The 60948-nt window shown below is 42.1% G+C and overlaps 1 protein-coding gene across 1 annotated transcript; it reads right to left on the reverse strand.

Annotated features, from left to right (window-relative positions):
• Window positions 1-24027: 24027 nt before the first annotated feature.
• On the reverse strand, window positions 24028-60725 carry CMPK1 (cytidine/uridine monophosphate kinase 1). Its single transcript, XM_032301902.1, has 6 exons — window positions 60472-60725; window positions 33443-33589; window positions 28962-29114; window positions 27591-27667; window positions 27259-27355; window positions 24028-26341 (listed from the first exon to the last, which is right to left on the reverse strand). The coding sequence occupies exons 1-6, from the start codon at window positions 60640-60642 to the stop codon at window positions 26300-26302; spliced, it is 687 nt and encodes a 228-aa protein (XP_032157793.1). The 5' UTR covers window positions 60643-60725; the 3' UTR covers window positions 24028-26299.
• Between the last annotated feature and the right edge of the window lie 223 nt (window positions 60726-60948).

The raw sequence follows: 60948 nt of genomic DNA on the forward strand, positions 1-60948 counted from the left end.
ATATGGGGACCCTGGGCACTTAATGCCGGGCCTGGCACAAGCTGATGGTATATAAACACATATCATGTGGCTGGAAGGATGGCTGGATATCAGAACGAGATCACTGAAGGGACAAAGATCTGAGAGCAAGAGGATGTGCCCCATTATTCCAGGAAGTCCAACACTTACTGTGTTTTTCAACAGAAAATTACATGAGTGAACATATACAAAGTTGTTGGGACACTGCCCGGCCCGCCTCAATGCTGTGTGTTAGCTGCTGTTCATTGTTGCTGCTGTTATTGTTATTACTCCCTGTAGTTAGTAGAGAGTGCCAAGGGACGGAGACAGCGAAGGTAGATGGGGTCAGACTGTAGATGACTTTATTTGCCAGGCTAAGGAGCTCCGATCTTTTGAGACAGCAGGTAGCCTTCGGAAGTTTTTCAGGGGAGTGACATGGTCAGATGGCTTGTTGTGACCAGTGCGGCCACAGAGAGACTACAGAGGGAAGGGACTGAAGGCTGAGACCAGATGGAAGGCTGAGCAGACAGTGAGGTAAGAACCAAGGCTCTGCCTCTGGGAGAGCATCAGAACCCTCGTTCCCATTCACTCCAGAAGGACAGAGAGGAGCCCTCCAGCTGCCCACCTCAGACAGTGGCTTAAACCTCCACTGCCGCATAGTCCAGGAATGGGCCGTCACCCTGCCCCGCTCTCTCCTTCTCCAACCACCTCCAGTCACCCAGACTGTCAGTTCCCAGCAGTTTCTCTCAGATCCGTCCTCCGCTCTCATGCCTCTGCCTGGCGGTTGTTCAGGCCAATACCAGTTCTCACAGAGCCCAGGGCAGTAGCCTCCTGGCTGCTCTCCCAGCCTCCCCCTCGGATTCCACCTCTCCTTGGCAGCTCGAGCGATGCCCCACTCCGCAGCCCTGCTTGAGCACCTTCGGGGGCTCCCCTGACTGGCATGGCCGGACCCGTGGCCCCGCTGCTCACCAGTCGCCCGTGCCCGCTTCCCCTCCACGCTCACACACGCTCTGCAGGGCCGCTTTCAGCCAAGGGCCAAAGCCTCTCCCACTCTGAGCCTTCGCTAACTGAAATGAGCACAGCCTGCTTTGCCAGCTTTAGATACAAATACCATCTCACTTCTTTTTCCGACCAGCCCCTCGATCTCCTCAGCCCTTTATGAATAAGACGTCCCATGCCTCCCTCTGACAGACTCCCCCGACTGGCCTGGTGTACCCCTCCTTGCCCTTTAAGGGCCGCTCTCAGAAGATAACCACTTTATCTGCTGGAACACACTGCCCAGTATCCCCTTCCACGCCCGTCCCCAGGCAGAAGGCCCGCCAGAGCCTCTAGCCCAACCCTACCCAGAGAGACCTGAGTGCACGCCCTGCGTCTCCCTCCCTCTGTGCCCTGTTCCTCCTTGGGCCCGATGCCAGGCTGCAGCAACAAGGCTCCGTGAGCCTCGCTGAGTGACTGAGGACCTGGCTGAGTGAATGAATGAATGCGTGAACGATGCGTGATCATCTAACAAATGACCGCACGTGTCTGGAAAGGCACAGGATCCTGGCGCCTGGTTCCAGCGAGGTCTGTGCCTCATGCCTCCCCTGCCTCTCTGCTCAGCTCTGCAGCCCTGGGCCGGGACCCCCCACGCGGTCCCTGCCCCTGCAGGGTCCAGGCTGGGTTCAGGCTCAGACTCAGACAACTTGTTGGCTCAGGCCTGAGGGTGTAATTCCAGCCGCTCCTAAACCACGCCCCCGGCATCTGAAGTATGTTCCCTGTCATTTCGGGCTGTCAGCATCTGTGTTCCGCCATCTACCTCATCCCCCACCCAGGGCAACCTCAGGGCTCATAGGCCTCCCTGCTTCTCATTTCCAGGGACGCTGGGGGACTGGTGCCATCGGCCAGGCTGGCTGAGCCGAAGAAGCCTGGGTGGGAGAAGAGTGAGTCTGAATCCACCGCTACTTGCTACGTGACCCTGAGCTAAAGGTCCAGCTGCCGGACACATAAGCCCGTGGTGCCCAAGGAACTCTGCGATGCCCCAGGCCGGGCTTCCCAGCCTGTGGGCTCCTGAGCCCAAGGAAGGCATCTGGAAACCACGTGGCCCCCAGAGCTGTCTGTCAAGGGGACAGACACTGTGTCTCACACATAAGGATGAAGGCTTTCCAAATGGAGATCGGTGCTGCCGTGATGGGCAAATACCCACATTGTAACGTTTTGAGTCTGTGGATACTGAAAGTACAACTGCTCTAAAATGGAGTCACTGAGAGGTATTTCGCCTCCCAGTTCTTAAACCACTGCTTTAGTCCACAGTACGCCTTCTTTACAGTTTTGGATATGGAGCTCCAGGCAGAGAAGAGATGCACCTCAAGTCCCAGAACAAGTCAGTGCAATGCCTCAGACCCTGACCACTCCCATCCCCACCCCTGCCCCATCGCGGTCTGCTCCATACAAACTCAACAGGGTTTATTAAAGGCCTGCCTTGTGGCAGACTCTATGCCAGACACAAGAGAGCCAGTGAGGACCACCCGCTGTCCTACCTGCGGGGGCTGATGTTGTCTGGGAGATGGGTAAGCATGAGGCAGCGAGAGAACACAGTGAACAAAGATTTTGTGCTAACTTCCTAGAGAAGGCACTGAAGGACTGGAATGAGTCCTTATGACATGAGGAAGCCATGTCGTAAGATTCCCGTTGTTTGCAGTGTGGAAGCTGGACGGGTAGTAGTTTCTCCTTTAGGATGTTTTTGGCGGCAAGTAACAGAAAATATCAACTCAAAGTGATTTAGGCTGGAAGGAAATCTGTTTTCTCCCTGACAAGAAGGTCAGAGGGAGGATGCGGTTAGGGCTCTGGCTCCCCTTCTTTTCTGTGATTCTCTTGGCTCTGCTATCCCTCATGGGTCAACTCCATCTTCAGGCTGGTGGCAAGATTATGACAATGTCCAGAACTACAACACTGAGTTCCAAGTGTCCGGAAGAGGAGAGGTCGTCTCTTTTTACGCAGGGTCCCTTGCCCCCTCACGCCCCCACCCCGTGTCCCCTCAGTGCTCATTGGCCAGAATTGGATCACTTCCTGTTCCCAAACAACTTCTGGCATAGAGGGATAAATGAGAGGTTTGACCAAGGCCGATTAGAAACCTACCTTCTCCCACAGCTGGGGACGGCTGACTGACCCATGAGACAGGTTGCTGCATGAAAGGCAGTAGATACTGAGAGAAAAATGGGTTCTCTGAGGAAAAAGAGAAGTCCTCAACAATGTCTGCTACCAGGAGAGAAGAGAGAAGCATGGAAGCCCAGACGGGAGTCGTTTGACAGAAGTTGTGTGTCTGCCTCCCCACTTGGCTCTCAGCTCCTGGAGGACAAGGCCTGGGACTCATGCTCTGTGGATCTGGACATAGGAGTCCCCAAAGAGGAAGAAGAGGAAGAGGAGTGTTGGAAAAGGCAGTGTGTTTCCACAATAGGAAGCACGGACTCCCATCTGAGACACATCCCCAGCAGCGAGCAGGGAGGAACACCCCCGTGGAAAGTCGTTGGGCTGGGCGACCGGGGCAATCATCTGGACCCCCTGGAGCCTCAGTTTCCCCTTCAGGGAACTGGGAGAGGATGTTCTCATTCTTCAGTAACATCCACCTCCCTGCAGAATATTCAATCCCTATCGCTTTGGATGAGCCTCAGGGAGGGTGATGAATGTGGACGAGGAAGAAGCGGAACAAGAGGGAGCCACAGGCAGGTAAAAAGGTAAATCAGCTCCGACCAGCCTGTGAGATTAGGTGCATCTCATCCCAGCTCTGCTTTCCATGACAGGCTGGTGATTTGAAATTGATCACAGTGGGAGGTTTTACACCACAGAAATGGGCAAATGCCACCAACCAGAACCTACCCCCCAACCCCAGCCAGCTGTTAAACATTCGCCAGCCCACCCTTCGGCAAGTCTCTAGGGATTAAAATAATAAAGCTCAGACAAGACTGATATGCTCCTTTGTGGCTGTCAGGAAACTCCAGGGATGGAGGGCCTAGCTCACACTCATGGAGCCCTGTGTCTGTGCCCGGCAGGAGGACAGAGCCCTACATAAAAGCTCTAACACAGCCTTGGGCCTGACCCTCCATACTTTCTCCTGAGTTGTAATGCTGTCTTGATTCAGTGAGGCCCCTGCTGGGACTTCATCCAGAGGGATGGGCTCCATGATGCACGTTCAAGGATGGTCATCCCTGGGTTATTTAGGATAGGGGAAAGTTGAACCTGAAGCCCTACAGGAAGGCGGGGATCCATTCCTCGAAACATCAGGCAAACACTGAAAGAAAATTGGGGGGAGATTTTAATGACATGAGGAAATGTCTGTGACATAAGTTCAACATAAAAAACAGGGTACACGAGTATGCAGCATGATTCTGACATTTATGTACACATACATGCATATAAATGGAAGAGGCAGAAAATACACCAAAATATCAGTAGGTTTTTTCTGTAGGTGATGAATTTCGGGTGGTTTTTCCTTTTTTTCCCTTTAGGAATTATAACTATAATATTATTCACCAAGTTGGGTTTTGAGACATATTCACTTGGCTGTGTGTGTATGTGTTAAAACTACAACAGAAGTTCTTTTAACTTATACAAATTGAGTACACCAGAAACCCATAGCAATGATTGTCTCCGTGGAAGACAATGGTGCGGTTATGGGACAGGAGTGAGAAGGACTATCTCTGTACCATTTGCACCTTTTGAACTTGGAATACTGTGAGTGTATCATCTGTTCAAAGACGAGTTGATGAGACTTTTTTTTTTTTAAAAAATAGGCATGAAGCTTGTATGAGTTCTTTAACAGAGGGTTTCTTTAACCAGAAACCAACCCCAATTCACAGATGAAGGAACGGAGGGCCACACAGGTGGAGGGAGCTGCCCGGAGGCACCCAGCCGGAAGACGGGCCCCAGCCGCAGGGCTCTCCAGCTGTCTCCATCCCCGAGTGCATTCGACACTTGGCGTTTTCAAAGTATTGCTTCCCTGCAGATTCATTACCACTTGGTAGATGCAGAAACTGAACACACTCAGGCTCAGAACCCCCTGCCTCACCCAGAGATCCTAGAGCACTGGCTCCCGGCTTCCCATTGGGTCCCCTTCTCGCACTGCCCACCCCCCCACCCCGCTACATCGGCCAGGTCAACCTAGTCATCCTGTAGAATGACCCAATGAGGCCCAGAGAGGGTGATCACTAACCCCAAGACCCTCAGCTGACCCTGTGTCTCCCAAAGGACTAGAACCCAAGGAAGAGAGAGCCCAGAACCTCAGGCTGGGAGAAAGAAGGGCTCTCACAGAGGCAAGAAGTAGCATCTGGAATGGTTTATGCCTTTGGAGCCGGCGTGCAGTCATTAGTCGAGTTTTGGCATATGTTTGGGGGCAATAACTGCATTTTTCCCCCCAGGATGCATTGTGAACCGCCTTTGCTCCGACTGTAATGAGTATGTCTCCTAGGAGGGGGGTGTTTGCGCTCCTCGCAGGCCTGCTCTTCTGCCGTCTGCTTGGCGTTAGGCTCCCTGCCTTCCTATTTTTAGACAGGTCCAACAGCCCCAGGACCAGCCTCGGGAAGCAACTGCACGCCTGGCCTCCCGGAGGGACCAAGGGCCAATGCGGCGGCCTGCAAGGGAAAGGACCATTTGCTCCAGGGTTTTACTGTGGTCAAGAGGCACTTCTTTTCTTCCCCATTCAAAGACTTCACCCTGGGGATTTTCCTAGCTTCAAAAATGGAGGTCTTATTGTTTTCAGTTTTGTTTTTTTCTTCCCTGCAGAAGTTACATGGGTGGAAAATACACATAAATCCATCCCTTGTGTCCCTTCCCTCCAGCCCCAGACTGCCACTTTCTCTCACTCTCCTTCGGGCTCTTACAGAGTTAGCTTCTTCTGCCTACAATACCATTCCTCCTCTCTCTCTGCTCCCACCCCATCTGAAAAACTCAGCTCAGTCCACCTCCTCTAGGAAGCATTCCATATGGCCCTGAGCTCCTTTTCTGTCCTGCCTACAGCTCCTAAGCTTCCTCCAGCACAGCCATGACCACACTCGGTAGGGAGTGCTTGGTCAGGGGGCCCCCTCCTGACTTTGGAAGTCTCAGGAACTGGCCTTGTGTTATTCCTCTAGCGAGACTGCCAGCGTCCAACAGAGGGCCAGGGACAGAACAGACACCATGTGGATGCTCACGAACCGACGGATGAAATGAAGAAATTGATGGATGCAGTGACAGAGCATTGGAGATGAAGGTGGGGCGCACAGACTTGGCATCTTATAGGTCTGGATTCTGAGATGAGACGCAGGGAAGGCGAAGTATTATCGGGAGTCGTTGCTTGCAAGCAACAGAACCCCAACTCAAACCAACTTAATAAAAAGGAGGAGGGTGCACTGGCTCATAAATTATGGTTAGGATGAAGCAGGATTTAGGGATGTCTGGAACCAAGTACTTGAATATCCTCTTCACGCTGGCTTCAATTTCACAGACCACTTCCTCCGTGAGTTTGGGGACCTGGCTGTTGGCAGCTTTATGGCCCTGTCCTTACAGTTCTGCAAACTGAGACAGAGCTGCAGTTGGGAGAGAGGGAAAAAAGCCCCAGAAAAGCACTCCGGGGGATCTGATTTGGGACAACCCTCCCCCTTGACAAATCATTGTCGGAGGGTGGCAGATCACAGCTAGAGGAGAAACAGTTCCCTCAAACATCCGGGGTAGCACGGCCATGACCATGGGGAAATCCCTGTGAGCTGGGAGGCTACCCCAGTGTAAACCCATTAGGGCCCCTAGCATTTCTGGAGCATCTCAGTACCCAGCCCATGTTAGGCATTCTCGCACATTCTATCTTACAAGAACTCTGTGAGATGGGTAGCCTTGCTCCCATTTTGCCCCCAGGTGAGAAAGCAGAGGTTCAGAGAGGGTAAATGGTCCAAAGTCCCAAAGTTAAGGAGTCCAACAGAACTCCTTCCTCTATGTCCAGTTAAAACTGCTGCCCAAGAGGGGAAGGACTTGTGTGAAGTCAGAGTAGGTGAGAAGGATCATCATGAGCATTTAGTCACACTCTGTTATAGATATGTCATAGACATCTTTGGGGTATCTGCTCTGCTTGTGACAAGGTCCCTTCTGGCAGAAGGCCTGGCCCCCGACCCCCATGATTATGGGGAATTACTCCCAAAGGTGTAGACTGGCAGCCTTGTTAGTACCATGTGACCCTAGTCCCCTTCCCAAAGCTGACTGGGCCAGACTGGGACACTTGTTTCAGTTGGGCCAATCACCTTCTCTTGGGAATTTGTAGACAGCTGGACCTGTCAGGTGCTATGAGCAGTACCTTGTAATCAGTTCCCCCTTTCTTTGTTTAAACTGACTTGAGTTGGACTTCTTGTTGTAAAAATAGTATCCTAATATAGCCTGTAGCAAAGAAGTTCCTGAAGAGGGGATCATTGCATGAAAGCACGGGGTAACTTCAGTCCTTCTAGGTGGTCTGATGAGGAGGCCACTGGGGCTGGAGTGGTCAGGAGGGTGGGGTGTCCCTGGAACAAGCAGGACTTCTCTGTCCTTGAAGGATGAGAATCATGTAAGCAGGGAGAGAGGAGGTGGAATGCTTCTGAGGGGACGCTTGAGGTGACGTGAGGGAGACTGATCTGAAGGAGTTGAAAATGCAACCAAGCAGGAAGGTAAAGTAGCAAACAAGAAAGGTGGTAGTCTTCTGGTCCCCAGGAGCCATCCAAAGCCATCCAAGGTGTTGGGTGGGTGTAGGGAGGGATTGGGAAGCATTAAACACTGGGAGGGTCTCTCAGGCCTGGTTACAAACCAAATCACTGCATTGAAAACAATTATATCCCCCAGGGGCTTTATCTAGCTTGACATGGGACAGTTCACCATTTCCTGCCCTGCCCCTCACTGTGCCTTTGCTGGTGCTAGGAACCCTTCATCCAGTCTCGGCATGGCTCAAAGACCACCTTATCCTGACGGTCTTTCCTATCACCCTATCCCCTCCCCCAAGCCCCAAAGTGAAATCCAGACTCTCTTTCTATAGATTCTCACTGAGATCCTCTATTGCATAGTTTATATTAGACTGACCTGTGCATCTGTTGTCCCCACTAAAATGTGAGACCTGAGCCCAGGAATTCAGATTGGATTCATGGCTTCTCTAGTGCCTAGTGCTGGGGCTGGCCCACAGTGGGGAACATTTGCTAAACACCTGCTCATACCCACTGTCCATACTGAGCCCAGGAAGAAGTGATGTGTTTGCTGCCTCCTTAGCAGCCTCCCTCCTCGACTTAGCAATGAGGAGAGAGAGCAAGGTTTGAGGGGGCGGGGAGTTGAGGCTGCATGCAGATCTTCCATGTACTGCATAGGTATGGGCGTGCACAGTTCTGTGCAGGGAGCTCTCTAGGTTGTGAGGCAACGGGGCCCCCCAAGCGCAAAGTGGTTGGCAGCATCACAGGCCCAGCTGTGTCAGCCACCCGGTGGCCCCCACTCTTGATTCTAGTCTGATTGTTCTATGGGCCACAGGCATCAGGCCTAGAGGCTGGTGGACTATATAGTCAATAGCTCCAAAGCCAACCTAGTTGGGCCTGGAGCCCAGGAGGGCTTGCGTCACAGTAGAGATCAGTCTAATCTTCTGTCAGATAATGCTCCCAAAAGCTCTGGTTAATCTCTGTTAACCTGTAGTTTTACTCAGGCTGATCAGATGCACCCTAAGGCTCACAAGGGGCCAGGAGAGAGATGGGCACAGCCAGATGAAGATACCAGCTGGTACAAGGTTTGGCAAAGAAGAAATGAACAGGAAATGAGTGAGCACTTCCTGTGTACTTACAGGTTCCAGCTCTGATAGACATTTCACCTGTTTCACCCAATAAGCCTGGGAGCTAGTAATCCCTTCTCTGTCGTTTTTTTTTTTTTTTTTTTAAGATTTTATTTATTTATTCAACAGAGAGAGATCACAAGTAGGCAGAGAGGCAGGCAGAGAGAGAGAGAGAGAGAGAGGGAAGCAGGCTCCCCGCCGAGCAGAGAGCCTGATGCGGGACTCGATCCCAGGACCCTGAGATCATGTCCCGAGCCGAAGGCAGCGGCTTAACCCACTGAGCCACCCAGGTGCCCCCCTTCCCGGTCTTATATGCAAGGAAATAAGTACCTCATCATGGAGGTGGCTTGCCCTGCAGCAGATGGCTGGGAAGTGGCCCTGTGGGGACTTGAACACAGCTGGCAGATGATTGCCCTCTCATCATGGAGTCCCACTGCCTTTAGAGGGTGTAGAATTAGCACCCTTTCTTCCCAGAGCTTCATGGCCCCAAACCTTCAGCCCCCTACTTGTCAGCCCCCCACCTCACAAACAACTCTCCACAGGCTGGTCCCCCAGACCACAGTCAGATCACCCTTGTCACGGCTACCCCTTTCTCTCCAGCAGTTAGTCCTGCAGGTGACTGTGTGTCTAATGTCTGCCTCTGCCATTGGACTATAAGCCCCCCAACAGTAGGGGCTTTATCTTTGCCACTGTTCCATCACCATCTGTTGACTCACTTAACAAATATCTACTGAGCACCCACTCTGACAGCCACTATGCTAGGTGTTTGGTATTTAATAGTGAAAAAAAAAAATCCCTGACTTTTGGAGCTTACCTTCAAGCATAGGCAAGACAATCAACAAATCTTATAGTGTGTTAGGTCTTCGAAGGTATTAAGCGTGATGGACAGAAATAAAATGTGGGGAGGTGATAGAAAGAGTAAGGGTGTGATTATAGGTAGGGAGGGCAGGAAGGGCCTAGAAGGAGATAAGGGAGGGAGCCATTTGGATATATAAGGGAAGGGCATTCCAGACAGTGGGAACAGCAAAAGTACAGTACAAAAGTGCTAAGGTGGGAGGGTCCCTGGTGTTTTCCAGGAAAAACAGCAAGAAAGCCAGCAACACTGGAGCAGAGTGAGCCAAGGGTCAGGGCATGAGAACCTTGAAGGGGACCACAAGGGCTTCTCCTTCCCTCTGATTTGGGAAGCCACTGGAGAGTGACAGAGAAGTTGATCTGACTTAGGTTTTAAAAGGACCACTCTGGCTATTGCGGTAAGAATTGATAGTTCCAATGCACATTAGGGATTTAATAGGGATTTTCAAGTGCATGAGCAGAGGGGAGTGAGAAGGAAGAAAGAAAGAACCACTATCAAGGGGAGAAGCTGAAGAAGCAAACCCGAAGGACACTTCTGACCTTGACACTCCGTGCTTCTGAGTCCAGTTAGAAGACCTGAAAGGGAATGAACATCCACTGAGCAGATCTGACAGGGTATCTTAGAAAATGTCCTGGAACAGGGCGCCTGGGTGGCTCAGTGGTTAAAGCCTCTGCCTTCGGCTCTGGTCATGATCCCAGGGTCCTGGAATCGAGTCCCGCATCGGGCTCTCTGCTCAGCAGGGAGCCTGCTTCCTCCTCTCGCGCTCTCTCTCTCTCTGCCTGCCTCTCTGCCTGCTTGTGATCTCTGTCTGTCAAATAAATAAATAAAATCTTTAAAAAAGAAAAGAAAAGAAAAGAAAATATCCTGGGACATTGTAAGATCTTGTCGTGGGAGGTGTGTGACCCAAGTGCTGGTGGCCTCAGGAGAACTATGGGCTATGGCCCTCCATGGGCTAGCCTGTGTGTCCCCCAACGCCTGTCCTCTAGTTCAGATGGTGCAAGTGGGTGCAGCAAGGTTCCTGTCTCCTCCTGCCGGACCTCTTCTGACCTTCAGGGCAGTTGAGCCTTCCTGGTACGTTTGGTACCTGCCTCCGGTGGCACAATGACAACAGATGCCTGGGAGCCAGCCTGCGGGAGACACTGGCAGCAGAGCGTTGGAGTGATATTTGGCCAGGGCCACAAGGCTGTCCAGAGTGGCAGGCTCTCTGTGAGCTGAGTCCTGGATTCCAGGAAGCCAAGGCCAAGGCAGGCCAGGAATTTCTTGCCTTAATTTTTGACTCTAATTCCTCCCAGAAATGAGGCATGTCAGTCTTTAAATTCTCGGGTTTTTATGAGGCGATTATGGTGATTACTATAAATCTCCCGTGTGTTGTTTTCAAAGGGGCAATTAAGTGGAGGAACCAGGCACCATTTTCGTTTCTCATTAAGTGATTAGGGTTTGTTTGGCAAATCCCAACATCTGTGGCTAGAGGCCGGCTCTGCGGAGCTTGAATGGGGCAGCGCATAGCCTCCACACACGAAGCATCCAGCATTTCCCTTCTGCCCTGGCTTCTCCCAACCTGAAGGAATTGGAGGGGGTCCTTTCATTGCAGAGAAGAGGAAACTGAGGCACAGAATGGGACACCAATCCACCACTACGGCTCCATGAGCAAGCAATAGAGGCAGCTTCTGCCTTTCAGAGAAAGACTAACCATTACACCATACTTGCCATCTAAAGAAGGAGTTTTCAGTAAACCTGTTCCCACTGGCAGCTTTGCTTCTGGAAGGGACAGTGAAGACTCCTTCCATGCTTAGTCATTCTCTCTTTCTGATTCTTCTTTCTCCTTGAACAACCACTAGTTTCAACAGTATGCCATACGCTGTTGGTGTCCACCCAATGGTCATTCCTGTCCTCCTTTTCCTTTGCCTACCTCCCGCTAAAGTGGGTAGACACAACTTCTCTTGTGGTTAGGAGAGACTATGTGACCCAGTTCTAGCCAATGAGATATGGAGGGGGGGGTTCTGGGGGACTTCCGTGTAGATTTTCTTCCTCCTTCAAGTTACTCAAGAAGAAAGCCTTTACTCCACACTTTCTCCCTCAATTTTGCTTTTTCCATCAGTGGTCTGTAGTGATACTTGGGGCTGAAGCAACCATCTTGTAACTTGAGGCAACAAACTAGAAGAAAGCCAACTGTTGCAGTCATCTATTGCTACGTGATTAATCACCCCACAAAATTCAGTATCTTAAAGAAACAATTTATTATCTGTCATCATGCTCTATGTTGACCAGACTCGACTGGAGGGTTCTTATTTGAGGTCTCTTATGTGGTTGCAATCTGATAGAGGTGGGGGCAGAAATCATCTAAAGTCTCAAGGGTCTGGATGTACTGGTTGGCTCACTCACACAGCCGGCAGTTGATGCTGGATGTCCAGCTCCTGATGCTGGAGCTCTGCTAGGGCCCTTGACCAGGACACCTGCAGAGGGATTCTCCATTTGGCTTGGGTATCCCATAGCATGGCTGCTGTTTTCCAAGGGCAAGTGTTCAAGCTCTAATCATTTTAAGAGGTCCAGACAGATGCTACAAGGCTTATGATATAACCTTGAAAGTTCAAAACATCATTTCCATCATATTCTATTGGTTAAGCTAATTACTAAGACCAGCTCAGATTGAAGAGGAAGAGAATTAGACCCTCTCTCTAGGAGAGGGAATGGTGAGCTGACATTGCAGAAGAGCAAATGGCATGGGAGATATTGCTCTGTCCATCTTTGGAAAATGCAATTTACCACACCCACACCATGAAGACCATGATGTGTTAAGCTGGAAAGAGTCATCATCCTTGTTACCTATAAGTCACTGCGGTGGTCCTAAGACTACACTTTCTGGACTTTTCAAGAAAACAAATAATGTCCTAAATGTTTAAGCCATTGTCAGTTGGATTTTCTGCCCAAATTTGCAGCAGGAGGCAAACAAGGAAGCAGAGCAGGATCAGGGAAGACTTCCTGGAGAAGGTGGGAATTAAACTGGACATTTCAAGACCATCTCAATCTCTTAAACTTTGGTATCAGATACCCCTCTGTTTGAGTTCTATTTCTGCAATTAGCAGTGTGTGAGGCTTTCAAATCTTCCTCTGTGGGAACTTGAGGTTGGGACGGGGCACAGACCTCTGGGGTAGTGTGGCCAGTTTGCCTTAGTTTACCCAGGACTTTCCACTTTTTAGCATTGAACATCTCACATCCTGGGGCACCTGGTGGCTCAGTCAGTTAAAAATGTGCCTTTGGCTCAGGTAGTCCTGGGATAGAGTCCCATATCGGGCTCCCTGCTCAGTGGGGAGCCTGCTTTTCCCTCTCCCTCTTGTGCTCTCTCGCTCTATCAGATAAATAAATAAATGAAGTCTTGAAAAAAGAAAAAAAGAAAGGAAAGAGAAAAGGAAGGAAGGAAAGAAAGAAGGAAAGGAAGGAAGGAAATCTCACATCCAGAGAAGCCCTTCACTCCAGGGCAAACGGGGATGGTTGGTCAGATCTGTCTGCAGGGGATCCTCTAGGGGAGCCCTTGAGGATTCAGGGAGGCCTGTGTCCCAGTGGAAGGGATAATATCTTGGCCAAGTAGTCTGTCCGCTGGACGCCCGGGATGCAGAGCCACCTCCAGGCAACCAGGCTTCATAGCCTTTCCAGGTCAGGGACAGCACAGGTCCGTCTGTAATCACAAGCCACATGTCCAGGCCTGGAGACCAAGGGTATAGTACAGAGTAGCAATAGCCTCTCTCCTGCACAGTCAGCCTGTCTCAGCCCTTTGAGAGTGTCACACTTGTGCCATTATCACCAGTGAGTAACATGAGATCATTTTAGGGGTTCAAGATATATAAGAACGGTGCTCAAGCCTGAGATACAGCTTTCCCAAGTCAAGCCCCAGAACTGAAATTCCACCATTCGTGAGGTTCGAAGCAACAGGGACTATGTTCCCAGAAGCTCTCACCTGACATGCCCACTCAGAGTGAAGAAGTCTACAGTCCTTTCCTGTGGAAAGGAGAGCCTTGAAAGATGAAAAAGAGGTGCCTGAGGGATGAGGGGATGACGGGATGACGGGATGAGGGAGCAAGCATGGGAGTCCTGGGGCACACTTTTGAGGACCTCGCCATTGGGCCAGTGTGGTAATAAGAGGGATAGACGAGAGAACAGGGGCTGACACATCACTGGGGACGAGACATTGGAGGTTTTAGTCCCCTTTCTCCTGAGAGCCCTCTAAAATGACTGTTAAGAAATAAAGAGGAGGGGTGCCTGGGTGGCTCAGTGGATTAAGCCACTGCCTTCAGCTCAGGTCATGATCTCAAGGTCCTGGGACAGAGCCCCGCATCGGGCTCTCTGCTCAGTGGGGAGCCTGCTTCCTTTCTCTCTGCCTGCCTCTCTGCTTTCTTGCGATATCTCTCTCTGTCAAATAAATAAATGAAATCTTAAAAAAAAAAAAAAGAAAGAAAAAGGATGTAAACCCGCAATAATAAAACTAATGGGTGAGGTACAATCAGCAGGGGAGATGCTACAACACATTTCAGGACAACAGAAAGCAGGTGGAAAGGCGGTAACTGATGCAGCAAGGCAGGGAAAGCCTTGGCACGGAGCATGCAGAGAAGACACAGTCAAGGCAAGAGGCAGTCGTTCTCGGCAGAACCAGTAAGATGCAGAGCTCAAATCAGCAGATTCAGTGAAAATCTAGACAAAGGACAGTGTGACTCCACACCTGGGCACTGAGCACCAAGAGGTCAAAGTCTACAGCAGCCAGTTTCTGGAGAAATCTAATGTCCCCAGAAGGAGGCCCCCAATGTCCTGGCACTGGGGGGTGGGGGGGAGGAAGTCCTCTGCTGTGGTGGCTGACTGCCTGCCTCATCAAATAAGGCATACCAGCTGGGCAGCAAGCTGTTCTTCATTCCTAAATATGAAAGGACAGCTAACGATTAGCACACATTTGGGAAAGCCTCCAAACTGAATGTAAGACAAACAAATAAAATGACCTCGGAGGAAATGGAAATGATGCAAGGAACAGAGAAGAACTTAAAAAAGGTCTACACTCTATTAATACCCTCACAGAGATTTGAGGAGGTATTGTGTCCCTAAAATAAAAACTGGATGGTATAAAGAAAAAAGAAACATTGGAAATATATGTATTGGAAAAATACATATATTTATATTATGTGTATATATTAGTTATATAAATATTTTTATATGTAATTTATTATATAATTTATATAATATTATGTAAATAAGTTGTGTATAACATACATAATATAAATATATATAATAGGACTAGAATGTTTTCAAGCTAAGGAAATTTTTCGGAGAATGGAATAAAAAGAAGAGGAGGTAGAAAATATGAGAGGGGTGCCTGGGTGGTGCAGTGGGTTAAAGCCTCTGCCTTCCGCTCAGGTCGTGATCCCAGGGTCCTGGGATTGAGCCCCACATCGGGGAGCTCTGCTCAGCAGGGAGCCTGCCCCCCCCCCCCCCCCGCCTGCCTCTCTGCCTACTTGTGATCTCTGTCTGTCAAATGAATAAAATCTTTAAAAAAAAAAAAGAAAAGAAAATATGAGAGAATGGGAATCCTGGCTGGCTCAGTCTGAAGAGTACTTGACTCTTGATCTCAGCATTGCGAGTTTGAGCACCACACTAGGTGTAGAGATTACTAAGAAAAATAAATTTTTTAAAAATAGAAAAAGAAAATAATAAGCAACATAAAGGATCGATCCAAGACATTAAAAATCCAACAAATGGGAATACTAGCACATATAGCAATGGAGAAGAGGAATTATTTAAAAATGTCATAAGAAAATTTCCCTTAAACAAAGTTCAAAAAGTATCCATATTAAAAGACTTCACTATGTGTCCCCAAAATGAATGACAAAGTGACCCACACTCAGGAACAATATCCTGACATTTTTTAATACAGGGATTTAAAGAGAAGATCTAAAAGCTTTCAGAGGGAAGAAAAGTGAAAAGAAAAAAGGTCACAAAGGAATGAGAATGAGACTGCCTTCAGAATTCTTAGCAGAAATGCTGAGAAATGCTTCCAAACGCTGGCAGAGCAGAGTGTCTGATCTAGAGCTCTATAAAGACTGAGCTTCAATTACTGGGCTAGAGTAAAGATATACGGAGCCTTATCAGAAGTCAAAATAATCATGTCCTATGCACCCTTCCTTATGTGATTACTTGGAGGGTTTTCTCCAGACAAACATGGAAATAGGCCATGGAAGAAAAAGGACTTAAGTTACCAAAGACTAGCGGCCCCCACAACCTGCCTTGTGCAGAAGTTGTAAGAGGAAGTCAGGCTAACAGGTGTCCAGCAGGTGAAGACACTTGCAGAGAAACTGGAGTGGGAGAGAAGGCGCCCTTGAAAGGTGGTCTCTGGGGACAGAGGGAGGCTGAATGAGAGACTAGATAAACATGAGGGAGACATAAAGGCAGTAAGAAAAGAGGAAAGGAAAAACTAGTATAAGAAATAAAATGCCATCTGGGGTCCCTGGGGGGCTCAGTCAGTTGAGTATCTGCCTTTGGCTTGGATCATGGTCCCAAGGAGCCTGGGATTGAGCTCCACATCGGCGAGGAGTCTGCTTCTCCCTCTCCGTCTGCCTTTCCTTCTCCCCCTGCTCCTGCTGTCTCTAATAAATAAATCTTAAAAATAAATGCCATCTAGTAACCACCAGCTCTGCAGTGAATGATACTAACACAATGACACAAAAATTTTCTTAGTTTCTGAATTTTTGGATGCATCTATATGCATTCTATCTTGGAAGGGCCAAGTGGAAGGGACCTGAGCCCGGCCCCTAGTGCCAAGAGTGCCTTGTGACCAACAGTTAGCAGGGAAACAGCCCCCTCATTCTTACAACCGCAAGGAATTGGATTCCGCCAACAGTGTGGATAAGCTTGGACATAGACTCTCTCCAGAGCCTCCAGATGAGAGCCCGGCTCAGCTGGTTTCTTGATTTCAGCTTTGTATATTGTGAGCACAGAACCCAGACTTCTGTACAACTGTGAGGTAACACGTGGGTGTTGTTTAAAGTTGCCAAGTTTGATGATTCGTTACACAGAAATAGAAAACTAATACACCTGACATGTCTGTCCCCAAACTCCTATTTTATTTGTGATAGGAGATGTTCTGGCCTAGTGGTTAAACTGTCAGATGGTGGGCAGGCTGACCTGGATTAGAATTGTTCCTCTATGAGGATTAGCAGTCACTAAACACAGTAAGCGTTCAATAAACAAAATTGTAACATTGTTTTATTCTTTCTCTGTTCCGCCCTCACTCCCTGTGACTCCCTGGCTCGCTCCTCTGCAAAGTTCACCACACCCTCCCCTGTACTTTGTACTTGCTGCATGAAGGCATGTCTCAGGCTGTGCTAGTTAAATGCCCTCTCCAGACTATCAGCTCGGGGAAGGGCAGAAATCCAGGCCTGCCACAGCCCCTGTCATGAAGAAGAAGCTCTGGGAATGTTTCTGGAGAACACAGAGAAACTTCCCAGAAGTCTGAGCCACCCAATGAGGACAACTGCTTAGGGAGGAGTGAGCAATCTGTTCCTAGGGTAGCTACCTGTCAGGGATGCTGAAAAAGACTGACTTCATGATACACTAGGTCTTTCTACCCTAGCTTATGTTTTGAAGCCAGAATTTGTTTCATAGTCCGACAGGGGGTTAAAAAAAGGCCGGGAGGCAGGTGCTGGGGGTGGAAGATCTCTCCAGCTAGGGCTGGTAGGGAAGTTGTTGAGTTGGGCATTAACTTATTCAATTATTTTAACATGCACTGTTAACTTTGACGATCCTGCTGTGGGAGATGCTATCTCAGGCTCTGAAAGAGAAATGAAATTTTAACAGCTGCTCCTGGGGAAGAAGCTTTTGGTAGAAGTCACATTATGATTAAGACCTGACAGATCAAGTTCTCAAGAAGTCTCAGGACTGAGCAGGGGGCTCTGAAGTATGTTTGTTCGACTAGGAGGGAGGAGGAGTTGTGGCTGTTTCGGTGGTTTGGGAGAGGGAAAAAGTGTCAGCGAGTACAGTGGATCCTAGAAGGTTGGGGCTGGAAGTAAGATGCCTCCCAGCTCTGTGCAGGGAGCCGGAACAGGAAGGTGCAGGCTTATGGGCACAGAAACAATTGACAGGCTGGCAGAACCTGCGGAAGGTGGATGTAGGACGGATGACGGGCGCCCCTTGGTGGCCACACTGAGTAACTACACCTGATACCAACCAGACACAGCCAGCACCCGGCTGATTGTTTCACTTCAGGACCAGAAGGGCCCTCTTGTCCACACAAGAGGACCACTTGTTGCAGTGAAAATGCTTTGTGGAATGCAGCTGTGTCTGGGGTTGTATGTCTGTGTGCTTGTGTTGCCCAGTTGGGTGGGCATACATGCCTATGAGTTTAGGCATGTGTATTTGTGTATGTGTCAGAGAGTGTGTATACTGGTGCTGGGGACTGGGCACATGAGCAGGTTATATGCAGGCATCGTGAGCACCGGAACCGGAAGGTGCATCTGTATGTTTGTATGTGTATCTGTTGGTACGACTGCTAGTGTCTGCGAGTGTGTTAATATAACTTTTGGGGCCTTGGCTTTCTTTTCTGTTACACATTGAAATAGTTAAGCTCCATAATCTTATTGTTTGTTTAAAGTTTGCTCTTGGATGCAGGCCTGTTTCAGAATAACTAGCAGATGCGAAAAGCATCCATTATGTATTTTTGCAATTAGCCGAAAACCCAGAAACTTTTCTTAAATAACAGACACAATTCTGTGGGTTGCTTATTGCTAGGAGGCGCCTCTTCTCCCCGGCTCAGGCAAGCCGGCCCCGGGCCCAGCCCTAACCCAGGCCAAGCCAGGGAGGGTTTGCAAACTGTCCCTAGTGAGATGGAAAAACCATTAAGGGTTCAGAATAGAACTCAAGGGACAGCTTACAGCAAGGAGGAAAAAGAGGAGGAGGGTGAAGACGAGAGCAGCCTCCAAAATCGGAGAAGCCTTTATCAATCTGCCTTATCCAGCCTAGTAGCTCCCCAGCATTCAAGTCTGGACTTGACTAAACCAACATAGGAGGAGTCCACATTCTTCTACCTGCCTTTATGGTTTTTGGTTTTTTTTTTTTTTTTTTTTTTTTTTTTTTTAAAGATTTTATTTATTTATTTGAGAGAGAGAGAGAGAGAGAGGTCACAAGTAGGCAGAGAGATGGAAGCAGGCTCCCCGCTGAGCAGAGAGCCCGATGAGGGCCTCGATTCCAAGACCCTGAGATCATGACCTGAGCTGAAGGCAGAGGCTTAACCCACTGAGCCACCCAAGCGCCTCCTTTATGGTTTGTCCATTACATTTCCCCACCTTGCCTCTGCATGTTCCTGTTTCCCATTGTTTGGTACACACAACCCCACCCTGTTCAGCGGGGTGCATTCCCCCCACCCCTCCCTCATCCTGTCATGCTTTTGCTAGTGCTGTTCCTCTCCTCTGAGGCAAAGCAGGGACCTCCTCACTGCCACAGCATTACCACCAAAGAACTCTCTGGAGTACCTATTCCAGACACTGGGGAAGGGACCCAGGAGGCAGAAAGAGAAGCTTAAGGAAACTTCTCAGTATTTGGATTCCTATGAGAAGGCGCAGGCTCCCGTGACGCTTCTCAGGCTTACCTCCCTGGTTCTATGGACAGGGAGCTATTTTGCAGCCTGGGTTTCAAGAGGGCCAGAGAACGTGGCTGGGGTTCCAGGTGGAGTTTAGACTTCAATAGCTACAGCTTGAATAGGATGGTCCACAGGCAACAGAACCTACCTATCTAGGGCTGGAAGATTCTAAAATATCTTGCTGAGTAGGCATCCAGGCTGCTTGCACACCTCCAGTGATGGAGAACTCACATCCTCAGTTATTCCAATTCACTGCTGGGCAGATTTGTTGTTGTTGTTGTATTTGTTGTTGTGGTTTTTAAGATTTTATTTATTTGGCAGAGAGAGAGAGCACAAGTAGGGGGAGCAGCAGGCAGAGGGAGAGGAGAAGCGCTCCCCACTGAGCAGAGAACCCGATATGGGGCTCGAGTCCCAGGACCCTGGTATCATGGCCTGAACCGAAGGAAGACACTTAACCGACTAAGCCACCCAGGTACCCCTGGCAGCTCTAACTTTAAAAGGACCTTTTGAGGGTGCCTGGGTGGCTCAGTGGGTTAAGCCAATGCCTTCGGCTCAGGTCGTGATCTCAGGGTCCTGAGATTGAGTCCCGCATCGGGCTCTCTGCTTGGCAGGGAGCCTGCTTCCCTCTCTCTCTCTGCCTGCCTCTCTGTCTACTTGTGATCTCTCTCCGTAAAATACATAAATAAAATCTTTAAAAAAAAAAAATTAAAGGACCTCTTGATCTGCTTCCAGGGGCTTAGCTGTGCCCTCAAGCCCACAATGAACACATCTACATCTCCCTTCAGAAGTCTAGACAGTGAGAGCAGCCCCCAGGACGATCCTCACCTTTTAAGACAGTGGCAGCTGGTGAGCTGAGCCATGCTACACTGTCAAGTTAGTACCCACCTGACGACTTCTTTAGAGGGAGAACACTTGTGATCTTCTCCTAGTCCTTCTCCTTCCCCTCCCACCCCCCACCAACCCAGGAGCTTCAGGGATGGCAGACTAGGCAACTCTTTGACTTGTGAGCTCTCATTAGGGTTGTTAGCAATTTGTCATTTATCCAGCACTAAGTACCTACTATGTGTTAGGCACTGTGGATATAAAGACCAAGAAGACTTGCTTGGCCCCTTGCCCACAAAGATGCAAGACCCAGAGTTTCCAATATTGGCTCCTGTCGCTATTTAGTACGGTGATTCTCAAAGTATCGGTATCACCTGGAACTTGACAAGAAACACAAATTCTCAGGCCATACCCAGATCTACAGAACCAGAAGCTCTGGGGTGGGCCCCGCAAACTGAGTTGAACAAGCCCTCCAAATGATTCTGATGCATGTGAAAGTTTGAGAACCACTGATTTAGATTCACCTGGGGAGTCTTTAAAATGAAATTAGAATTTCTGGGAGTGATGCCTGAGGCACTGGTTTAAAAAAGGAATGGTTTAAAGGACATTCAACAACTGTTCTCCACATCGAATGAAATCCTATTAAATGAATGACTCTGGAGCATCACTAGCTATGACCTTGCCTTTCCCCTTTCCAAGTTTTTGTTAGGAAAGACAGTGGATAAAAGCATGTTGGGTGTTAATTAAGAAATGTGGGCTAGAAGAAAGGAAAGCTGGGTTCTAGGCCTAATTCCTCTAGTACCTGGAGAGCTTCGAGGAAGGCACGTCCTTCAATATACAAGAGAATGTATTAAGAATAAAACGTTCTAAGAATCTGTTCTGTGCCAGGTCAGTAAGAAAATACAGAGATACAGCTAAGATCTCTCAAATTTCTTTCCCAAAGACTCCACACGTCAAGAACTACAATGCACACCCACGTAGGAGAAATTAGGCAGAGAGCCTCTCACTTCTCTCTTTTCCAGTCCAGTAAACACAGTCAAAGTGCTGAGGATACACCATAGTCTTACCAAGGCTTCAAGTAGAAATTTCTACTGAGCAGTTTCAGATCTGGAACATGAACCAGAAACTGTCAAAAGTCTTCTTCAGGGGCACCTGGGTGGCTCAGTGGGTTTAGCCTCTGCCTTTGATTCAGGTCATGGTCTCAGGGTCCCGGGATCGAGCCCCACGTCGGGCTCTCTGCTCAGCAGGGAGCCTGCTTCCCCCTCTTTCGCTGCCTCTCTGCCTACTTGTGATGTCTCTGTCAAATAAATACATAAAATCTTAAAAAAAAAAGTCGTCTTCATAAAGCAAAAAAAATTTTTAAGTCATAGCAGAGGAATAGTAATACAATACAATACAGTACAATAAGTCAAAAATCAATCAACTAGACTGAACTATGCATGGGTGGTGAGATTTTCACCAATACTTTGTTTTCTGATCCCAGTCTTTCTCTCCTGGTTTTCCTTCCAAGACAGTCAGTTACACTTTAAGTCTTCTCATAGTTGTGTGCTACAAGTAGAGGGAGGCTGATGAAGTGAAAGATTCATTTCCTCTCCCATTTCCACTGCTTTATGGTTCTCAGCATCTGGTCCCCTGGAGGAATGAAAATGGAATCCTAAGGAGGGGCACCTGGGTGACTCAACTGGTTAAGCCTCTGACTCTTCATTTTGGCTTAGGTCAGTGTCCCAGGGCTGTGAGATTGGGCCCCACATCAGGTTCCATGAGTCTGCTTAAGATTCTCTCTCTCTGCCCCTCAGCCCCACTCTTCCTCTCTTAAAAAAAAAAAAAAAAAAAAAATCCTGAGGCGCCTGGGTGGCTCAGTGGGTTAAGCCACTGCCTTCGGCTCATGTCATGATCTCAGGGTCCTTTTGATGCAGTCTTGTCTCCATCACAGATACTCTGGCCAGATTGTGGCAGCTGCTTTGGAGCCACTCGTGAAAAACCTTCTCTATAAAACTAATGAACAGCCTATAGTGAGCCATGCACAACAGCTTTGTGCTTTTAAGTACTAACTGCTGAACTAATTCGGGGTCTTTTCCCTCTGGTCTGGAAGCCCTTGGGAGCCAGGTGGTTGTGAGATGGCCAGCTCCACCTAGAGTCCTCAGATGGTTGCAAGCATTTGCAAACTGGCAAGGAATCTCAGCCAATTCAGGGGTTTTCTTGAAGGCCATCTTGAGTCCACTGTTATCAATTACCCCCCTGAATTTCATAGAAGCAGCTACTGAGAATATATTTCTTCCAGGAAGCCTCCTGAAGAGTAGCATTTGAATGTTCCCAAAGCTCACAGACATGTTTTTTGAATTTTACTTTCTTTTTTAAAATGTCGTTATTCAACCCAAGAGAACGCATCTGCTAACTATGCAGAATGCTGCTTAACTGCTCGATTCCACCGTGTGGAAGACACTTTTTAAAGGTTTGGATTATCTACCGTTAGGGTTGAGATGTGGTAACCTGCCTCTGCAGATGTGCAGGTGCTTTCCCTCTGGTCGGTTAGGGCATCAAAGGCCAATGTTAGGAAGCTGCATGAAGTTACTTCAAAATGTATCGTAAATAAAAAACAATTTCCTGTGGCTGAAAGAACCTCCCTTAGAGAAATGTTGATTTATGACCCTTGTCTCCCCCTAAATAGGAGAAAATAATTAAACCCTCTTCTCTTATGCCTCAGTCTTAGGAGGACAAAATCATGAAAGAAAAGCCTCTTTAAAAAAGAGGGACTCGGGACGCCTGGGTGGCTCAGTTGGTTAAGCGGCTGCCTTCGGCTCGGGTCATGATCCCAGCGTCCTGGGATCGAGTCCCACATCGGGCTCCTTGCTCGGCAGGGAGCCTGCTTCTCCCTCTGCCTCTAGCCTGCCACTCTGTCTGCTTGTGCTTGCGCTCTGTATCTCTCTCTCTATATATAACAAATAAATAAAAAAATCTTTAAAAAAAAAAAAAAAAAGATTAAAAAAAAAAAAAAAAAAAAGAGGGACTCAAGAAAAACAGGTTCTGCTCTCATAAGCAGGGACAGCAAGGGCCCCATACAAATCCAAGCCCTGGTGTAGCTGGCATAGCTGACCAAAGGTAAAGGGTGATAGCCAGAAATTCAACTTCGTCCTTAGCCCTCCCCAAGACAGGAAAGTTGGTGACCTGCAAAACGTAACTGAGACCGAACACACACACCACAGTCACAATAATCCCACCCATTCAAAGGAAAGCATACCTGGATCCGAGAATACGGGAGTCAGGGTGAGGAAATAAAGGGATAGGTGATTAGGACCATTTTTACCTTTTTTCCTTGGTACACAATAAATGAGCTTCCTTGCTTTTATTAGGAAAAAAATGCTTAGAATTAAGGCGCACTTAATTTAGCTGAAGCATGCAGGTAGGCTTGGGAGAAGGGAAATAAGCTATATAATAGTGATTTTTAGCCAAGAGAAGACATCTGAAGGTCTGCCCATATCAGGATGTTAGTTTTAGGTGGAAAACTCTTGGAAGGCACAGAATATATTTGCAGCACCATGGCTAGTACAATTAGTATGTGTTTGAAGATGAAGGACAAAACCTCCAGGGCAAAAATGCTGACCTGCTCTGGCCAATACCTTCAGCCACTATTATCTCCAGAGACCACTGTAGTGTCAGGCAACCACTCAAATTACATGACAAAGCCACAAGCCCCCCAAACCCTGCATCCTGAGATATTGCTGGCTGCCATTCTCCCTCTCTCGATGCTGTAGGTAGGTAATAAAATACACCATACTTGTGCCTCAATCCAAATTACTTCTTAAAGGAATGGGATAAAGTCATGCTTTCTACTTAATTCAAGATGTTCAAACACAATACACAGTGCAGAAAATTCTCCTGGATCCTGAACTCTGCTTTTGCCTTAAACCCACATGTTAAATATATGATACTTCTCGGTCTTTCAATATGCTTGAGAGAAGAGAAATCTGAAACAGCAAAGGCCATAGCACAAAATTTATTGGGATTATTTACCAAGTAAGTCATACACACATCCAACATCAATGAATGGAAATAAGACTAATTAATTAAAAAAAAAAAAAAAAGCAAGGCTTCCACTGGGGTCCTTCAAGAAAGTCAAAAACTTCTTGGTTACCGTATCTTTAACAAACAGAATGACCAAACTAATGAAGTCAGATGTATCACAGTCAAATCCTAAACTCAACATTGCCAACATGTTTTTCTACTCAAAAGCAAACAATAAGCAAAGGTTCATAACTTTGTAACTATTGTTTCTTGGTTTCTGTTCTCAAATGCCACAGAAGGATGTTTGATAAAAGGAAGCAAAGCACCTAGCCTCCGCAGTCTTCTTAAAAACCTTGAATTTGCTTTCCCAGTATCGATATAAATATTTAGATTTCCCCATCGGATGATTTTTTTCACTTATTTGAGTAGGAATTAAAAACCTTAGTCTTTACTCTTGCTTCATATTGCAGTTGTTTGATTAAACCACCAGTAACGTTCCTCTGTACTGGTTGGACTAAATCACTAGATAAGAATTCATTACAATATCTTCTAAGAAACCAAGATAATCTCAATACAAATTTTCATGGCTAATATGTTACAGTACTTACAGATACTTTATTTCTTAATGGTTAAGTCTGTTGAAAAATGTATCATTAATAAGTGAGTCTCATAAAACACACAGAAATAAATGAACCTATTATAATGTAAGAACATCCATAAATTGCACTCACTATTCCTGATGACTTTATACTTCTTCTTCTTCTTCTTCTTTTTTTAAGTAAACTCCAGTTCAATGTGTGGCTTAAACTCACAACCATGAAGTCAAGAACTACATGCTGTACCACTTAGCCAGCCAGGTGCTCCTATTCCTAATGACTTTAAACGTAAAACCTAATTACACAAAGACAAAATTCCCTACCTGATTTAACCTTGTACACCAAATAGCATAAATGCTAAAAGTGAGAAACATTTTAATAAATCTCACATTAAGAACCTTGGAATTTACTCTGCATTAGTAATGGCAGAAAAAGATAAGGAGAAAACAAATTTCTCAGAGATTTTTTTTTAAAGGAAGAATGGATTTAAGGGAAAATTCCTTTGGACTCTATAGCCTTTTTTTTTTTTTTTTTTTTTTTTTAATTCTGTACCTTTCAATGCTTCAACATGATGCAAAAAAACAATATACTAAATAAAAGTAGCCAGGAAAGAAATCAAACATTTATAAGATATATTTATTATTTTTCTGACCAAAGTGCAATGATTTTTAATCTCCTTAAACAAATAACTAAAAAAAAGTATTCAAGAAAATAAAACACAAATGGGAAATTAACCATTAGATGTTTTTACTACATACCAACCCTACGTTTAGTCTAAAAAACAAACAAAAACACTTTGAATGAAGTGTTACCAAAACGCTAACCAAATCATTTACCATAAACCTCGTACATGCATTTCAAGGTTCCACTGCTAGGAATTTTGTTAAGATCAATTTAAATCATTAATAACACTCTATAATAGAGCACAGGAACACAGGTCATTAGATGTGATCCTTGCCCCCTACCCTCAGATTTATGTCAGAATAAAGCTGACAAATCTGCCAGGCTCTGAACCCCCAGTGACCCCATCCCAATCCCTGGAAGCAAAGAAGATGCCCTGTCACACAACTTTGTATAAGTTGTAATAAAACAAAGCCTATTTTCTTACCTTTCTATAGGAAATGGTCAGTTATTTGATATATACTAAAACACTTCCAGGAATTCATTTCATGAATTTACCAAACACATTTTGCAAGAACTGACTATACAAGAAGTTCCTCTGGAATTTGGTCCACAAATTCACTTAACAGGTTGGAAATTTAAAACTTGCAAGAAAACAAGGAAATGGGGAATCCCTAATCCTAACATGTTGTAATTATTAAAGGGATATACAGACATACTAAAAAGTTTTGCTCACAGAAGGCACAAACTATAAAAGGGATATGCTTTCTGAGTAAAAACAAAGAACTACGCTGATATCCTTCTTTGTTTTGTGAGCACCATAGCTAAGATGAAGTTAGACCCGAATTCACTGTCTACTCCTATAACCAAAAAAATTTAAGATATAAAATTTAATTTGTCTTACTCTATACTTTCCAGCCATTAATTGAGATGTAATTACGAAAGATTAAAATTGCCTTAAAAAGGGGTTGTAATAGCAGCTATCAAAGCAATATTCAAGCATGATTTCAAGGATGCCTTTAGGTTTAGAGTTAGCCTTCTTTGTCAAAAATCTTCACAACTTCATCAAAAACCTGCAAAGGACAAAAATAATAGTAATTTTAAAAGAAGGTATTATTAAAACACTATATGGCTAAGTTCCTGTTAAAAAGTCAATTTTTTATTAATTTTCAAGATGTATCATTTAAAAAATATTGTAATTCCTTGGTTTCATCTATTTTACTTTAGACAGTAGTAAGTAATATCATAAATATGTACAAAATTGTGAACAAGTGCATTCAATTTTATTAGTATTTTCAGGACAAATTTCTTGATCAATAGCAATTATTTGATAAAATGTAAACTGCTGTGGCTTATTTTTCTAGTTCTGGTTCTAAAGCACTAAGTTCCCTGATGTATCACCTCACCTCTTGGGAAGGAGTAATGGATAAAAAAAAAAAAACCAACAGAACCATGTGATAAACAAGGAAGGTCCGAAAGGAAGACTCAGGGTGGGAATCAGGGCAAGAGGAGCTGGATTAAGACACTAAAAAGAGCTGCTGGGCACTGAGAGATCACAGATTTTTAGAGGAGAGAAGGGCTGGGTCTGGAAGCCCAGTGCCCCTGGAGCTCTGTGCTCTGTGATGAAGAGATGGAAGCAGCCTGGGGCCCTTGAACTAAGAGGACTCGCGATTCACATTAGAGATTTTAAAAAATGAACGTGGTCCAAATCACAGTTCTCAAAATGCCAATTTTCCAGTGCTTGAGAAAAGAGGTTTGGAATTAATAAACTATCCACTTCTTGTGAAGAACAAGTCTACAGTTGTAAAATCTATTTTAGATGCTATTCAAAAAGGAGGGGAAAAAAAATCTCATTTTTCATTTAGTCTCCAGGGTCTTGAAAAGCAAACTAATAGGTCATATCTCTTTTTCTCCTGCCTACATACCCCTTTTGCCTGCAAAATCACACTTTTACTCGACTTTTCTTTTAAGGCAAGCTAGGGATACTCACTTCATCAACAGACTTAGAGGCATCTATCTTCTTGACTTTCCCCATTTCTTCGTATAAGTCAATAATTGGCTTTGTTGACTGAAGATAGGTCTGAATTCTGCAAAAGCAGCAAATAATACAAGGTTCTACATATCCTCCCATTCTTCCCCATGTTATAGGATTGCTCAGAGCACAACCCAGATCTGACCCAACCAACTCTCTTTTTATACCAGACATTTTACATATTTAAGCATGGCATTTTCTTTCCCTGGGCAAACTGAGGTAGGTATTTAATCTGTGCCTCAAGTTCCAAACTTAGCCTAAGGTGGTGATGTATAAAATCTGCAAAGTACCTCTTCTCCAAGCTCTCTCTGTTGTCATCACTTCTACCACTACTCTTTCCCCTCTCAAGGCATCGTTCAATACAGATCTAAAAAGAAAAATAATAAAAAGTCATTACAAAAAAAAAAATCCAAATTTGCCTTTCACATTTGCCATTCTTTTAACCTGAAAAGAGAACAAAGTTTGAAGAGATTACAAAAAAAACCCCTACATTAAAACTAATTTGTCTAATTCATTAATCAACATGCAAAGTCCTTTTAAATTTAAACATGTGGTTCAATTTATATAAACTAGGTTAAATAAGTACAGAGCATAATAAGAATTCATTCATGACTCAGTTTTTCCCGTGCACTTTTTTTTAAACCGCAATAAAAAGAAGATCTGTATGTGTGTGCTTCCATCGAGGATATATTATTAACTTATTAGGTATGAATTACATGCCTCAAACTTTGTTCCATTTTGCTTACTTTTTGATAATTCCATAAATATCCAAATATTTAAGAATCAACAAATTTGCATTTGAATAAAGTATCCCTTGTTAATCGTGAATAAACATTCCTTAGTTATAAAGCTGTGGTGAACATTCTAAAGTTAACTTTGAAGAATAAGTGAAAACATATTTTTGGGGGTTGGAAAAAGAGACTTAGATTTTTAAAACAACTCAAAGGCTGCAGCAAGTCTCTCCACCAGAGGCACATTTGCAATTCAGCCCAAGAATAGCCAACTTCCTTCAAGGCAGTAATTTAGGTTCGTATTCTTTCAGGCTGTTGGCATTAACTTAATGAAGTTATATTACAGCTGTCAAACAGTCAGGCCTCCTAATTAAATGATCCTGAGAAATTCATTTAGCTATTCAAAGGTATGTCTGGATATGTTACTAGAAGTACCAGGAAGAAAAAGAATGCTTTCTTGCTTTTTTCAAGATCATTTCACTCTTAGAAGATAAAAATCAAGCTATCTTTTTTCCTTTTCAAATCAAGCTATCCTAGATGTTTCTTTAAAATAAAAAGTTTTCCCAACTCCCCCAAAAGTCTTTTCCTAACATCCTAAGGCAATACTCTGAAAAGAGCACATACCTAAGAGGAAACAGCACAGCCTCATTACCTAACATTATTGTACAAGTCAATTCTTACTTCAAAACAAAGCAAATACTTGTTATCTTGAAAATCAAGCAAATTTTAGATACACAAGGTTGCTGATACCGAACAGTTTTTAGTACTCCAACAGCAAGACAGTACTGTTCCATTCATCCATTTACCAGTCTGAAGTAAAACTGCTGCCCATATAAAATGCAAAGATAAGTAAAAAGTCACTTTGTTTTTCCCTAATAGTTGACCATCAGTTAGTGAAAGCCCATGTGAGCAGATGAAGATCTTAATTACCTCATTATTACAGTCAAAAAACAGAACGAAAGACACATCTGCCTTCCCATCCATGGTCTTGTTCCAACCTTGAAGGTTGTCCTGATTTCTTGGAAACCCATCAATCAAGAATTTATTCTTCTGAGCATTGGCAGCCATTGTGTGATCCATTTCCTAAAAGAAAAGGAAGATTCAGGTTCAAGAGGACATCAACAAAATGTAATTTCTTTCTTTTTTTTTTTTTTCCAGTGTTAACATGTTTAATAAAAGTATATACTAGGTACAAAAGTAGCCTAAGTGAAGGAGTGACTAGTTTTATGAGTTTTTTGGGGGTGAAGGTATAAGAAAAGGTTTAGGGGAGCCTGGGTGGCTCAGTCATTCATTAAGTGTCTTCCTTTAGCTCAGGTCATGATCCTAGGGTCCTGGGATTGAGTCCCACATGGGGCTCTCTGCTCAGAGGGAAGCCTGCTTCTCCCTCTTCTGCTCCCCCTGTTTGTGTTTCCTCTCTCTCTGTCAAATAAATAAATAAAATCTTAAAAAAAAAAAAAAGGAAAAGAAAAGGTTTGACTCAGGAGTGGTGTCTATTTGAGGGGATATTTGAAACAATGAAGCATAAGCAGAAATGTAAAAAGAAAAAAGCTCCTAAGGTAGATATTAATAAATGACTACAAAATGCTGACAACACAGAAGAAATTAAAATATAAAGAGGTACAGAATTCTATTAATTTTAAATTATCAGCCAAAAGATTAGTTGAAAAATGTGGTGAAAGGGTAGAGAAGTCCTTTTTTCCAGATTTTGGTTTTTTTTTGCTTAAATTTCAATTAACTAACATACAGTGTATTATTAGTTTCAGAAGTAGAACTCAGTGATTCATCTGTATTATTTAACACCCAGGCTCATCATATCACAGGCCCTCCTTAATGTCTATCACCAAGTTACCCCATCCCCCACCCTTCTCCCCTCCAACAAAATGCAATTATTTAAGCAGGGTGGTAGAGATACAAGTGTTTCTTTTGTTATTATTATTCCTTAAATCATTAGTAAAGAGTGGAGGGTGCATAGGAAAAAAAAAAAAAAAAAGACTTAAAGGAAATGATCCAATGTAGTAACTTGGGAGTTACAGGCAAGCAAGTATCCCTTCCCAATTTACACGCATACACACATACAATTTTTTCTCTGAAGTTTCTAAATTTTCTACAGTAAGTATTTATTACTTTCACATATACATTCACAAAGTTATAAATAGCAAAAAGAAAACAAAATAAGCAATAACCAGTACCTTTGCTCCAGCCACTAGAGGCCCTATCTTGCCTTCCCCTCCCCACTCCCAAGTCATTTTGCTATAGGAAAAAGTATGCTCCTTCTGCAGGCATTCAGATTCTCTGCAATAATTCAAATCCAACTGCACAAAGCTTTGGACAAATATAAAGAGACTGCTAGCAAAAAGTTAACACATTTTTTACTGAAGCTAATTAAACTTTAAATGCCACTAGCTACCCCATAACACAGGTAGTAGAGTTAAGAATTCAGTCAAGGAAGACAGGAAGAACAGCACACTTCACGATCTTCCCCAAAGTTTGAGGCCAGAATGTTGAAATATAGGACAGGAGATGCAGAAATGTAGTCTCCAAATCCTCACCACTGCCAGCGACCATGGGGTAAGCACTGATGCACGACTCTGACCAGCTCTGGAGAAGCCCCCATTCCAAAGCTAACCAACATCCAGTCCCCTCAGTGCTCAACCTCCTTGTTCCTCAAGAAGAACACGGGTTGTCTGGCCCTCTAATTCTTTCATCTGAGGGTTGGCTTTGTCCCAGCATTTGTTTCTCCAATGTTCTCCAATAATACAAAACTTTCATAGAATGTTTTTGGGCTCTGCTATAGCATTTCTACCTCAATTATGGCAGAGAAAGATTAAGATGCATCAATATTCTACTCATGCAACATACAGTTACTCAAGGCCTATTACCAAGGAACATGGATAGCCACATGGCTCTTGGGGGGCTCACAGTTCAGCAGGTAACAAGTATGTGTAAAGAAATGTGCTACGTTCTATGGGGACGTATGAAAAAACAAAGCACCAACTACCAGGAAAACAGCCTGAGAGAGAGCTTTACGAGAGGTGGCAGTGGAGATGAGTCCTAAATAATGAAGTGGCAAGCAGACAGGGATCAAGGTACTCCAGACTGAATATATAAAGGCTCAGAAATGAAAAAGCATAATAGCTTTGATGAATCTGAAGTAAGCTGAGGCAGCTGAATATTACGACACATGTACAGAGTGCTGGGAGATAGGACTAGAAAGTCAGTAGGGGCAAGATTAATGAAGAGCTTATTATGCCACACTAAGAAACTGGTTTTTATTCTGGAAGCAACAGAGGACCACTAAGGAATTTTAAGCAGAATATGCTTATGTCACCTTCTGGGAAAAAATCACCTTGACTGGGGTGCCTGGGTGGCTCAGTCTGTTGAGGGTTGACTCTTGATTTCAGCTCGTCATGATCTCAGGTTTGTGAAATCCAGCCCCGTGATGGGCTCTGTGATTGGCTCCACATGTCTCCCCGCTGGGTGTGGAGCCTGCTTGAGATTCTCTAACCCCTCTCCCCTTCTCAAAATCAATCAATCAATCAATCAATCACCCTGACTGCACTGTGAAGGGTAAATTAGAAGGGGCCAAGCATGGATTAAAGGCAAAAAGACTCATGAGGAAGCTCTAGTGATGGTCCAGGAAAGGCAAAGAGGATCTGAACTAAGGTGACAGTGGTAATAGAGAAAAAAGACTAAGTCAAAGAGGGTTAAGAGGAAGAAAACTAGAAGATCCCCTCACTGATTTGGAAAAGTGACGAAAGAGGTGGAAAATACAGGATGGCCCCACATCTCTGGCACAGATCGTAGAACATTAACTAGAACAGGAGATAAAGGGCGATCACATTTTAGATGATACACTGACTCCCTGAGATACTTGTCAAATATTCAGATGGGTATCTAATAACTAGAAATGTAGGTCTGGAGTTCAGAAAAAAAAATGTGTGCTAGAGCTATAGATTTTAGCATTTGTTAGTATAATGAAAGCCTTGGGGATGGCTAAAAGCATCCAGCAGTAAATACATAAAAGGAGAGGAGAACCATGAATAAAACACGGAGAACATCATCATTTAGGAAACTTGCAAGGAGACGTAAAAAACAACAGCTGTTGAAGCAGGAAAGAATCAAGAAAAATGGTGTCATAGAGAACAAAAGTTTCTAAAAGACAATGAATGGAGTTACATGCTATAAGAAAAATGACTAAAAATATCCTCTAGATTTTATAAGGAAGATCACTGATAACAATAGCAAGAACAGTTTCAGTGAAGATGGAAGCAGAACCTGATGACAGGATTGAAGAGTAGGAAGTGAAAAAGTGAAAACTGTAGACCACTTTTTCACAGTGTTTAGTGATAAAGTGGAGAAAGGGCATCAAATCTAGAGAACAGGGAGAGAAGCTATATTACAGAATAGAAGCAGGTTACTCGAATCTCTGAAACAAAAGGTAAGAAAGTGTGTAAATGAGCCACTCCTCCTCTTCCTCAAGTTTCTGTGGTTCCATCCAGGTGCTCATATATCTCTCTTCCACTGGGTTTCAACTATTTCTTGCTATTCTCACTCTTGCATTTCTCTTTCACCATTTCTTATATGTGAAAATACCTGTTAACAACTTGTCTTGGGAATCTATAGTGGAGAGATATCACATAAATGCAAGACACCTGCTTTTAAGATGGGACATATTTTGGTAGCTGTTAATCTCTGTATTTCATACTGAAGATGGTGATACATTCACCACAAAAGGAAACATTAAAATGGAGAAAAACAGCAACAACGGGATGTCCATGGGAAAAAGGAATAAAGGGAAGGAAGGACGGAAAGGAGGGAGGGAAGAAAGAAGGCTTACAAGAAAACAGAAAAGGCGGCGCCCCTGGGTGGCTCAGTGGGCTAAGCCTCTGCTTTGGGCTCAGGTCATGATCTCAGGGTCCTGGGATCGAGGCCCACATCAGGCTCTCTTCTTGGCAGAGAGCCTGCTTCCCCTCTCTCTCTGCCTGTCTCTCTGCCTACTTGTGACCTGTCTGCCAAATAAATAAATAAAATTTTTAAAAAAAGAAAAGAAAAGAAAAGAAAACAGAAAAGGGCAAGGAGGGGGAAAGGAAGAGGAGGGGAAGGAAAAAAGGAAGAGAAAATAGAAATGGAAGTGAGACACCGTCTGCATGTTGGGGAAGGATCAAGGACACACATATGGATGTGAAGCTAAGCTAGCTGACCCTAGATCAAGGTAGAGAACGTTTGCTACTGTCCAATTTCTTTCCAGGGGACAGCAGAATGTCCAATACTACCATTCTCAAAACAGCATGACCACCCACCACAAGCAAGATACTTAGTACTCTCATTTTTTTTTCATTACTCAAAGGAAAGGCAGATTTAGTTTCTTATTTCATTGCTGGTTTAAACAGGTTGGGATTCACACTCCTTACCCTCTTTAACAAACTGATGGTTATCTCAACTGGCACAATCTTTCCATCTTTAATGTACTTTTCAATGAGTTCACCATACTGTGAATCTGGGTTCTTCCTTTCATCACGAAGAAGTTCTCCTGCAGAAAGGTGTGTATAACCATATTTCTGAAAGAAGCAACACACAGGAAAAAAAAATCAGAATACTTTCAACACAGGGACACCTGGATGGCCCAGTAGGTTGAGCATCCAACTCTTAATTTCAGTTCAGGTCATGATTTCGGATTGGGCCTCATGTCTGGCTCTGCTCTCGGTGTAGAGTCTGCTTGTCCCTCCCCCTCTGCTCCTCCCCTAGCTTGCATTCGTGCACAAGGGCTCACACTTGCACGCTCATTCTCTCTCTTTCTTTCTCAAAAATAAATAAATAAATAAATTCAACCCAGTGGTAGGACTACCAATTTTTTTCCTTCATGTTAATTTCTATAGTCTAACTTTTCTACAATAAGCTTTGATTGTATATTAAACAAATAAATAAATTTTAAGAGATTTCATATACTCAAGTTTGCTTTAAAAACTTCTTAACCTCATAGGGCATGGTAGCTATAATGTTCACACACCAAGAAATCATCCTGAAATTTATGTAACTATTCAAGCCATTAACATTTCACTGTAATCCTTCAAAAACACAATCAAGGTTTAATTGCCATTAATAATGCCCAAGAAATGCCTAACAAAACCAAATTCAAAGGCAAAAAAACAAATTCAAGGCAAAAAAAAAAAATTCACCACTGTTGGCTGTACCTACCTTCTATAACTATAAAATGCTTCCCTTCCTTAAATTCAACACATCTAAACTGAACTCATCAGCATTTACGTAACTACCCCTGTTCTTCGGGTCTGTTCCCTTTCTTGGTAAATAGCACAAGTCCTACCTCCTCCACAAAATTAACTTTCCTGACCACTGTGAAGGGTGGTCACATAATCAAGCAGTGACTTCAAATATCACTGTCTTTCTACCTAGACCAGTACATTCCTGACCATTCTTAAAAGTCCATCTCCTCCTTCTCTAGTTGCAACTAGAGGTCTCATCTGTGAAATGGGAATACAGATACCTATTTTATAAGTTAATGGTGATGACTAAGTGAGATAACGCATATAAACTGCCTACCAAAGAGCCTGACTCATAGTATGAGATAAAAGTCATCAATTACCTCCTTGCCATTATGAAGATAGTTATCTTAAATAATCTAGAAGCATTTTATATTATATGTATTACATGCCATTTTAAATTATATATATATACACACACACACACACACCCCCATATACATATACACACACAGATCTGCATACGTCCTCACTTTAATGGCTTTTATGGGAAGACCAATCAAGAAATGGAAGTGAAATAACAGATATGAATAGTCTATGAAAGGTCAGTAGAATAGTATTATTATGATTGTGATGATCATTATTATGTAGGACTTATAAATGATGCATTAGGTCAGGGTATAGAGTAACAGTCGAACTAAGTCATATAAGATGTACAGTGTTGTTCTGCCACTTCCTCATGACTGGAATGAAAAAACAATGCAGATCTAGGAAACAATTCTGAATAATGAAGAGCTTCTTCCACCACATGAACATACACATTCCCTGTTTTAAATAAAAAGAACTATAAAATCTATTTTAAAAACATTTTAGGGGCGCCTGGGTGGCTCAGTCAGTTCAGTCGACAATTCTTGACTTCAGCTCTGGTTACAATCTCAGGGTCATGAGACTGAGCCCCAAAATGGGTTCCATGCTCAGCGCAGAGTCTGCTTGTCCCTCTCCCTTTGTCCCTCCCCCTACTTGCTTGATCTTACTCTCTCTCTCAAAATCTTTAAAAAAAGTGTTTTTTAAATAAATAAGTAAATAAAAAAAGAACACTTAATGTTTTAGAAAAAAGTTTTTACTCTCAAGTATCAGGGCACTCAGAACATGTTCAATTTTCAGTTACTATAATCATCTTACCCCAAATTCTTAAGGCTCCCTAAATGGGCTTTTATCTCATCCATAGTTAAGTGTACAATAAAAATTTAATATCTTAAATTTATCTTTAATTTCAACATTAAGATCTGAAGAAGCCCACATTCCCACCCCCCTTTTAAAGAAGAAAGTTCCAGTTGCACAGTTCATAAAAACTCCAATTACCCAGATTATGGTGAGTCTTCTTTTTTTGGACTGCAGAAGCCATACCTTCTTACCCTTTTTCTATTTCTAAACATTGTTGGCTAAACTTGTTCTCACTGACTAAAGTAAGCTAGGTAAGGTAGTCAGCAAAGGAAAACAAACTCTAAACAGTTTACTTGCTGACTAAAATTGGGCATAAAGTTGGATGAGAATAAACAAAACTGCAGGGTCACTCATGTCTCTTAGTTATACACCCCCTTCCATTAAAATAACCAAAAGTGTATTTAGTTTTTTAATAGGCTTTAAAAAAAAACCCTCCCATTGTTTGCAGAAAATGAAAATACAAAATGCTTAATTATTTAAACTGTTATTCTTAAATTATTTCCACACGACACCATTTTAAAATGCTACTTTGATCACCAAGCATAAGGAAACTTCTGAAAGATGGGTGTAGAAAAGACTATAAAAAATGAGGCGTGACCCACTTTCCCACTATTAAAATTTTCAAAAAGCATTTTGCAACTAGTGTCCATAAAATTTTATAGCAGCTCCATTTCCTACAGCTTACTTTGTTTCCTGCTTGGAAGTCTATGCTTGCTGGATGTTCTCATCTGGTCTGGAGATTATAGCATATGGTAATATTGAATAAATGCAGAGACAAACAGTACTAAACAATGACAAATGCTTAGTGAAACACCAACCACACAGACTGCTCTGTACGAACTACCTCTGCTGCATGAACAACATACATTTAGAAGCCCAGATAGTAATTTGGAAATTAGTACATATGTGTTGGTTTCCTGACACTGGAGTGCTCAAATTTGCAAGCTTTATGTTGCATTAAAGTGGGTTTTGGCCTATCAGTTTTTTAAAAGAGAAACTAGTTGTAAACTGTAGAGGTATACAAATGGTATTTTTAAAAATAATTACTCACGGTTTGTCAAAGAGAGAGAAAACAACCTTATATGCAGTGTCTAAGGAAACAAGAAATTTAAGTAAATATAACAGAAATCCATACATGTGTCTTCCTATTTCTCATCTGCATTCCATTTTTTAAAATCCTCTATTTACTGCTTTTTTATACTATATTTTTCTCAAAGATTTTGCTGAAGCTTTCCTCTTACCACAGAGTTTCTATAACAAAAAAGCAACTATCACATACTAGCTATTAGGGTATTTTAGTAACAGCTAGACTTCAAGGAGCATGTTTTTAAAGCATTCTGTTGTCATTAAGTAGTTACTGATGCCAATTTTGAGGAAAGCAAAAATGGCTATTTCCCTGGTTTCACCGAAACTTTTTCACATTCTCTGAAATTTCCTAGCAATTAAAATCTAGTGGGTCACTAACTACAGTCTTAAGAACATCATTCAAAACCACAGTAGGTTATAAACACTATAAACTAGAATAAATACAATTACAAGCTACTATTCAACTAAAAATAGTTTTCTAGTGACAAATGTATAAACTCAATTCATTTAGAGTAACGGTCTAAACTTTTTACTTTCATTTTCTCCTTTAAGAAATTGAAAAAACAACTCAATAAATTCTTATAAACCACATACTAAGATTTAGAGGGAGAAAAAAGAAGCCCATGTTCTCAATAAGGACAGAATGGCACTTTATTTTCTTAGGTGAATGTTGAAATTTTACAATATCGAATCTTTAATCATCTTGATGGACTTCTTTCACCTCTTAGCAATTATCTTTCCTTCTTTCTTAATTTAGGGAACGTGGTTCTATGTGGGCAAAAACAATAAAAACAATAAAAAACAAAACCACAGCAATAAAAAAGAGCTCAAGGTATAACTAATGTGGGGTGCCTGGGTTGGCTTAGTCGATTAAGCATCTGCCTTCAGGTGAAGTCAATATCACAGGGCTCTAGGATGGAGCCCCACAGGGGGCCGGCTTTTTCCCTCTAGCTCTGCCTCCCCGACCTACCCCCCACCTCACACCCCTCTCCTACTCATTGTCTCTCTCTCTCAAATAAATAAATAAACTCTTAAAAAAAAAAAAAAGATAAAAATGATGCATAAATGGCAAGTCCTTGGAGGCAAGAAGAGATCCAGATGGCCAGACCCCTCCTCCAGTTGGTGTGGCAATTAGAAAGCACCATGGGACTTTCAAGCCTCACAAGAAAGGGCATATAGCAGATATATTAGACATTAAATATATTTTTAAGGGGCGCCTGGGTGGCTCAGTGGGTTAAAGCCTCTGCCTTCGGCTCAGGTCATGATCCCAGGGTCCTGGGATCGAGCCCCGCATCGGGCTCTCTGCTCAGCGGGGAGCCTGCTTCCTCCTCCCTCTGCCTGCCTCTCTGCCTATTTGTGATCTCTGTCTGTTAAATAAATAAAATCTTTAAAAATATATATATATATATATTTTTTTTTTAATACAACTATGCACGTTAAAATTACTGGGTGTCCTTTAAATAGTGGACACATCTATGAAGCATTTAAGACTAAGTTTATTTTGCATTCCCTAGAAGATTAGTGAACCTTAAAATCTAAGTTTGGGTTATGTACTATCAACAATGTACCTTCAGCAGAACACCCAGAAATGCTGCAAGAACTATCCAAGAGCCATCCAGACTCAACAGTCTGCTGCTTGTTGCAAACAACAGCTTTAGAGCCTACAGCCTCCCAATAACATTTTATGTAAGTCTATCATTCATTTCAAAGGTATTTTCAATAGAACTTTTTCCATTTACTCCAAATGAGATGTCTGATAAGGACATTCCAAGAACAGAATCTGCCAGTCTTGGGGAACTTACATTACTTTGAATATAAAAACCAACACAGTGCCAAGATGCTTACAACTGGTCATTCATTTCAAGTTCCTTCCGGTTTCACCCACAGAGGGTTTGAAGAAGGGTCTTTCCTATAATCACCATTAAAGAAAAGTCAGCATTAAAAGGGGATTAAAAAAAAAAAAGTCTATCCAGTGTGAGAAAAGCTGAGTGTAATAGTTGAATTAAGTTGCTAGCAGATTTCCAATCTCATTTTTAGTGTGCCCTCACTGTATTTCCAAATGTATGCATTGCATTTCACATGCCTATTTAATTGCAAATCTACATATTAACTATAAACTATGGAAGTTATAAACTGAGCTAAATCTTTTCTCAAGCAAAAAGCTGTAGCAGACAGATTTTAAATTAACATGAAGCATACTTCTTTTTCTAATTAAAGAGTGATATTTTAAAGGCTTATATTCTGAAAAGAGGAGGGATATAATCCATTCAACTGCATACAATTATAGCACTATTCATTTTCCTCAATGTTTTCCCCTCCATATAAGAAACCCTAATTCAGGCAATACTTGGAACTTACTTTAAATCCATAAATATTTATTGAATGTCTATGAGGTACCAGGTCATATGCTGATTCAAGGAAGCTAATACAGGATGTAGTAGTGACCTGTATTTATAAAGTGACCGGAGCCCTAATACTAACTAATAAGGTAATTTGTCATACTTGCACAACTCTTCCTAAGGAATTCAGTCTTTACGAGCACCTTCTGCTTGGGGAAGCACAGGTGGTGGCAAGAAGACAGAACAATAAATAAATCTTAAAGCCAAGGTACGTTAGAAGTCACCCAACATTGTTTCCCCACCTGTGTAAGCCTGCGTATCCCTCTAACAGCTTGTAAAAGGCTCTCAGATAACTGACGGTATGGTTACCTGATTATACATATCAAATGGCCCCTATAGCAACCAAGAATTGGAATTTTCACACTCCAATTTCATTCCAGTTGGTCATTTTCAGTGTTTTTCTTTTAATTCATCTCACCCATTTCTTAATCAATCTGTATTCCCTACATTAGAAGGAGATGGAAAATAGTCAAAACACAAGACCAGGCCCAGAAACCTCCTGGGATTCCAGGAGCTCAGAAGCAATAATTTGAAAACTTCCAATGCTAATGGACCGGCACAGAGGTCTTGCTAGTCTTAGAAAACACTCTCTGATCTTGTTAATTGAATGATCAATTCATACAGTCACTGTAGGGTCTACAAGCTAAAACACTCATATCACTACCACCCAAATATTGTTGCAGGTGGCCTAAGAGCTTCAAGTTCAGTTAAGTCATTTCCTGTGAGAACACTTGGGGGACATATATCAAACCACTCAGATGAAGCCCTTGTTTCTATTTCACATTAGAGAAGAGAGGTTTTTAAAATATTAAGCAGGCCTAATTGTATCTATTATTTAAAAAAGAAAGTAACATTAAAATCAGAATATCATTACCTATGTAATATCAAAAGCAATAAAGCCACCCTAAGAGATATAACTACTTGAGAATGCAATCTGTAAAAAGCCTCATCACAAAATAATATTTTAACAGCTTAGGTTCTCCTTAAGGGGTACAATTTATTTGGATTTATAAATCCACTCTTGAGTAAAATGTGCAACGGACACCAAACTCTAATTCAATAATACATACAAACATAGCATTTCAGTATCTGCAAAACTATCAAACTAATGGAGAAATCCACTTAGAGAAACAAAAAATTCAGCAAGAACCACAAGCACATAAGAACTTTGCACAACGTCATATCCTCAGAACACTGAACTGAAAGTTAAGGGATTAGTTTTAAGACTAAACTCTGTCACAGCCTTGTGTAACACTGGAAGATTATGTAACCTTTCTTAGATCTCAGCTTCTTCATTTCTAAAACACAATTAGTATCGATACTATCAGAAATAATATCTATACTACACCATCAGCTACAGCCAAGTATTGTTATTAGCTATTACAACTCGAGGCATCTTCTTAAGAACATACTGCTAAATACATGGTCTACACTGCTAGATTTAAGACCTACTATGAGAGCATTCACATCAGGAAAAAGTTACACAAACACATTCAGGTTACTCCTGGAGCAAAGTCCACAATAATCAGTGGCTAAACTACAATTACTACCAATTAAGGAAAATAACTACCAAACAAGCTCAACAGCATACAAATGTACAGAAGAGGGGTGCCTGGGTGGCTCAGTGGGTTAAAGCCTCTGCCTTTGGCTCAGGTCATGATCTCAGGGTCCTGGGATAAAGCCCTGCATCAGGCTCTCTGTTCAGCAGGGAGCCTGCTTCCCTTCCTCTCTCTCTGCCTGCCTCTGCCCATTTATTTTATAAATAAATAAATAAATAAATAAAACAAAATATTAAAAAAAAAAAAAAGGTAAAAAGAAGGCATTCTGTGCTTCTGTGTTCCTGAACAGAAAGATCCAATACTGTAAATATTTTAAAATTCCACAAACAGGGATGCCTGGGTAGCTCAGTTGGTTAAGTGGCTACCTTTGGCTCAGGTCATGGTTCCTGCGATAGATCACTAGATCGGGCTCCTTGTAGAGTGAGAAGCCTGTTTCTCTCACTGTCTGCCACTTCCCCAGTTTGTGCACTCCCTCTCTCCCTCTCTCTAACAAATACATAAATAAAATCTTAAAAAAAATAAAATAAAATTCCACAAATTAATCTATGAATTTATTGCAATCTCAATGGAGAGTCAACTGGAATTAATTTTTTTAATTCAACAGATTGAACTGATTCTCAGGTTCATCAGACCATAAATGTGAGGAGACTAGCCAAACCTGAAAATAATCTTAACAACTCTAAGTGGGAACTTGTCTTACCAGGTAGCATAAAATATTATAAAACTACAGTAATTAAAACAGTATGACACTAGTATAAAAATAGGCAAAGAGAACAATGAAACTCAACAGTCCCAAAACAGACCCAAGTGTCAGTGGGAATTCAATAAATGATAGACTTGGGGCACCTGGGTGCTTCAGTTAGTCAATCAGCTGTCTTCAGCTCAGGTAGTGATCCCAGAGTTCTGGGGATCCAGACCCAGACTCCCCACTCAGCAGAGAGTCTGCTTCTTCCTCGACCCCTCACCCTACTCTCCTGTTTTGTCTCTCAAATAAATAAAAAAAAAAAATCTTAAAAAAAAAAAAAAGATAGATTTAGTATCTAAAAACCAATAAGGGGAGTGTCCAGCTGGCTCAGTCAGTAAAGCACACAACTCTTGATCTCAGGGTCCTGAGTTTGAGCCCCACATTGGGCATAGAGAGTACTTTAAAAAAAAAAAAGGTTAAAAAAACTTAAATGAAGGGGCACCTGCATAGTTCAGTCAGTTAAGCATCTGCCTTCTGCTCAGGTCATGATCTAAAGCCCTGAGATGGAGCCCCATGTTGGGCTCCCTGATCAACAGAAAGTCTGCTTCTCCTTCTCCTTTTGCCTAACCCCCACTTGTGCTCTCTTTCACTCTCTCTCAAATAAATAAAATCTAAAAAAACAAACAAACAAACAAACAAAAAAACTTAAATGAAATAGAAATCAACGAGGAAAAGATTAACTATTTAATAAACAATATTTGTGCAACTAGCTACCCATCTGGGAAAAAATTAAATCAGATTCCTGAATCTTAAATCATCTTCCTGCAAAACTAAAACACAAGCAAAAAAAAACCCTATGACAGTACTAAAGAAAAATAATCTTGAGATACAAAAAAGGCATTCTAAAACAAGAACCAAGTCAGCTAAGATTTATGTTTGACCACATAAATAATAAAAGCTTTGGAACAGAGAAAGAGAGCATAAATAAAATCAAATAACAAGCAAGAGCCTGGAAGAAAATGTTTTCACCATACAAAGGTGAAAGGGGTAATACATACTGTACATAAAGAGATTGTACTAACAAATAAATAAAAAACCTCAATAGAGAAATGGGCAAAGGAAAAGAATAAACAATTCACAGAAAAGAACAGATGCTCAATTCACTGGTAATCATGAAAATGCAAATTAAAACAATGTGATTCCATTTTCCACCCATCAGATTAGCTAAAATAAAAAGACTGCTCTATCTGGCAAGAATAGAGGTAGGGGTGGGGAAAAACTAGCATCCTCATACTTCATGGGAGTGTGAACTGTTTCAGCCTTTTTAGAGGGCAATGTAGCAGAATCTACCAGAATTTAAGTTCACACGCCCTCTGGCTCTATACTTCCGTCTCTAGGAGCTGTGCTACTGAAATAGTTGCACATGCACACAAAGACATTCTGTAGAGGGGCGCCTGGGTGGCTCAACCAGTTAAGCATCTGCCTTCTGCTTAGGTCATGGTCCCAGGGCCTGGGATAGGGTCCACGTCAGGCTCCTTGCTTAGCAGGGAGCCTGCTTCTCCCTTCCCTCTGCCTGCTGCTTCCCGTTTGTGCTGTCAAACAAACAAACAAATCTCAAAAAGAAAAAAAAAAAAAAAGACATTCTATACATGAATGTGCAAAGTAAACAAAATCAAAACATTTACCAACATACAAGAGGTTAAATAGATCCACTCTGTGTATTATGAATGAAGTAGAGCTATCTATATGGAAAGCTATCCAAGATAAACTGCTAAGCAAAAAAACGCAAGTCATAAAACAATAGACAACATGTGTGCACACAGGTGTGCACGCATTATATCTGAATATAAGGTACATCAAAAAATGGACCAGAGGGGTGTGTGGCTGGCTCAGTCCATAGAACAGGCTACTCTTGATCTCAGGGCCTTGAGTCAGAGCCCCAGGTTGGAAGTGGAGCCTACATTTAAAAAAAAAAAAAAAGAAAAAGAAAAAAAAGGACCAGAAACACACACACAAAAAATTTTAAGTGATTACATAAGGAGTACTCTGAGATTGATTAAGAAGAACTTTCATTTTTACTTTATGTATTCTCAAAATGTTTAAATCTTTTATAATATAAATGTATACATATATGCTTTTTAAAATTTTAATTAAACATATATGCTTTTACATAAAGCGTATATACTATCCACACATCTCTAAATGGCAAACACCACAAAGAAAAATTAATGATTTAAGTGTTTTATTAATATAAAATCCTTGGGGTGTCTAGCTGATTCAGTCAGTGCAGCATGCAACTCCTGATCTCAGGGTTTTAAGTTCAAGCCCCACAATGGGTGTATAGATTACTCAGAAATAAAAATCTTTAAAAAAAAAAAGAGTGTATATATATATATATACATATATATGTATGTATATATATATACATGTATATATATACACACACACACATATATATGTGTGTATATAAATACATATATATGTATATATATGGGTGTACAGATTACTTAGAAATAAAAATCTTTTAAAAAGTATACATATATATATATTCCTAAGAAAACAGCAAAATGAAACTCAAAATAGTCTCACATGAAGTATAAAATCCCTATGTAAAAAAAACATGTAATTTCAAGAAAAAAGGGAAACACTACTTGATCAAAAACTTTTTAAAATTTAAAACTAAATCATTATAGAGTATAGAACAAAAATCAATTCAAGTGTTTGAACAAAAATTTCTCTGTAAAGTGATCCATTCCTGAAACAAAAGAGAAATAAAAGCATAATACAGCAACACAAAAACATACTACATGGGCATGAAGTCAAGAGTTATAGAAGAAGACAGAAAACAGTTCAGTTTTATAGCCTAGAAACAGATGGAAATTTAGAGACAACACTCAGTTGAGAGAATCCAAAAGGCACAGCAGCAAAGGTTTAAAAGGAAACATATTTCAATGAAGTCCTACTCTAGGCACTAGAGTCCAAAATTATAAGCAAGTTTTTTCTGGAAATGACACCTTCATGGCAAAGGCAATATACTCATACTACTTCTAGTCTCCAGAATAACCTCTTGCAGCACTTTCAGAACTTTATTGTGCTAAGCAACCTCTCTCAACTGATTTTTTAGACATAATTAATCTTGCTTAACTTTAACAAAGAATCTTCATTTTAGTCCACCAACCTGTGCTAACAGAAGAAAGTGTGAGCAAAATTCTTATTTTTTTTCAAAGATTTTATTTATTTATGTGCCAGAGAGAAAGACCACACAAGCAGGGAGAGCAGCAGGAAGAGGGAGAAGCAGGCTCCCCGTGGAGCAAGGAGGCCAATGTGAGACTCCATCATGACCTGAGCTGAAGGCAGACACTTAACCGACTGAACCACCCAGGAATCCCAAAGCTATTATTTATTTGGCTTCGAAAGATAGTACCTGTTTTTACAATTTGGGAGTATAAAGTTTAGTTTCATTACATTTTGCTCAATCTAAAAGTCGACAAAAAAAATGAATAAACGAAAAGCAAAATCAAATCTACAAATACAGAGACTAAACTTACAGTTGCCAAATATAAGGGGGTTGGGCAAAACAGGTGAAGGGAAGTGGGAGACACAGGCTTCTAGTTATGGAATGAATAAGTTATGGGAATAGAAGATACAATATAGGGAATATAATCAATAATATTGTAATAACATTGTATAGTGACTACACTTGTGATAACTACATCATAACCTATAGAGATGTTGAATCACTATGTACACCTGAAACTAATGTAACATTGTGCATCAACATCAATCAAAGTCAGTCTAAGAATACACTTTTTTAAAGAAAAGATTTTATTTATTTATTTGAAAGAGAGAGAGAGAGCATGAGAGGGGAGAGGTCAGGGAGAAGCAGACATCCCTCTGAGCTGGAAGCCCCATGCGGGACTTGATTCTGAGACTCCAGGATCATCACCTGAGGCAAAGGCAGTTGCTTAACCAACTGAGCCACCCAGACACCCCTAAGAATACACATTTTTAATGGCATAGCTATCAAATCCTAGCCGGGCCTGGAATTCAATGTTGGCCACAGATGACTGTACCCATTTTTATAATGTAGAACAGAATATAAGGGACTCCCAGTTCTTGATTAGGGTCTAATTTCTTCCTATAATGGAAAAAGTGGTAAACATCTGGGAAGTTTTACAGCAAATTTTTTTTCCCTGCCATGACTACACAACAGAACTAATGCTGGAGACCACCTGCAAAATGGGCAACTTCTCTCGCCCACCTCACTAATCTGACTTAACTTGGACTCAGTTACACCCTAGAATCAGTGAAGAAAGTAGTTAAGAATCTGTTACTCCCACTCTTCCTTTCCATCCAACACTACCCCCTGCTCTCAGTCCCAAGCATAAGACATACTTACCAACTGTCCTCTTTTTAAGTTTTAAACTTACTTATCAGTCTTTCTTTTTTTTAAAGATTTTATTTATTTATTTGACAGAGAGAGACACAGCAAGAGAGGGAACACACACAGAGAGAGAGGGAAAAGAAGGCTTCCCGCCAAGCAGGGAGCCTGATGAGGGGCTCAATCCCAGGATCCTGGGATTATAACCTGAGCCAAAGGCAGACGCTTAACGCCTGAGCCACCCAGGCATCCCACTTATCAGTCTTTTAATTTATAAATCATAGGCAATAGAAAGCATACCATATGTTCTAATGGGCAAGATACAACACCTCATCAAAATTAAGAATTACTGTGCTTCCAAGGATACTACCAAGAAAATGAAAAGACAATCCACAGGATGGGAGAAAATATTTGCAAATCATTTATCTACCTGGGTAAGGGACTTATATCTAAGATATGTAAACAACTTTATTACTTAATAATAAAATGATAACCCAATTCAAAAAATGAACAATTTTTAAAATGCAATATTCTGGAAAAAGATGAAAAAAAGGGACAAGAGATCCAAATAGATATTTTTCCAAAGCAGATATACAAATGCCTGGTAAGTATGAGATAGCTGCTCAAAATCATTAATCACTAGGGAAATGCAAAACAAAACTATAGTATGATACCACTTCACACCCACTGGAAAACTATTTAAAAAAACAAACAAACAAAAAAACAGATAAGAAGTGTGGGCCAGTACATCAAGAAACTGGAACCCTTATACCCAGTAGGTAGGAATGTAAAATGATGCAGCCACTTTGAAAGTCAAGCAGTTGCTCAAAAGGTTAAATATAAAATGTTTGCACATCATCTATCTGACAAAGGTTTAATATCTAGAATAAAGAACTCCTATAACTCAACAACAAAAAGACAACTAGATTAATAAATGGGTCAGGACTTGAATAGACATTTCTCCAAAGATATACAAATGACTGACAAGTCCAAGAAAGATGCTTATGCTAGTCATTAGGGAAATATAGATCAAAACCACAATGAGATACCACTTCACACTACTAGGATGGTTATAATTAAACAAACCAAAATTAATTAGGTGTTGATAAGGATGTAAAGAAACTAGAACCCTCCTACACTGCTGATGGGAATGTAAAATTTTAATAGCTACTGTGGAAAACAGTTTGGCAGCTCCTCAACAAGTTAAAGAACTCATCTATGACCCAGCAATTACATTCCTAGCTATTTACCCAAAAGAATTCAAAACAGACTCAAACAGATGCTTGCATGCCAAAGTTCATTGCAGCATTATTCACAATAGCCAAAAGGTGGAAGCAGCCCTGTCCCACAACAGATAAATGGATAAAGAAAATATACTATGTACATACTATGAAACATTAGTCAGTCATAAAAAGAAAGTTCTGACACATGCTAATGTGTACCTTGAAAACAGTACTCTAAGTGAAATAAGCCAGACACAGCAAGACAAATACTGGGATTCCATTTCTATGAAGGACCCAAGATAGGCAAATTCATAAAGAGAGAAAGGAGATCAGAAGTTAACAGGGACTGGGAAAAGAGAGGAATGGGGACTTACGTGTGTATCAGTTTCTGTTTGTGCATCAAACAAGTTTTAGAAAAGTGGTGACAGCTGTACAAAGTGGTGAAAGGGATTAATGTTGCTCAACTGTACATTTAAAATGGTTAAAATAAGAAATCTTGGTTATATTTTACCACATTTAAAAAAAATAAACAATGTAATATACCAAAACCACTGAGTTACATACACTTCAAATGGATGAATTATTTGGTTGTAAATTCTATCTCAATGAAGTTATTTTTTTATTTTTTTTTAAGATTTTATTTATTTATTTGACAGAGATCACAAGTAGTCAGACAGGCGGGGGGTGGGGGGGATGAGGCTCCCCGCCAAGCAGAGAGCCCGATGCTCTCAGGACCCCGAGATCATGACCTGAGCCAAAGGCAGAGGCTTTTTAACACACTGAGCCACCCAGGCGCCCCTCAATGAAGTTATTTTTTTTAAAAAAAGAACACAGGGGAACCTGGGTGGCTCAACCAGTTAAGCATCTGCCTTCAGCTTGGGTCATGATCCTGGGGTCCTGGAATCAAGCCGGGCATTGGGTTCCCTGCTCAAAGGAGAGTCTGCTCCTCCCTCTGCCCCTCCCCCTGCTCATGCTTTCATGCTCTCCTTCCTCTCTCTTTCCGAAATAAATAAATAAAATGTTTAAAAATATATATAATTTCGGAAAAATTACAAACAACAAAATTTCCAAAATGGAATAAGTTAAATATATAATTTATCTCATCTATATGGTATATTGTTATATAGATTATATGATAAAAGTATATTTATTAACATGGTAATATGTTTACAATATTATAAGTGAAAAAGCAGGTTTCCAGATAGCCTGAACCTACTAAAAAAAATGTCTGGAAGAATATGCCCCAAAATAGTGATTGGTGGTAGCTTTCTCTGGATGGTAAGATTACTGGTAATTTTTATACTTTTTTTTAACCATTTTATTTATTTATTTCAGAAAGGAGTAGAAAGCATGAGCAGGAGGAGGAGTAGAGGGAGAGGGAAAAGCAGACTGCTCGCTGAGTGGGGAGTCTGATGTGGGGCTTGATCCCAAGACCTTTGATCATGACTGAAGCCAAAGGCAGAACTGACTGAGCCTCCCAGGAACCCCTATATTCTTATTTCTATGTATCTGTATTTTCTAAATTTTGTATAAGGTGTCTATACTACTTGCATAGTAAAAAAGTAATCAAAATAAGAAGTATGTGCATCTTTAATAACAGGACAGTTAAGATACACATACAGTACTAGCTTATGACATCATCAGGTCATTAGCTCCATTTGGCATCTAATAATCTATTTTGAATATAAATAGCATTTATCCTATAAACTTCCTTAAATCCACTCACCCTTTCTAGGTTTTTTTTAAAGGTTTTACTTATTTGTCAGAGAGAAAAAGAGAGAGAGAGAGCACAAGTTGTGTGGAGGGGGGCAAGTAAAGAGAGAAGCAGGTTCCCTGCTTCTTGCACATCATCTATCTGACATGGGACTGATCCCAGGACTCTGGGATCAAGACCTGACCAAAGGCAGACGCTTAATGACTGAGCCACCCAGGAGTCCCACCTTTCTAGGATTTTCAAATGTAAGCTAACTCCAAATATTTTCTCTAAGCACAAAGATCTTTCATATTCCGTAGACTCTAAAATATTGTACCAGATTTTCTTGAAATTTATAAACTGATCAGTGTGAGCAATCACTCTCTGTATTATAGCAAACAATGACAATAATGCTTCCCAAAACTACTTTTACCTAAATTACTTTATCTCTTTCCTACAGATCTTTTCTAAAATAATAAATGTTACCATCAACACGCTCAGCATCATGTATTGTGCTGAACATTGTAGAAGCATCACCTCATTTCATCTTCCTAACAACTCAGTGAGGTTGGCATTATCATCACTTTACAAATGAAGATACAGAATCAGAAAAGTTGGCGAATACAGCTGCAGGTGGTAGACTGAGATTCAAACCAACGTCTGACTTCAAAGTCTACATGCTTTCTAATTCTATGGGGTATTGTAAGAAAGTTGACCCTAATACCACAATTCTTACATATTTATAATTAAAAAATACATACACACAATTCTGTTTCAGAAAGCTATTCCTTTTCCCACCTTACACATTCTTTGTTACCAGCCTGAAGTTCTATGTAACCATGAAATACTTGGGAATTGATTTAAATACAATTCCTTGGCCCTCACAATTCATACAGCACCGAAGGGCACAGAAAGTATACATATTGACAGAAAGTATACATATTGACAATGACTGGATAATTTGCCTCTGAATATGACTGCACTGGATTACACACTATCTAATACATACTATCTAACACTTACGTCATTGGGATACAAATGTTTCAGTGTTGGAAGACCACCTACTTCTACACCCCTCCTTTTACAAAAGGGAACATTGAAATAAACCAACTTGCCAGTTAGTGGAGAGGAAACCAGTACTTGAACCTAAGTCTGACTATTAATCCAGAGTGGGCATCCAGGGCAATGCCTAGGTGACAGACCTGGAGACAGTCTTTTGCCTTTAAGCAGTTACTGCCTTTAAATAACAGAATCTCCTGGTAGAAATTAAAAAGGAAATTCAAATTTGATGTACTTTATCACTCGGTTGTATCCTAGCATGGGGTTGAGAGAAGTTTATCCAAACACAAAGAGCCAGGCATATTGGGACTATCTACACCATTCAGCTAGATTCTGACAACCCTCGCTTTACTTTTGCCTTTATGACACCACTACCGTTTCTGACACCATTATCATTTCCACTTACCACCTGCCTCACCCAATAATCACTAAGTAAGTAGCAAATAAAGCTGTCCACTATATAACAACCTGTATTAGCCATTAAGTCAATTCCCAATCACATTATCAAAGCCTCTGGGCTGTCTCTCTACTCCCTATAGACACCAAGAAAATATTAATTCATATTATCTACCTAAATCATTCATAGTTATAAAGGTAAATCTTATCGGTTAAATTAAACACGTAATACTTTCCAATGGCACACACCAGTGATAAATACATTACGGAAGTTTCAAACATATTTAATTGTTTGTTGATATAAGATACAGCCTAATGATGAATAAAACCAACTTTTGGGTCTTCTAGAGAAGACTGACGGAAACCAGGCATAGAAAGCAACTCATGGGACCCAGTCCTTCAAAGAGAAAGTTTCTGAGAATGGTAGGTAACAACTGGTGCTTTTTCCTTTGCCAAAGTAATGTTTTGTTAGCTTTATTTACCAGGCATCATAAAACTGTTGGCAAACAATATGTCTACTCACACCTGTTCTTTATTAAATTCTAGATGCTCTTATCACATGTTCAGTCTATAAAAATGTTCTTGATTTGCCAGGTTAAAGCAATAGAAATGTTAGAGCAAATACATTTACATAGGCAATTGGGCTAAAAGTATTAGCTTTAAGGTTAACATGAGTCAGCGTGATTAGGCCAACATGACATGAATAAGAAGGTTATCATCCAAGCTCACCCCTTCTCTCTTACTAAGATCTAAAAGTCCCACTACTAAAGAACTCCTCTGAAGTGCTCTGAATTTCAATTCAGGACAATCGTTAGAAAAAAATACTGTACTCCTATGTGACTTGGAGGTCCACAGTCACTGAAGTCCTCTCCCCATTAGCATTTTAACTACAATGTGGCATTTAGAGTAACCCATTATTGTCACTGAAACTTTAACCCAAGCGGTATACATCAGGTAGATTTCAAAGAGAGTACAGATAAGGGAAAGAACAGACACTGAAAAGGTGCTAAGACTTAGGTAAAGGCATCTAATTTTCATGTGGGTAGAATATATATGTACATTCAGGGAAACTCCTCCCTGCAGAGCAAACCCATGTAGTTGGATATATGTGTATGTGTGTGTATTTTTAAAGATTTCATTCTAAAATAAGCTCTACATCCAACATAGGGCTTGAACGCACAACCCCAAGATCAAGAGCCACATGCTCCACTGACTGAGCCAGCCAAGCACCCCAAATTATTTTTTATAACATTTTTTCTTTATTTTCTTAAGTAATCTCTACACCCAATGTGGGGCTCTAACTCATGATCCCAAGATCAAGAATCTCATGCTCTAATGAGTAAGCCAGCCAGGCACCCCGTATATATACATACATACACGTATGTATACACACACACACACACACACACACGTGTGTGTGTGTGTGTGTGTGTGTGTATTATCCTTTTTCAATGCATGATGGAGCTGGAAGAAAACCAGAGTAACTCAGATTTAATTAAATCAAGAATGCACAAATCTAGAGTGAGTGCCTGCTAGAATTATGGCTGCCCTGAGGTCTTTTCCCACCCCCAATCTGATGGCTAGAACCTGGCATTTAATGGCCCACAAACTGGAGAAAGGGGGCAAAGACTTAGGCCTAAATAGGGCTGAAGATCAGATCAAAGAGCTCCATGTAAAGTCAGAACCCCCAAAAGGATGATATTTTTAGTGGCTACCAGAAAAGAGAAGCTAACATGCAGAGAAAACAGCAACAATTCCTAACCACAAGCCCATACTGATTCAAGAAACTTGTTAAGGAAAAAAGAAGGAAGTTCTGAGATGCAAAATAGATGGTGAATAGACAAACTGGTATATATGTGTTATTCTACAAACATTACATCACTGTTATAAAACACTAACACATCGTTTGCAGGGATTTAAAAAAATCACTGCAGTATTTAAATCCTGGAAAACAGAAGAGGATGGAACATAGAGTTAAGCATCCTAAAGCATTTCTTTGTTTAGGAGTGGGGAGAATAAAAATATTAATCAATATTAGACTTAAGTTAAATAACATGTATGCTTAAAATTTCTAGGGCAACCATTATGAACAGACTGAAGAGCCACCAAAGTAGAAGGGAGTAAATGGGGGTGGGTGTCTCAATCAAGTCAAAGAAAGCAGATGGGGGAGGGAGATATAAAAAATTAACACATAAAAAGATGATGATAATAAAAATAGCTAACATTTATGTATGATTTACTATGTGCCTGGCACTGCTCTAAGAACTAAACAAATATTAGCTCATTTAATCTGCACACCACCCCTATGAGGTAGATACTATATAATTATTCCCATTTTACAGATGAGGAAATTTAAGCACAGAGAGATTAAATGACTTGGCTGAGGTGGCACACACACAGTAGATGTTAGGATGAAAACCAAACCCAGGCAGTCTAACTCTAGAATCTGAACTCTACATATTGCCCAATAGACAACACACAGGTATGACACTTTGATATTAATTCATATCCCTTCAGTTCAATTTTTCTTCAGTCTAATGACTAAGAATGTATCTATCTGTACCAACATGTACACAAAGTACAGCTACTTACACTGCTCAAAGCATTTCCTTCATTGACTATTTATGGATAAGCACAGAGTAGGCAAAGGGGAGGGGGGTGGGCTAACATATATGAAGTAATAATAACATGTATTAGGCACTCTGCCAGACATTTTTAATTAATCCTCATAATCACCATGAAAAGTAAATTAATACCCCAAATTTTCAGTGGAAGAAACTAAAAAGCAAAACTTTAACTCATCAAGGGGGCAGATCTGAATGGCTTCAAAATCTACTTAAATGTTCACTGAGCATCAATTTATGCCAGACATTGTGCTGGGCACTAAAAATATGAAAGTAAATCAGAAATTCAGGGTTCTCCTCCCATATGGAGTTTATGGTCTCATGGGCTAGTCTTTGGGGTTTCTGGACCCAATTCTAATTTGAGGGGCAGGTTCCCTTACACGATTCTCAAACACCATCAGAGTGTGTGAAAATTCAACTCAATTCTGACACTATCTACCCAGAGATTCATCAGCTTCCACAGGTTAAAAGTTCAGCTCTACAAGACTGCCCCCCACCACAATCACTTCAGAGCCCAGTCCCAAGTCCAAGGTACTGCCTGTACTTCTAACCAACTGGCTATAAATTAGAGGGCCCCAAGCCCCCTCTTTGGGTTTGATTAATTTGCTAGAATGGCTCACAAAACTCAAAGAAATATTTTACTTTCTAGATCACTGGTTTACTATGAAGAGGTTATACCTCAGGAACAGCCAGATATAAGCACAGCACAAGGGCACAGAGCTTCAGTGCCTCTACAGACAGGCGACTCCCCTGGACTCTCCAGGTGTTCATCAAACCAGGAGCTCTCTGACCCCGCCCTCATTTTTGGAAGCTCCATTACATAGTCATGATTGATTAAACCACTGGCCATTGGCAACTGATTAAACATCCAGGCTCACTCCTCTCCCTGGAGGTGAAGGGGAGGGGGGAGACTAAAAGTTCCAACCCTCGGATCATACAGTTGGTTTTCCGGTCAACCAGCACCCCACCCCCACCTTAGGTGGGGTCCAAACCCTACCTCATCAACATAACAAGAAACCTTCTGTAACTCTCAACAGTTGGGAAATTCCAAGGGTTTAGGAAGGTGTAAGTCTGGAACTGTGGTCAAAGATCACAAGTTGTTTGAAAATACCTAAGTATTGTTCAGATCTAATTACTTAACAAATATAACTTAGATATTTATTTTGGACTAGGGTAGTTGTGATAAAAATTACTGAGACACTGTAAGGGCACCATTAACTGAGATTGTCTGGGAATCTCCGTAACAAGCTAAATCTGAAAGATGAGCAAGCATTTCAAACACCAGGTAGGAGAAGGAGTAAAAGCTAGGGTCCCCACCCTTGAAGACATTACAATAACTCAGAAGGAAGAACTACAAGATAAACAGTTTTTTTTAAATGTAATGTAAACTTGAATATTTGCAGAAGTTTTTCATATCTTTTCTCATAAAATTCTGTTAAGTGTGCATCTACCTTTACAAAAGTGAAAGCCTCAAGAAGCCTGTGTCCCCATACACAGATACAGCACAAGTCTGCATTCAGGAAGTGTTTTCTGGGTCAATCTCATATAGGTTTTCTCTCATTAGGCTTTTCTCAGAAATGAAACCTCCAATTACCCTGTTTAAGGGTAATTCTGCTTTAAGTGTTCTCTACTCCCCCACACCTCCCAGCTGCTTCTTTCCTACTGTCCTTCAAAACTGATTTCAGAAATATCACCTCCCCTGGGAAGACCTCCCTGACCCACTGGACTGAAATTTAAATGTCCCTTATCTAAATGGTAGATTTAGTACGTTTGTATCACAGGATTTACCACTCTATTCTGTAGAAGTCACCGATTAACTTCCTTGCCTCCACACTAACTAAAAGCTTTTAAGAGAAGGATCTGTGCTTTATTCATCTTAGCAACAATCACAGTGCCCAGCTCTCAAAAAACTGTTTTCTGAACAAATGACAAGTAAAAGGATATTTTTAAATTATGCCTCTTCACCTTTGAAAAAATGAGGAATTTACTCAGAAAAACTTTAGAAAGGAGATGTACCAGTTTGCAAAAATTAAAGTGATTGATAACCATCCTGTGCTAATAAAGAACCATACACTGCTGACAGAAATGTAGTAAGTATAATGTATTTGAGAAGTATTCTGACAATTATCAATTAAAATAAAAAATGCACATATCCTCTGACTGAACAATCCTACTTTAAGGTACTTTACTTACAAAAACAGCATCCATATGCAATGTTGTATTTACAAGGAAGTTTTCTGAAGTACTGTTCGCAATAGCAAAATAATTCCTGGAGACTATCCTGAATGTCCATCAATAGGGGAATGGTAAAACCATGCTATAGAACATGCATATTATGGAATATTCTACAGCTACTACTAAGAACGAATTAAATTGGGTGCCTGGGTTGCTCAGTCCGTTAGGTGTCCGCCTTTGGCTCTGGTCATGATCTCAGGGTCCTTGGGATAGAGTCCTGCATAGGGCTCCCTGTTCAACTCGGAGTCTGCTTCTCCCTCTGCATGCTGCTCACCTCCCCAACCTCACGCTCGCTCTCGCGTGCTCTCTCTCTCTCTCTCTCGTTCGCTCATGCTCTAATAATAAAATCTTTAAAGAAAAAAAAAATGTAAAGACCTGAAAGGATATCCATGATACATTCAGTAGAAAACAGAAGAATTCCATCTGGAGGTTAAAAAAAAAAAAAAAATACATATATATACACTAGCATTTTTAAGAATATTGAGAAAGAGATGGGGAAGCAGTAAAAACCAGAGAGCTAACATGACTGGCATCAGAACTAGAGAGGATTTTACTTTTCCCAAACAACTATGTATTACTTTTGTAACTTAAAATAGAAAGAGAAAAAAAAGAAAGTTTTCAAAAGTAGTGATGGTAATATCTCAATACATTCTCCCCTCCTAGAAGTTCTTAACCAAAAAAAAAAAAAAAAAAAAATTCTAAGTTACAACCACCTTTAATAGAAAGGTGGTAGGTAGGTGCTTCAGAAGAGTCAAGAATTCTGTGGACTCTTTTACAGATAATTTAAACTTTCTATTATTAAAAAAAAAAAAAAAACTTATCTCTTACTCTATCCTGTCCCCCCAAAAGGAGAGAAAGGCTTGTTTTTAAACAAGGGAATGTTTAGTAAATCTTCCTATATCAAGTTTCATCTATGAGCCATTATCTGCTTTGGCGATTTGTGATCAGGAGCTTGGATATTTTAGAATCAGCAGATTTTCACAACCATACCATTTATTCATGGAGAGTAAGCAGAAGTGTTACATAACAAAACTTAGCGGTGCCTGGGTGGCTCAGTCCTTAAGTGTTTGCCTTGGACTCAGGTCCTGATACCAGGTCCTTGGAGCAAGCTCAGCATCCGGCTCTCTGATCAGCGGAAAGCCTGCTTCTCCCTCTCTCACTCCCCCTGCTTGTATTCCCTGTCTCATTGTCTGTCAAATAAATAAATAAATAATCTTTAAAAAGAAATCTGAGTATGGCAGAGCTAGGTCTCATTCAAGCATTTCTGTCCTGGAATTGGGAGAGCTAACCGCTACTTGGGCGCCCCCTGGGGACCAAATTTTAAAACTTTTCACATCTTAGGACAAACCAGCATCCTCTAAAACTACTAATTCAAAAAAGTATTTACTAAGCCCTTACTATGTGCCGGGCACAATGTTCAACACTAGAAACACAATGGCAAATAAAATAATCTCTCTGATTTCTACATGCTTAAAGTTAATAGCATCCCAAAATTTCTAAGCACAGTAGGTAGGAAGACCATACAAAGTAGGAGTTTCTCGTCCATGGAGAAAGTTATGACACAGATGACAAGAATGCTTTTGGGGTACTAAAGAAAGCAATCTGGCATTGAATCAGCTTTAGCATAATTTATGTAAGCAAATCTTTAAAAGAGAGGAGGTTTAAGGGGCGCCTGCGTGGCTCAGATGGTTGAGCCCAGGTCATGATCTCAATGTCCTGGTATCAGCTCTGCATGAACTCCCAGCTCAGCGAGGAGCCTTCATCTCTCTCCCTCTCCCCCTGCTCATGCACTCTCTGTATTTCTCTGTCTCAAATGAATAAATAAAAAACATTTTAAAAAAGAAAGAGAGAGAGAGAGGAGGTTTAAATATCCTTCCAGCTAACACATGCAAAATTGTGGTTATTTTGAAAGACAAATTTAGGTTATGGCACCAAAATTTTTCTTGGGCCAAAACAATATAAAGCTTAATTTTAGAAATTAAAAAAATGACACAGTATCCCTGCCGTTTTTTAGTAACAAGTTATTCCACAATAACTCTAAGCACTTAACTCTGAAAGGATTGCACTGATTTAGAAAACCACTAATTTTCAAAAACAAACTGAGTACAAGAGGACACAGATTTAGAAACAATTAGTTAGAAAATAAAACTGAGGAAGACCAGTACAAATAAATGGGCAAAGTCAAAACCCAAATCTCCCTCAAATCCTCCCATCCCAGTTCAGAACAGTTTCAGAAAATACTGCATCAGATTTGCCTTTTCTTCCTCAAGGTCTGGGAGAGTAAGTAGCAGAGATAAAACTCATCACCAGGAAGGAAAGAAGGAAGGAAAAGGAGGGAGGGAAGGGAGAAAAGAAATAGATAATAAATACATATATACCTACAATCCAGCTTCCCTCCCGTTATACCCTCATCACTAACCGCAATGTCCTAGGATACTGGAGGACCGAATAGTCTCAGATTCTATAGCCAGGCCCAAATAGGTACTTCTGGCAGCCTGAGTTGGAAATCAGTGTAATTCCCGACCTCCCCAAATTTATTTCAACTACATTTCAGGTACCCTGTGAGCTAAATTAGCATTGGCATGATAGGAATTTAACCTTGAGTTACAGAACTTTTTCCTTACAGAAAAAAAACTTAGTCCCCAGAATTATAGTTGTTTAAAATTCAGTTTATATTTGCCTATGAAATAAAAAATTGAGTCAAAACACAAAAGACTCCTGAGGGGGGGTGGACACCTCTGACTTAACTGTTCATAGACATTCCATTGTTCAATTTAGTCAGTTAGGAGATAGCAATTGCTAAATTATAAACTATATGGAATTTGTAGAAATTAACTTAATTGTTTATGGCCACTGAAATCAAGAGGAACTATTTTCATGAAAGAAGATGACAGTTTAAAACAACTTAAGCTTATATAATTGCCAAAATATTAAAGAATAATACATTAGGAAACATTTAATTATGAAAATCTTAGAGTTGATAATTAACAGATTTAAAACATTATCAGCCATTACTGAACTGAGTAAAGAATAAATACTAGTTACAGAATGTGTAGATTATTTTTAAAGCAGTGGAGTAATATGAGTATTATTAGTCTGGATGTGGATATTTAAAGCCACATTATGATTCAGAAACAAAATATTTAAATGCACTCAAATATAGCTATCAAAAACCAATTTTTAAAGTAATACTACTTCAAAGTAGAAATAACCAACTTCATAAATTCAGAACAGGAAGTCTAAAATGGAGGGAAAAAATTATCTGCTTCGATGTGTGCCAGATATTTTACCTCACTTTTTTTTAAGATTTTATTTATTTATTTGACAGGCAGAGATCACAAGTAGGCAGAGGCAGGCAAAGAGAGAGAGAGAGAGGTGGAAGCAGGCTCCCCGCTGAGCAGAGAGCAGGATGGGGGGCTCGATCCCAGGACCCTGGGATCATGACCCAAGCCAGAGGCAGAGGCTTCAACCCACTGAGCCACCCAGGCGCCCCTATTTTACCTCATTTAACATTCACAACTACCATGCTAGACAGGTATTATTTCTCTTTTCACAGAGGAAGGCCAGCTAAAAGTAGCAACTTCCCTGGGTCTAAAGAAACAGTAAATGGGGGTACCTAGCTGGCTCAGTCAGTAAAGCATGCAACTCTTGATCTCCAGGTTGTGAGTTCAGGCCCCATGTTGGGCGTAGAGATACTTAAAAATAAATAAAATCTTAAAAAGAAGAAAAGAAACAGTAAATGGCAGAGTTAAGGTTTGAACCCATATCTGTTTGGCTCTGAAATCTCTTCTCCTTCCCCTATTATGCTATATACATGTAAGAGTCATCTCAGACATTAAAAACAAAAACAAACAAACAAACAAAAAACAAAAAACAAAACAAAACAGGGGCACCTGGGTGGCTCAGTCATTAAGCCTCTGCCTTCTGCTCAGATCATGGGGCTCCCTGCTCAGTGGGAAGCCTGCTTCTCCCTCTCCCACCTACCCCCAGCCGCCCCCCACCGCTTGTGTTCCCTCTCTTGCTGTGTCTCTATCAAATAAATAAATAAAATCTTTTTAAAAATAAAATAAAAAATAGGGGCGCCTGGGTGGCTCAGTGGGTTAAGCCTCTGCCTTCCGCCCAGGTCATGATCCCAGGATCCTGGGATTGAGCCCGGAGTCGGGCTCTCTGCTCATCGGGGAGCCTGCTTCCCTTCCTCTCTCTCTGCCTGCCTCTCTGCCTAGTTGTGATTTCTGTCTGTCAGATAAATAAATAAAATCTTTAAAAAAAAATTAAAATAAAAAATAAAAAACAAACCTGAAATCATTCAATTGCCACTTGTCTTAAAAAGTTAAAAGAACCAACAAAAATAAGAAGCCAAATATTTATGTGGAGTTTTTTTGTTTAATTAGTCCCACTTTCATTCCTAAAAATGATCAGGAATTATTAAGACAGCTGTAAAACAGTAATGAAATAGATGTTACCACTTCGCCTTGGATGCTCTTTAGAGAATAAAATATAGGACAGGCGTGGACTGTAGGAACATAGGGGAGGAATGAAAGCCCAAAGCTAATATAAGCCACGTCGTGGAACAGAAGAGGGCATTATTTTAGAGTTCTGGGTCAAATTTTGTGGTCACCGAGTTTCACAAGGATTGTCTGGGTGTTTCACAGCACCACTGGGCGCCTCTCGTTTCTACATACCCTGTTTTCCTTCCCTCCCAATTCCATTCCCCAGATTTTCCAATAAGCCTTTCTTCTCACAGTGTTACTGCAGCTAACCACGTTTCTCTGTTCGAAAATTTACAGAATTGAACCGGTAACCTGAACACGTCGTGAAGCAACAACAAAAAAAGAAACACAATTTTAGAGCTGGGAGGTATTTTACATGGAGTTTAAATCTGGGTGGAGATCCTCGTACGGTCTAGAGTGCAACTGAGACAAGAGAGGAAGTGACTTGGCCACGGCCAAAAGCGTGAGTTGGCAGCGGGACCAGAGGTTGAAGCTTGAACTCCTACTCTGCTCCGCGGCTTTTCGACCACACGAATCCGGGCTGAGCCTCGGAGCTGGTACTGCCACTGACAAGGCCAGAAAAGTGCTCCGGGCAGATCACAGAGGACCTTTAGCAACACCCTGTCCCCCGGGGTTCCTTTCCAGGATTAAGACCAGGGTTAGGTTAGCGGAGGTGTTTACAAAGGGCTTGCGGGAAGGGGCGGAGTGGATAAACCGGTCTCCCTTCCAGACAGCTGCGAGCGCTCACTGCCTCAAACCTGAACCCACGCTCCCGCTGCCTTCACCCACCTCACAACCAGCGACACACTGACCTCGGCGCGCCGGGAGTCCCCAAAGGCTGATCCTCCCGGATCCCCCTCCCAGCCCACTCTCGAGACGAACTTGGTCCCCAAATTGTAAGGAAAGAGGGGCGCGGGAACAAAGCGACCCCAAGCGGTCCCCCTCTATTCAGGGCGCCCCCGAGGCGGGCGGACGTGGACTACGAGTCCCGAAAGGCCGCGCGCCTCAGGACCCTTCGACCACCGCCGCGCGGACGACGCAACGGTCGCCGGGACTCGTAGTCCGCTTAGTCCGCGGCTCCGGGGGGCGCGGACCGCCCGGCGCGGCGGGACAGGCCGTCCCGGCGTCCGGTCAAGCCCAGGGAGCGCGCCAGCTGCCCGGGCCTCACCTCGACGATGCGGGCGCACTGGGTCCCCTTGCCGGCGCCAGGACCGCCGAGGACGAACACGACCAGCGGTTTCATGAGGCGGTGAGGGCAGAGAAAAAGCGGCCGGCGGGTCAGCAGCGGGAAGCTAAGGCCCAGGACGTGCAGCAGCCTGCGGCCGCAGCAGCTCAGCATACACAGCGCCTCGGCCCGACGCTGAGGAGAGCTGACAGCGGCCGGGCCGGCGGCGGCGCGGGGCGGGGCGGGGCGGGGGTAAGGGGGCGGGCCGAGTCGGCGCCCGCCGCGGCCCCGCCGCCGTGGCTGCCGAGGTGTCCGTGCCGCGGCCGGAAGAGGCGGGGCTTCCGCTGCTCCTTAAGCGGCTGCGCTTGGCTGCTTCCGAGTGGGTTCGCGTGGGTTCTCTTGATCGCCCCTTTGCCCGCTCATTCATCCCTCCGCTGGCGGTGTGTCCAGGGCGCAGATCCTTCATCTATAGCCGTGTGT

The sequence above is a fragment of the Mustela erminea genome, chromosome 10, assembly GCF_009829155.1.
Source record: "Mustela erminea isolate mMusErm1 chromosome 10, mMusErm1.Pri, whole genome shotgun sequence".
Lineage (NCBI taxonomy): Eukaryota > Metazoa > Chordata > Mammalia > Carnivora > Mustelidae > Mustela > Mustela erminea.

Coding starts and splice junctions, on each gene's coding strand:
- CMPK1 (XM_032301902.1), bottom strand. CDS start 60,642: ATGCTGAGCTGCTGCGGCCGCAGGCTGCTGCACGTCCTGGGCCTTAGC. Junction 33,590..60,471: donor AGTGCGCCCGCATCGTCGAG/GTGAGGCCCGGG, acceptor TGCTTCTTTCAG/AAATATGGTTATACACACCT. Junction 27,356..27,590: donor AGAGAGAGCTTGGAGAAGAG/GTACTTTGCAGA, acceptor CTGCTTTTGCAG/AATTCAGACCTATCTTCAGT.